Source organism: Zingiber officinale, chromosome 1B, assembly GCF_018446385.1.
Source record: "Zingiber officinale cultivar Zhangliang chromosome 1B, Zo_v1.1, whole genome shotgun sequence".
NCBI lineage: Eukaryota > Viridiplantae > Streptophyta > Magnoliopsida > Zingiberales > Zingiberaceae > Zingiber > Zingiber officinale.
The window spans coordinates 12,571,947-12,644,035 of NC_055986.1; the positions used below are offsets into that span (position 1 = coordinate 12,571,947).

Genomic DNA, 72,089 nt, shown 5'->3' on the forward strand with positions numbered 1-72,089 from the left:
GGGTGAAAAGCTCAAGTGAGTGAAATTAGGCAGAAGGAAAATCTTGGTGAGTGAAGCTAGGTATGTAGAAATTCAGGTGGTCAAGGCTGATCGGACACTTGGTGTTTAGAATTTAAGTGGGTCATGAAGAACCAGACACTTAGCACAAGACGGTATGTCCAAGTGGGTTAAGGTTGACCAGACACTTGATATGAGGAGAACAATCCAAGTGGGTCAAAAGTTTAACCAGACACTTGGTGATGAAGTCCCAAGACAGGCCGAATGCTAGGCATAAAGAAGTTTCAACTGGTTACGATTGACCAGATGTTGGGCAATGGAACCCTAGACTTGAATGGAACAAGTTAGGGTTACTCAATTGATCAGGTGATCGATTGAACCATAGTCCAATCGATCAGTGGATCGATTGGGCAGTGCTTTTTGACGCAAGGAGCTTAATCGATTAGCAGATCGATTGAGAGGAAGTTGTTGGTGTTAGGATGTATACTAAAAGCCTAGCTTTTGGTATAAACATTTATTTAGAAATAAGAATCACATTGGTCAAATGTCTACATTTATGATAAATGTAGTTGTTCAATTAATTTATATTGTAGATAACATGGTGTGTGGTGTTATCAGTACCTTATAAATTATAAACAGTAGCTCGCGACCAAGATGGAAAGGAACAAACCATTGGAAGGTCGTAGTGTAATTAGGTATTAGTTTATCTTAACTATATAATTACACTAGTACACTTAGAGTGTATTGAGTAGGACCATTAGAGGTCGTTTCTTTTATATTGACTTTATAAAGGAACAAAGACCTCAGTTATTATGGAAGTGTATGCTCTTAATCCTAATATAATAACAAGCACATATATTTGATATTTATTTCTTTAATTTATCAATGGGTGAGATTTAGTTCGATAAATCAATAAGCCCGATAAGTTGGGAAATGATATCACTTATAGTGTGTGTTGTTGATTATAGAAGGAAACTGTGTCCTAGTAATCTAGGTTGAGAATGTCCCCAAGAGGAGCTCATAAGGATTGTCATGTTAAACCCTGCAGGTGGACTTAGTCCGACATGACGATAAGGTTGAGTGGTACTACTCTTGGACTAAGATATTAATTAAATGAGTTGTCAGTAACTCACTTAATTAGTGGATATTCGACATCTTAAATACAGGGAGACTAACACACTCATAATAAGGAGTCCAAAATGTAATTTGGGATTGGTGCGGTAGTTCAATAATAGTTCTCTAGTGGAATGAATTATTATTGATAAAATTAAGTTGTGTATTCGGGGCGAACACGAAATGCTTAATTTTATCGGGAGACCAAAACCAATTCCTCCTCTCGGTCCCTACCGTAGCCTCTTGTATATAGAGATTTATACCCACCACATACCCACCTTCTTACCCATCCAATGGGGCCGGCCAAGCTAGCTTGGAACCCAAGCTAGGGCCGGCCAAGACCAAGTGGATGAGCCAAGTTGGTGGCCGACCAAAGCTTGGGTCCCAAGCTTAGGTGGCCGGCCACTAGAATATTAAAAGGGATTTTTATTAAAATTATTTCTTATGTGGATATCATGATTTTAAAAGAGAGTTTAAAAATTAAAAATTTCCTTTTATAGCTTTCTACAAAAGATTAAGAGAAGAGATTAATCTCTTTCCTTATTTGTAGATTAAAAGGATGATTTTAATTTTTGGTAAAAACTTTCCTTATTTGTAAATCATCTACATGTTTAAAAGAGAGTTTAAAATTTGAAATCTTTCCTTATTTGTTGATTAAAAGGTGGATTTTAAATTTTAAGAAAACTTTCCTTTTTAACCATGTTCATGATTTAAAAGAGAGTTTAAAAATTAAATATTATCTTTTATAAGTTTCTACAAGAGATTAAGAAAAGATTTGATATCTTTCCTTATTTGTAGATTAAAAGAGATTTTAATTTTTAGAGATAACTTTCTTTTTATCCACATGTTTAAAAGAAAGATTTTAATTTATTAAATTTCCTTTTTATAAACCAATCATGAAGGGATAAAATTATTGGAGAATTTTTTATAAATTTCTAGAAACAAATTAGGAAGTTTTAATTCTTGTTTAATTAAAACTCTCCTTGATTTGGGGAAATAAGTGGCCGACCATGTTATAATGAAAAGAAAAATTATTTTTAATTAAATAAATTTTTCCTTTTCATGGCAAAAGAATTAAGGAAGTTTTTATTTAAATTTCCTTATTTGCCAAAATCAAGGATTATAAAAGAGGGGGTAGAGGAGGTTTTATGGAAGAACAACTCTATTATTTTTCTCCCTCTTTTCTTCCTTGGTGTGGCCGGCCCTTCCCTTTCTCTTCTCTCCATCTTTGTGGCCGAAACCTTCTTTTCTCTTGGAGATCAAGTGGTGGCCGGATCTTAGCTTGGAGAAGAAGGAGAGAAAGCTTGCATCCCTTGGAGCTTGGTTGGTGGAAAAGGATCTTCTTCCTTTGAAAGTCTTGCTTGGCCGAAACTTGAAGGAAAGAAGAAGAATGTGGTTTGGTGGTTCTCGTCTCGGAAGATCGTTACCCACACAACGTCCGGGATTAGAAGAGGAATACGGTAGAAGATCAAGAGGTCTTTCTAAAAGGTATAACTAGTATTTTTCCTTTCCGCATCATACTAGTTATTTTTGGAAATAATACCAAATACAAGAGGCATGCGATTCTAGTATTTCGAATTTATTTTCGATGTTGTGTTCTTTGTTTTTTTTCTTTTCCTTGTGATTTGATTGTTCCTTTCGGTTAACCTAAAGTTATTTTAGGAAATTAAATATTAGCTTTCCTTAAAAGGTTTTGTCTAGTCGGTGGTGGTTGCTCCCATATCCAAGAAGGCCATGTGCCTCGCCACGTCAGTACTGGGAACCAATTATGAAAATTAATATTTAATAGAATTAATAACTTAGGTGATTTGGATCGAACGTGTTAAGTTCCGCAGGAGATCCAAGTCAAAACCTAAAAGAACAAATAGATTAAACTTTGGATCAAACGTGTTAAGTTCCGCAGGCGATCCAAGTTTAATTTAAAAGAACACATGGTAGCTAGGAAAAGGTTCAGACCTTTGTACAAAATTTTTGTACAGTGGAACCATTACGTTTTCCGAGTAGCATCCAACAATTGGATCGAAAAAAATTTAGATATCTCCACGATGGTATGATATTGTCCACTTTGGGCCTAAGCCCTCATGGTTTTGCTCTTGGGCTCTTCCCAAAAGGCCTCATGCCAATGGAGATATCTTTTCTCTTATAAACCCATGATCTTTTCCATGTGTTTTCAATGTGGGACTATATTTGCAACCTTGCAACGCCAATAATTCCCCCCTCAAGCAAAGGACCACAGGCTTCCCACGTCTGATCCTCAACCCACCAGGCCTTCCTGCCCCTCGGTCTAGTTGACCTACTAGGACTTCCTTGCCTAGGTGCAACTAGGACTTTCTGTCCGGTGTCTGGTCCTCTTGATCCAAACATAGGAGATCCCACTTTTTTTGTTCGAGGTCAATATTGTACCCACATTGCTCAATCAGATCATAGCTCTTGTGCACAGTCGGCGGTTAAACCTTCTGGCAGTCTGAGCTCTGATACCAATTGTTGGATCGAAAAGAATTTAGATATCTCCACAATGGTATGATATTATCTACTTTGGGCTTAAGCCCTCATGGTTTTTCTCTTGGACTCTTCCCAAAAGGCCTCATGCCAATGGAGATATCTTTTCTCTTATAAACCCATGATCTTTCCCATGTGTTTTCAATGTGAGACTATGTTTGCAACCTTACAATCCCAACAGAAGTCACATGAGCATAGAAGGCTTCTCGATCTATTGGGCTACTCCAATCAATCAAGAGATCGATTGGGGCTCGATTGCTTGAAGTGACCCAAGGAAAGCCAGAATAGATTGGTCAACCAATTCTGAGGACTTCTGTGACAACACAGAAGCATCTGGATCAATCAGGCAATGGATCCAATTGCTCCCAATCGATCAGCAGATCAATTGGGAGATGAGCGTTGCACAGGTTTTGAGGTTTAGATAGTTAGGACCACGCATATCTGATGTGGTAATCAATTGGGAGCAGACTCAATTGATTGAGAACCCTAAAAGTGCAGATATAAAGGCGACAGTGAGGTTCAAATTGTTGGTGCAATATCCCCTGGGTCAGGTTGACTAAGCTTGAGTTGGCTCAAGCTTGAGTCTCGATGTTTGGGTTTCGATGTTTGACAATACATGAAGATTGCAGACTCTGGTCAAGGTTAACCAGGTTGATGTGATGGAGAGTAAGTAGGTCAAAGGGTTAACTAGATACTTGACTAGGAAAGTCCTAACTGGAGGTTAGGCAGTTGAAAGCCCTGGTGAGTGAAGCTAGGCAGTTGGAAAATCCTAGTGAGTGAAGCTAGGTGAAAATCCTGGTGAGTGAAGACAGGTGAAAGACCTAGTGAGTGAAGCTAGGCAGTTGAAAAATCCTAGTGAGTGAAGCTAGGTGAAACTCTTGGTGAATGAAGCTAGGCAGGTGAAAGTCCCGGTGAGTGAAGCCGGACAATGGGAAAATCCTAGTGAGTGAAGCCAGGTGAAAACCCTAGTGAGTGAAGCTAGGTGAAAGTCCTGGTGAGTGAAGCCAGGCACGTGGAAATCCAGATGGGTCAAAAGTTGACCGGACACCTGGTATTGAGAAGTCCAAGTAGGTCAAAGGATTGACCGGATACTTGGCACGAGGAAATCCAGATGGGTCAAGGGTGACCGAACATCTGGTGGAAGGAAGTCCAAGTGGGTCATGGAGGACTAGACACTTGACACAAGAAAAAAAAGTCTAAGTGGATCATGGAGGACCGGACACTTGACACAAGGAAAAAAAGTCCAGATGGGTTAAAAGTTGATCGAACACTTAGCGATCGTAAGTCTAATAGGGAGTTGGCATGGAACTAGGAAGTTCGGACGTAGTGAACTTCCGAAGGCCATAACTTTTGACTCTGATATCAGAATGAAGTGATCTCGAATGTGAAACGAAGCTCATTTCAAGATCTACACATTTTTATTCTTACCAATCGATTGGCCAATTGATTGGGGGGTTCAATTGTTTAGTCAATCGATTGGTTGACGTGATTTTGTGCAGAAATGGCCTGGATCGATTGGGTAATCGATCAAAACTTCCCCAATCGATTGGTCAATCGATTGAGAGAGTTTTTGAGTGAATAGAGAGCTTCTGAATCGATCAGTTGATCGATTGAAACCCCCAATCGATCAGCCGATCGATTGGGAAGCTGAAAATCACGCGATAGAGGCTGAATCAATTGTCAATCGATTCAGGCGATTTCCAGAGAGCACAGAGGCGCTCTGAATTGATCGACCGATCGATTCAAACCCTTCCCAATCAATTGAGAGCCATTCAATTGATTGGGATCTGACTGTTGCACATGTTATAACCATTGGCGAGCGATTTTCTGCGCAATCCTTCAGTTTTCTTCTCGGCGACTTCAGCGATTCTTTACTGCGACATCTCCACTGCTCACAGCCAGTTCTTGGAGGCTCTTGAAGACAAGTGCTGGTGCACTTCCAAGGTTCAAGAGGCAACAACCAGCAACAAGTAAGCAAGAAGAAAGAGTTCTCATATGTATTCTTATATTTTTCTTCTTGTGTGAGTTGTATTTGTTGTGTGGGTTTGTACAAGGCTTCTCTTCCTTCAGTAGTTACTATAAAGGAGTGTTTTTCTTAATGGAGATTGTGTCGCATGTGGATCTTTGGATTAGTTACCTCTTCTTGAGGTGGATACCAAGTAAATCCCTGTGTTAGTATTGTATTTTTGTTTCTTGTTCTTTCCGCTGTATATCATCACCAAGAAGCAAGCAACGACAAGCGTGACGAGCTATTCACCCCCTCTAGCTACAAATCGATCCTAACAAGTGGTATCAGAGCAAGGTCGCTCTTCACCGGAATCATCGCCGGAAGGGGCAACAAGGCTAAAGGGTGAAGAAGTTGGAGTAAAATTCTTCAAGTCAAAGATTTCATCAAACTCAACTTCAAATGGAATTCGGAGATGGATTTGGATTCTATACGAGGGTGCCTTCACCATTTGTATCCACAAGCTTCGATCTTTGGAGATTAATGATAAAAAATTTTCTTATGATGGAGATAGAGCAATGGTTTGCTCTAACGGAAGGCTTTGAAGCTCCAACAAATTCAAAGGATAAAATTCTCAAGAAGAACAAATGGAGCCAAGAGCAAATTCAAAGGAGCGAGGTAAATGACAAAGTGACCAAGCTATTGGTCAATTTGTTGCCAAGTAATATTTTGGCTCAAGTTGGAGAATTCAAGGATGTCAAGGAGCTTTGGAGTAAATTGGCAAAGATTCATGAGATCCCCTCCACTGCACCAAATCAAGAAGAATCCAAATAGGGTGACTCAGTGGATCAAGATCAAGAGCAAGAGGACTCCGAAGTTGAGAGATGCTCAACTTCCGAAGAAGAAGTCCAAGAAGCCTCATCTTCAAAGGAAAGCAATGAAAAGGGCAAGGAGTGAACATACTTCTTGTCCCATATACAAGATGAAGATGAAGATGAAGAAGCCTCCACCTCTACGATTGAGGGGGAGCGACCTTCGTTGACACCGGATCAAGAAGAAGGAGAAACTTCTACATCCGGGTCAAACGGAGAAGAAGAAGATGCATCCTCCAAAATTCAAGAGACATCAAATGAAGGATCAAGTGTCATCCCTACATGCGAAGGTAAAAATATTTCAATTAAAAATAAAAATCATATTATCTGTTTTGAGTGTAGGGAACATGGGCACTACAAGAGTAAGTGCCTTAAATTGGCCAAGAAGAAGGGTTAAGTGTCACCTAAGGGCAAGGAGAAGCCTAAAGAGACCATCCCCACAACAAAGAAGAGCAAGGAGCACATTGTGTGCTTCTCGTGTCATCAAAAATGACATTATCGGAGTCAATGTTTAAAGGGGAAGAAAGCGGTCAAAGCTAAAGGAGGAAGTACAAGTCAAGGGGGAGTTTCCAAGGTAAAACCAAAGGTATCATTTATTGAGCCTACCCTTTTAAATAATAGGAAAAAGCATGCTAGCTTTAATTTATTACATTTTAATGCTATTTACCATAAAAATAGAAAGCATGATAGCATTAAGAAAAAACATGTAGCTCTTCATGCTAAAACTACCACACCTAAGGTTAGGAAGGTAGATAAAAATTTAGGCAAGAACTCTAAGGATTTTAGTTGTAAGTCTAAAAATAAAAATGCTCAAGGACACAATGAAAAATCAAAATCTAGGGATTTATGGAAAGAAAATCAAGTCTTGAGGTCAAGACTTGATAAAATGGAAAAGACCCTAAAAAGGATGAAAAATATCCTAAAAGGGTAAAATGAGCAAAACCTAGGTCTAGGAGTACAAAAGTCATCCAATGGACATAGAGGTTTGGGACACAAACCTAAGGCTAAGAGGGGTGCTACTTCTTACCATAGGGTTCTATATAGCTATGGAACCAACTCTAGATCTAAGGGTCAAGTCAAGGATACAAGGGAAGTTATCCCTAGGAGTATCTTTGCAACTTCAAATGTGACTAAGACTTCTAAGAAGTCTAAGAAAGTCACTAAGAAGATCACAAGGGAAGTAATCCCTAGAGTTGATCTAGAGAAAGTGACCAAGGCTTCTAAGAAACCTAGGAAGGTCATTAGGAAGGTAAATAGGGAAGTTATCCCTAGTGAGTACCTAGAGCATCCAAGGAGCACCAATAGGTTTTGGATTTCTAGGAGTATTTTCTCTACCCCTTAGATGGGTTAGAGAGTGTCGACTCAAATTGGAAAGGTAGTTAACCCAACTTTGATGAAGTTGACACTCGGAGAGCATTTTCAAGGTTATTGTTAACCTTTGAAAATGAAATGGATTATTGACTACTCTTTGAAAGAGTAAAATGTGCCAATACTTGAGAAAATTGATGTTAAATTAAATTAGAAAAATTAGGAAAATCATAAGAACTATCAAGTTGAGATTTTGGTATGTTCTTAGGGAATTAAAGGCAAATCCGGGCCTTAATTTAAAACATTTACTCCTTGGATGAGTAAAATATGCCAAAAAATTGGGAGCAGACTCAATTGATTGAGAACCCTAAAAGTACATATATAAAGGCGACAACGAGTTTCAAATTGTTGGTGCAATATCCCCTGGGTTAGGTTGACTAAGCTTGAGTTGGCTCAAGCTTGAGTCTCGATGTTTGGATTTCGATGTTGACAATATATGGAGATTGCAGACTCTGGTCAAGGTTGACCAGGTTGATGTGATGGAGAGTTAGTAGGTTAAAGGGTTGACCAGATACTTGATTGGAAAAGTCCTAACTGGAGGTTAGGCAGTTGAAAGTCCTGGTGAGTGAAGCTAGGCAGTTGGAAAATCCTAGTGAGTGAAGCTAGGTGAAAATCCTGGTGAGTGAAGCCAAGTGAAAGATCTAGTAAGTGAAGCTAATCAGTTGGAAAATCCTAGTGAGTGAAGCTAGGTGAAAGTCCTGGTGAGTGAAGCAGGCAGGTGAAAGTCCCGGTGAGTGAAGCAGGCAGGTGAAAGTCCCGGTGAGTGAAGCCAGGTAGTGGGAAAATCCTGGTGAGTGAAGCCAAGTGAAAACCCTAGTGAGTGAAGGTAGGTGAAAGACCTGGTGAGTGAAGCCAGACACATGGAAATCTAGATGGGTCAAAGGTTAACCGGACACCGGTATTGAGAAGTCCAAGTAGGTCAAAGGATTGACCGGATACTTGGCACGAGAAAATCCAGATGAGTTAAGGGTGATTGAACATCTGGTGGAAGGAAGTCCAAGTGGGTCATGGAGGACCGGACACTTGACACAAGGAGAAAAAGTCCAAGTGGATCATGGAGGACGAGACACTTGACACAAGGAGAAAAAATCCAGATGGGTCAAAAGTTGATTGAACACTTAGCGATCGTAAGTCCAATAGGGAGTTGGCATGGAAGTAAGAAGTTCGGACGTAGTGAACTTCCGAAGGCCATAACTTTTGACTCGGATATTGGAATGAGGTGATTTCAGATGCGAAACGAAGCTCATTTCAAGCTTTACACATTTTTCTACTTGCCAATCAATCGGTTGACGTAATTTTGTGCAGAAATGATCTGGATCGATTGGGTAATCGATCAAAATTTTCCCAATCGATTGGGAGAGTTTTTGAGTGAACAGTGAGCTTCTGAATCGATCAGTTGATCGATTGAAACCCCTAATTGATCAACCGATCGATTGGGAAGCTGGAAATCGTGCGATAGATGCTGAATTGATCAGGTAATCGATTCAGGCGATTTCCAGAGCGCACAGAGGTGCTTTGAATCGATCGACCGATTGATTCAAAGCCTCCCCAATCGGTTGAGAGCCATTCAATCGATTGGGATCCGATCGTTGCACAGGTTATAGCCGTTGGTGAGCGATTTTCTGCGTAATCCTTCGGTTTTCTTCTCCGTGACTTCAACGATTCTTTACTGTGACATCTCCAATGCTCACATCTAGTTCTTGGAGGCTCTTGGAGATAAGTCCTGGTGCACTTCCAAGGATCAATAGGCAACAACCAGCAACAAGTAAGCAAGAAGAAAGAGTTCTCATATGTATTCTTGTATTTTTCTTCTTGTGTGAGTTATATTTGTTGAGTGGGTTTGTACAAGGCTTATCCGCCTTCGGTAGTTACTGTAAAGGATATTTTTCTTAGTGGAGAGTGTGTCGTGTGTGGATCCTTGGATTAGTCACCTCTTCTTGATCCTTGGATTAATCACCTCTTCTTGAGGTGGATACCAAGTAAATCCTTGTGTTAGCGTTGTATTCTCATTTCTTGTTCTTTCCGCTATATATCATCACCAAGAAGCAATCAACGACGAGCGCGACGAGCTATTCACCCCTCCTTTAGCTACAAATCGATCATAACACAAATGTAACAACATTTACACAACGCTCACTTCATCTTCTCCACGAGTTCTTGGAAGCTTAAGACTGAGGTGTTGCTGAACTTCCAAGCTTACAAGAGACGTTCACAAACAATAAGAGATCAAACAAGAAGGTTTTTCATTTTATATTTTTGTATTTACTTCTTACTTCGAGTTATATCTTATGTGTGAGTTGTACGAGGTTTCTCCGTCTTCATATTGTTCTGAGAAGGAGTATTTTTCTTAGTAGAGTGAGTGCTCATGTGTGGATCCTTGGATTAGTCACTTCTTCTTGAGTTGAATACCAAGTAAATCTTTGTCTTAGCGTTTGCTTTGTATTTTTGGTTGCAAGTTATGATCAACAAAGAAAACGGAGCTAATCACCCCTCCCCTTTAGTTCTCGGAGTGACCCAATAGACCGAACACTTGGTAAGGAAGCCTTGACATGTCAAGGTTGACTGAATGCTAGGTAACAATAATGTAGAATGGGTGTGCATCAATAGAGGGGGTAAATATCGACCATCTTTTTTTTCAATTTCTTCATTCATTCATTCGTCTTCTATCAGAGTTAATATTTAGTGGAACAATAATAAACAAAATAGAAAAAAGACTCATGGATTTACTTGGTTCTAAATCCCCAAGGGTTACTACATCTAAGGTCTAATCATAGGAGGCGCATGTTCACTAGTGATCTCTTTTCCGGAAGTTTTCCGGAAGCAGAGAAACTCGTCTTACAATTTAAGCACAAGTAGAAGAGATATAAAATAAAATACAACTGTAATAAAAAATACAAACAAAGTATTGTCGATCGATCCAAAAGTCCTGAGTGGCTCACACTCTTCCTAGCACCTCCCCATTCTCACGAGCAGAGTCTTATCTTTTGAGTGCAGAGTCGATAATCATGGAGTAGAGAATTGATGTTCAAGAATGTAGAGCCTTCATCTCCTTTTAAAGAGTTGGATTATATTTTTATCTGGATCAATTCTTATCTGGATGATGCCATATATGGATCAAGCCTTATCTTTATCCACATCATCTAACTTATCCTTATCCTCATTCAAATTATCAAGCTAAACCTAATCATTTTCCACATCAACTTCTATGTCAACATTTCTGACAACTTAGCAATCTAGAATTGAACTTAGTCAATCTACTGAACTGTTAGTTTGATCTACTGAACTAGTTTGGATCCGGTTTAAATCGAGTCAAGTCCAGTTCACCCATTTGCATTTGTATGTTCTGTGTTTTGTTTTTAGCTCCAAGTTCTTGTAAAACAACCATACAAAATACAAACAAGCTATTAGGACCTTTGACACTGGCTAGAGACACTGGCTAGAGACACTGGCTAAAGGAGGGGTGAATAGACGGTTACTCACTTCGTTTGCTTCCTACACTCGTTAGCACAACAAAATACAAGAATATGAGTAATACAAAGCTACTAGAAGACTATAAAGAAATATAAACAAATCACTAACATTTTCGTTTACGTGATTTGGAGATTAGGGCTTATATTCTGTGATTATCTGTAAGGTGGACGACACTTTGTTCGCTTCCTACACTCGTTAGCACAACAAAATACAAGAATACAAGTAATACAAAGCTACTAGAAGACTATAAAGAAATATAAACAAATCGCTAGCATTTTTGTTTACATGATTTGGAGATTGGGGCTCTTATTCTATGACTATCCGTAAGGTGAACGATCCCTTAATCCGTCGGTGGATCAATTCCCGGAACTCTGGCCAACTTGAACCTCCTTGTCGATGGAAAAAACTCACCACGACTCGATTAAGAACATGAGGATCATAAGAGAGTTTGGAGACTCTAATTAGGGGTTAACTACCTTTAATTTTATCACCCAAGCTAACCACTCCGAGCTCCATTCTGTAGAGCTTGGAGAAAGCAGCCAAAGTATTCTACTGTTACCAGTCAACTGATCACACCACCAGTTGACTGGTCCTCTGTGAAATTCGACCGTTACAATCCAATAGCTTGATACCAGTCAACTGGTGCCGGGTTCAGTCGACTGGTCCACTTCGGTTGAGAGAATAGAAGCATTCTATTATCTTCCAGTCCAATCACCAGTCGACTGGTATATACACTAGTCGACTGGTAAATCCTAAACCTAGAGTTTTACCTTGAGTATAATCTCGTAGCACTCATCCTCGCCCGCACAACGTTGACCTTTCTTTCTAGCCTCCTCTATCAGCCTTGCATCCCTTAGATGCTTCCCCATCATTCATGCTTTTCCTTCAAGAGCTTCCTTCGACCTTGTCCTTATTGTCGAGTCTTCCATTGCCAAGAGCTCCTCGCTCTGGGACTTTAACTTTGTCAAGTCACACTTGGACTTACGTTGCCAAGACTGCATACTTGGACTTACACCACCAAGACTCCACTTGGACTTTCACCATTGCTAAGATCTCACTTGAACTTTGCCTTTGCCAAGATTACACTTAAACTTTCCTTGTTGTACCTGCATTCTGCATGCTCACAAGCGCATATCAAATACAACAATAATCTAACTTAAACCTTTATCCAAATATCAAAATGTAGGGTCACATCGATTACTCTAACATAAGTAACCTAGCTTATATCTGTAAATCTACCTAACCTACTAGACTTACCTTTTGCTTGGAGGTCTCCCTCCAAGTCTACCACCTAAGGGTTAATCTCTTAGAATCAAGTCATACTCTTGTAAGTCTACCTGACCTACTAGGCTTACTATTTACTTGAAGGCTCCTTCTCCAAGTCTATCACCTAAGGGTTAATCCCTTAGGATCAAGCTGCACTCCTGTAAGTCTACCCGACCTACTAGGCTTCATGCTTAGACTGTTGGTGCAATATCCCTTAGGTCAAGGTTGACCTGGTTGACCAAACTTGAGTCTTGGTTTGGATTTCGATGTTTGACAATGAAAGGTTGATTGCAGAAGAGTCAAGTAGGTCAAGGTTGACCGGATACTTGACTGTGGAAGTCCTAGTGAGTGAAGCTAGGCAGTATGAAAGTCCTGGTGAGTGAAGCCAGGTGAAAGACCTAGTGAGTGAAGCTAGGCAGATTGAAAGTCCTGGTGAGTGAAGCCAGGTGAAAGACCTAGTGAGTGAAGCTAGGCAGATTGAAAATCCTAGTGAGTGAAGCTAGGTGAAAGTCCAAGTAGGTCAAGAGAGTGACCGGATACTTGGCATAAAAGAAAAGTCCAAGTGGGTCAAAGGGATTGACCGGACATTTGGTGAGGAAGTCCTAGCAGGTCAAGGGAGTGACTAGATGCTAGGCATGACATAAGGTTGACCGGATGTTGGTTTGGGAGGTTTGGGACTTGGTTTTGGGCAAAACAAAGTGGATCGATCGATGGATCAATCTAGACCTTTCATCGAAGCCTCGGATCGATCAGATCGATCAGAGGTCCCAATCGATCGATGGATCGACTGCGCGTGATAAGCGCTGGATCGATCCGTGGATCGATCGAGAGCGCGCGATAGGCGCTCGGATCGATCCGTGGATCGATCCAAAGCCTCCCGATCGATTGGGAATAATCGAATCGATTGGGATCCGACCATTGGCGTTGTCTTCGGCATCTCTTCACATATTCATTTCAGATCTTCACGAGCTCCTCCACAGCTCTTCTCAAGCTCGAGATCGCCAGTTCTTGAAGGTTCTTGGAGGCTCTTCCAAGTCAAGAGGCGGATCAAAGCAAGAAGAAGAAACTAGGGTTAGGGTTTGTGCACTCATTGTAAGCTTGTAAGCTTGTATTTCTTTACTACCCTTTCTTCTTCTTGTATTGAGTCTTGTAGGGCTTCTCCGCCCTTGGTAGTTACCATAAAGGAGAGTTTCATTAGTGGAGGGTGCGTGCGTTGTATGGATCCTTGGATTAGTCACCTCCCTTGGAGGTGGATACCAAGTAAAATCCAAGTGTTAGCGTGTTTGTATTTGTTTCTTTGTATTTCCGCTGCGCATCCTTGAAGAAACAAGCAACGCCAAGCACCGAGCACGCGACGAGCTATTCACCCTCTAGCTCACTTTTGGTCATAACAAGTGGTATCAAAGTGAGGTTGCTCTTCACCAGAATCATCGCCGAAAGGGTAAAGTATAACAAGAAGAGCTAGAGGGTGAAGAAGTTGAAGTAAAATTGTCAAAGTCAAAGAAATTCAAAAGCTCAACTTCTACAATGGAATTCCTAGATGGGCTCGGATTCGACACAAGGGTGGCTCCACCATACACTTCCACGAGCTTCGATTCTTGGAAATCAAGAATCGAAAATTTTCTTATGATGGAGATAGAGCAATGGTTTGCTCTTATGGAAGGCTTCAAGGCTCCAACAAACTCCAAGGGCAAGCTTCTCAAGTAAAGCAAATGGAGCTCGGAGCAAGTCCAAAGGTGCGAGGCCAATGACAAAGTGACCAAGCTTTTGGTAAATTTATTGCCAAGCACCATCATTTGCAAAATTGGAGAATTTGAAGATGCAAAGGATTTATGGAGCAAATTGGCCAAGCTTCATGAAGAGATCCCCTCCACTGTACAAGAGCAAGAAGTATCCAGAGAGGGTGACTCTTTGGAGCAAGACCAAGAGGAGGACTCCAAGGTTGAGAGATGCTCAACCTCCGAAGAAGAAGTCCAAGAAGAAGCTTCATCCTCAAGGGAATGCATCGAAGGGAACAAGGAGGGAGCATACTCCTTGTTTCATATTCAAGATGATAAAGCCTCCACCTCTAGGATTGAGGGGGATCACGCCGGATCAAGAAGAAGGAGAAGCCTCTACATCCGGGTCAAGAGACGAAGAGGAGGAAGATGATTCTACCTCCACAAGTCAAGAAAAATCAAATGGAGGGGAATCAAGGTCCGATCAAGAGGAAGCTTCCACCTCCGGATTCAAAGGAAAAGATGCCACCCTTACAAGCAAAGGTATAAATATTTCAATTAATAATAAAAATCATATTATATGCTTTGAATGTAGGGAACATGGGCACTACAAGAGCAAGTGCCCCAAATTGGCCAAGAAAAAGGGCCAAATGACACAAAAAGGCAAGGAGAAGCTCAAGGAGACCATCCCCGGAACAAAAAAGAGCAAGGAGCACATTGTGTGCTTCCTGTGCAACCAAAAGGGGCATTACCGAAGTCAATGCCCCAAGGGGAAGAAGATGGTCAAGGCTCAAGGAGGCATTAGTCAAGGGGGAGCCTCCAAGGTAAAGAAGAAGGTAACATTTATTGAGTCTACCCCTTTACATTATGGTAAAAAGCATGATAGTTCTAATTTTTATCATTTTAATGCAATTTACCATAAGAATAGAAAGCATTAGGACTTTAAGGAAAAGCATGTGGCCCTACATGCCAAAACTACCCAACCTAAGGTTAGGAAGGTAGATAGACACTTGGGCGGGAACACTAAGGATAGTAGATACATGCCCAAGAACAAAAATGCTCATGGACCAAAACCTAAGGATTTAATGATAGAAAATCAAGTCTTGAGGTCAAGACTTGATAAAATGGAAAAGACCCTAAAAAGGATGGAAAATATCCTACAAGGGCAAAATGAGAAATACCTAGGGCTAGGAAAATCAAAGTCATCCAATGGCCATAGAGGGTTGGGATACAAACCAAAGGCTAAGAAGGATGTGCCCTCGTACCATAGAGTTCCATATAGTTATGGAACAAACCCTAGGTCCAGTGGTCAAGCCAAGAATACTAGGGAAGTCATCCCTAAGAGTATTTTTGCGATAAATGTGACTAAGACTTCTAAGAAGTCTAAGAAAGTCACTAACAAGGTCACAAGGGAGGCTATCCCTAGAGTTGACCTAGAAAATATGACCAAGGCTTCTAAGAAGCCCAACAAGGTCACTAGGAAGGTATCTAGGGAAGTAATCCCTAGTGAGTACCTAGAGCATCCAAGGAGCACCAATAGGTGTTGGGTTCCTAGGAGTATCTTCTCTACCCCATAGATGGGTTAGAGAGTGTCAACTCCGATTAGAAGGGTAGTTAACCCAACTTTGAGGAAATTGACACTCAAGGAGCATTTTCAAGGTTTTTGTTAACCTTTGAAAATGAAATGGAATTATTATTTACTCTTTGAAAGAGTAAAATGTGCCTAATGGTGGAAAATTTGATTTTATCTTAAATGACATAAATTGAGAAAACCTAGAGAAATACCAAGTTGGGATTTTGGTATTCTCTTAAAAATTTAAGGCAATCCGGGCCTTGATGTACGTGTTTACTCTTGAGGAAAAATGGAATATGTCAACATTTAAGGATACTTAGGTAGGTAATCTAGGTATATTTTATTTATGCTAAACCTTGCCATGATTGTTTGCCCATCATATGTCATGACATCATGTCTATTTTTGCATTCATGTTTTATTATGAAAAATCCAAAAACATCATGTCATGACATTCATACATCATGTAGTTATAGGATATTTTCTTTTGAAAAATTATTTCCTTTTGATGTATGCCATAACATAATCATGCATTAAGTTTAATTCCTAGTAATTAAGGACAAATGGCATTTAACAACACTTATTAACAAGTGACATCCTAGGTGGATGTCCAATATCTCTAAAATGCCTAGATAGATATGCATGATCCCTAGAATAGGGCAAAACCAAAATCTCACATCTCACAAAGACCTATAAGATGACTTGTATATGTTTTAGTGCACATTAGATACAAGTGAGATGCTAGGATGATGAACAAAATTCAATATGTTGATTTAGTGCATTTTTTTGAGTTTTAAGTTCATCAAAACACATAGTTATGTGTTTTCCCATCATTGGGAAAGCTAATGTACAAGTCATGTGCATTAAGCCCAAGGAACATGGTGGGATATTGGTTTTGAAAATGTTTTCAAAATGATTTTGGAAAACCTTGGTGAAGGCTATCTTTTGATAGTAATCACCATTGAACAGTTAGACACAAACTTGAAGAAAACACTAAAATTTTTGTAAATTTTCAAGTTTGTGTCAATCTTTAAAAATATGAAGTATTTTCATAGAAAACTATTTTTCCTTGATAGTATATGCCCTAAATAATGCCTACACGAAATTTCATGATTTTTGGATTTTGTAAGAATTTTCTAGGGTTTACGATTGGTGATTTTGAAATTCAGCAACTATCGAGTTCTCGATCCATCCATATGATCAGATCGTCCGTGGAATCCGTTCAGCCGATGGATTGGCGATCTCCAAGGCATGAAAGTCAATCGATCACCGATCGATCGGAAGTCTGAATCGATCGGTGGATCGATTCGGAAAGGTTCAATCGATTGGAACCCAACTCAATCGATCCAAGTTGTTGATTGGAAAGCCGATTTCAGCATCTTTAAACCTATTTTAGTCTAGGTAACCTTTCCAAACCCCTAAAAATACATTTGTATACATAAAAAGGGTGTTTTCATGTGAAAACAAGGATGGATTGGTTAAGGAAGGCTAAGTTGAAGTTTAGGTTGAGGTTTATTTCAGATTTTGAATATTTGAACCTCAAAACTTCTACAATAGGGTTTCCTAAAGTTTTAGGGATTCCAGGTCATTGTTGGTGCAATGACAGAAGTTACCACCATGTTTTTAGGGAGAGGTACTCTTTAAAGACATGAAAATTATTTTTCATGAACCTTGGAAGGTAGTTAATCTTCTGTTTGAAAATGCTCAAGGTTGAGCGTTTGAACTTAAATGGGGAGTGGATAACCTCATTGTTCAACTGGTTTCAGTGGATAATGCTCAAGGATGGGCATTTGCCTACATTGAGGAAGAAATGTAGGGTTAAGGATAAATGAAGGGTATGAGACCTTCATTTAGGTCATTGGACTTTGTTAATGCTCAAGGGTGGGCATTGGTGATAATGAAGGGTATGGAACCTTCATTATCGTGTTGATCACAGCGAGTAAAGTTGTGAACAACGATGAGCAACTCTTCAGGGGGAGAGTTTTCAACAAGTGGATTTGTTGATGTGTGCCCAAGAATGGGACATGGGTTGATGTGTGCCCAAGAATGGGGCATGGGTTGATGTGTGCTAATAAGGGGAGAATGAAAGGACTTATGAAAGGGGGTAAGTTAGGCTTTCATTACCTAGAGGGAGTTTACCCTTTTAGGGGGAGAATGAAGAGCTTAACTTATGTGTTCATTACCTAGTGGCATGAAGAAGGAGGCTATAGGATTAGCCTAACTTACATGTGGTATTGTAAGTGTTATTGTTGTATTGTCAAACATCAAAAAGGGGGAGATTGTTGGTGCAATATCCCTTAGGTCAAGGTTGACCTGGTTGACCAAGCTTGAGTCTTGGTTTGGATTTCGATGTTTGACAATGAAAGGTTGATTGCAGAAGAGTCAAGTAGGTCAAGGTTGATCGGATACTTGACTGTGGAAGTCCTAGTGAGTGAATCCTGGTGAGTGAAGCCAGGTGAAAGACCTAGTGAGTGAAGCTAGGCAGATTGAAAGTCCTGGTGAGTGAAGCCAGGTGAAAGCCCTAGTGAGTGAAGCTAGGCAGATTGAAAACCCTAGTGAGTGAAGCTAGGTGAAAGTCCAAGTAGGTCAAGAGAGTGACCGGATACTTGGCATGAAAGAAAAGTCCAAGTGGGTCAAAGGGATTGACCGGACACTTGGTGAGGGAGTCCTAGCAGGTCAAGGGAGTGACTAGATGCTAGGCATGACGTACCAACAGGTTAAGGTTGACCGGATGTTGGTTTGGGAGGTTTGGGACTTGGTTTTGGGCAAAAACAAAGTGCTGGATCAATCAGTGGATCCATCCAGGATCTGGATCGATCAGTGGATCGATCGGACCTCTGATGTAAAGTCTCGGATCGATCGGTGGATCGATCGGTGGATCGATGGCGGCTTTTAGCGCGATCCGTGGATCGATTCGCAGGCAGCGGAGGCTCGGATCGATCCGTGGATCGATCAAATTCTCCCGATCGATTGGGAATAATCGAATCGATTGGGATCCGACCGTTGCGTCGTATTTGAGCCGCAAGCGAGCGTTGTCTTCGGCATCTCTTCACAGATTCATTTCAGATCTTCACCAGCTCCTCCACAGCTCTTCTCAAGCTCGAGATCACCAGTTTTTAAAGGTTCTTGGAGGCCCTTCCAAGTCAAGAGGCGGATCAAAGCAAGAAGAAGAAACTAGGGTTAGGGTTTGTGCACTCATTGTAAGCATGTAAGCTTGTATTTCTTTACTACCCTTTCTTCTTCTTGTATTGAGTCTTGTAGGGCTTCTTCGGCCTTGGTAGTTACCATAAAGGAGAGTTTCATTAGTGGAGGGTGCGTGCATTGTGTGGATCCTTGGATTAGTCACCTCCCTTGGAGGTGGATACCAAATAAAATCCAAGTGTTAGCGTGTTTGTATTTGTTTCTTTGTATTTCCGCTGCGCATCCTTGAAGAAACAAGCAACGCCAAGCACCGAGCACGCGACGAGCTATTCACCCCCCCCCCCTCTAGCTCACTTTTGGTCCTAACATAGACTGCATCCAAGACTTTACAACCTAATACTTACTCCTTAGTATCTCACCACCAATGGTTTACTCCCTAGGATTTCCCTTTACCAAGCATCCGGTCACCTTTGACCTGCTTGGACTTATCCTTGCCATGCATCCAGTCCTATAAACTTAATTGGACTTTGCTTTGCTTAACCTCCAATTAGGACTTATCCTTTCTAGACATCCAGTCCTATTAATATGCCTGGACTTTACCTTGTCTAACCTCCAGTCAGTACTTTCCCTTGCCAAATATCAAGTCATACAAACTTGGTTGGACTTTGTCTTTGCTAACCTCTAGTTAGGACTTTCCCTTGTTAGTCGTCCTGACTATACTTATCTCTTCCAAATATTAGATCATGTTTGAATCAACCTTTGGTCAAACTGACCAAATTTAGGTACATTGTCAAATATCAAAACCCTAGAGGCTGATTACACCAACAAGGAAGTTACAATAGGTCACAAATGACTAGATGTTATACAGAGGAAGTCCTGGTAGGTTGAGGTCAATCAGATACTAGGCAAGAAGGGAATTAAATGTTGGAAAGATTGAATTTAGGGTTACCAATTAATTGGAGTGATCTGCCAATCGATTGATAAACCCTAAACCTGAAATTTCAAATTTTGTTACTCAGATCGATTGACCTAATCGATTGAAGTAGCACCAATTGATTGGTAGAGGTTGATTTGCGAAAATAGAAGGGGTTGGAATTGGTTGAGGCAATCGATTCTAGCAATACAAATCAATTAGGACAATAGATTAGGTAATATTCTCTTCATATACAAAAAGGTTTGCAATCGATTGGGGTAATCGATTAGGGGCTAAAGCAATCAATCAGGTTAATCGATTGGAGGTATTTTTGCATGAGTACAGAAAATCTCAGAATTGATTGGTATGACTCACCAATTGATTGGTTGGGTGAAAAAAATCATTCTATATGTTTAAATAGTCTGATCTGACGTGACAATTGATTGAGGGTAAGATCAATTAATTGAGAGATGTTTTCAAGCCTGAGAGAAACCCTAGAAAATGGGGTTCCGTGAAGTTTTGAAGATGTTGGTTCTTGGGTGTTTGGGAGATAATTGTTGCTATATTTCCTACCACCAAGAGGCAATACAACGCAAGAAAAGAGCAAGCAAAGCAAGGTTCATGTTGTAAAGTCATTTTTCGATTTCCTTTGTAATATTATTTGCGTTTCTTGTTTGTATTCTTGCATTAGAGCTTATACGAGGCTTCTCAAAAAGACATTTATAGTGAAACTGTGAGTGCAATGAGTGAACATTTACATTAGTCACCTCAAAAAGATGGATACCAAGTAAAATTCAAGTATTAATATTATGGAATCTTCACGTCAAATTTTCCGTGCAACATTAAGTTTGAAGAAGTGAAACAAAGTTATTCACCCTCCCCCTCTAGTTTATACGTGTCCTAACATACATATAGTCTTGATACCCTACTTACTCTTATAGTGTTCACCTTATAAGCACCACATGCTATTTTTTTTGGATTTTTTTAAAAAAATTCTTTAGTTATATATATAGACACACACGTACCTCATGGTGCACACCTTATAAGCACCAAGTGTATTTCTTCCTTTAATTTTTTAGAGCATAGGAATATATATATAAGAGGGAGTTCAACAATAACTTAAATTAGCAAGTGCATTAGCAGAAGTCCACAAAGGTGATAAAATTCTCTGTCGAGTTTCGACTCCCCTCAAACCTCCTACTACAATCATTATCTCATACACTTATCAATTAAGCCACTCTTGGGAGCCATATATATATACCCTAAGGGTGCGTTTGGTTCAAATTATCATGTATAACCTTAGTTATATGATTATCAAGTAATTACATAACCAAGATTATAGGGAATAAACCATAACCAAATATTGTTTGGTTTAACCTAGATAATGCAACAAAAATTTATTTGTTTGAAGGTTTTAATGAATAACCTAATTTAATATTTTACTATATTACCCTTAGTTACAAAACCAATCATATATTATTATTATTATTATTATTATTATTTTAAATTCTACGTTTTTTTATTTTCTCTATCACGTTTTTCTTTATTTTTATGTGTATTTTTTTAAAGGTTTTTTTTTAAAATTTTGTACATTTTTTATCTTTTTTATTTTTTAATTTTTACGCTTTTTAATTTTTTTAATGTTTTTCTATTTTTTTAATATATATATATATATTTTAGTTTTTTACATTTTTTATTATTTTTTATGTTTTTTAAATTTTTTTACGTTTTTCTATTTTTCTATGTTTTATGTTTTTTTTATTTTCCCCCATTTTTAATGTTTTTTCTATTTTAAAATTTTTAATTTTTTAATGTTTTTTATATATTTTTTATTTTTTAAAAGTTTTTTATTTTATTTTTATATATTTTTTAAAGTTTTTTATTTTATTTATTTTATTTTTTTCTTTACATTTTTCTCTTATTCAAGGGTATTTTGGGTAAAAAAATTTCGTTAACCTCAGAATTAAGAAAAACCTCAGTTTTATGAGATTTTTCGATTCCAGATTGCATACCTCTTTTGTTGACATGTCGGGCATAAAATATTATTCGAAAATCATCGATTATATAAATCAAACAGGGTTTTCGTTGATAACCTTAGATAAATAACTAAGATTATCAAATGTAACTCTCCCTGAATCTCACCATGCACACCCTTTAAGTATTTTTTTCACAATTTGACTTTTTAACTTAATATTATAACATAACCTTTTAAATTAAAATTTAAATAACATACCTGTAAGTAAAAAAAAAAAAATCAAAAATAAAATTAAAATACACTAGGTCACTGACAAAGTCAGCAGGGATATATATTCACAAACTTATATATAAAAAAAGTTTAGCACGTAATAAAATTAATAGATGAAAACTATCGACAAATAACATCTATGAAAAAAATAATTCCTTTTCATTTAAATATTTAACTGTAGATTAATAGAGGAGTTTTTGGAAGATATTTTATTAATTATAATTTATATGTAAAATTTTTAAAGTATAATGGTACTATAATAGTAGTTATAAATAATAGATTAGTAAAATTTATTTAAAACATAAGGATACTATTACTATAATTTTATTACTATAGTACTATAATACTTTATTATTATAGTACTATTGTACTCTATTATTTGCTCCTGGGATTATGGTACAACGATAGGATATTCAGATTGTCACCCAGGCATCCACGGTTCGAGCTCCAGCTATGGCGAATTTATAGAAATTTTTTCTCTAAATGGGGCACGCAACTAAAGAATGCTGGGCTCCTAGTGCCCGCTGCGAGTGCTTCCCGATTTACTCTGGTGTAATGGCGTAGCCAGGATCTTCAAATGCCCTAGGCTAAATTGCGACAATAATAAAACATATATGTATATTAAACATTTAACAAATATATAATATTTATATACCAATATCCTTTTACATAGTTCAAATTTCACACAAAATAATTCAATATCTACTTAAGTTGTGCTCGATGAGATTTTAGAGTATAAAACTCATCTATTACTAATTCTAAGTCTATTTTCTCAGACAATTGTCGTTCTATGTAGAGAATCATGCAATCGGAAGGTAAATCATCATCCATCTTGTTACGACATGTCATTTTGAGAAATTTCATGGATGAAAAGGCTCTCTCTGCCGTTGCAATTGATACAGAAAGATAAGACGAATCAATCTCTAAAACATAACATAACTCTCAGCCTTTTTTATCACAATCATTTCTCTATATAATGCAGAAAGAGTAGAAATTTGTTGAAACTCACGATCACAAACTATGTCAAGTTGATAGTGTTCCAATTCAGCTCTCAAAGCATGAATTTCTTGTTGAGTAAAATCAGCTGGATAAAATTTTGATGCAAGCTTGCAAATATCGCCCATATGAAATTTTTTAAATGAATCAGTAGAATCCAAAGCTGAACAAAGAGCAAGAAGTTCCATTGTTGCCTCACTGAATCTACAATTTAGTTCCATCACTTGAAAATCTATTGCAGCATTAAATATATCATAGTGATAATGATGCTCAACTGTGACATGGTCCCGTTGTTGACAATAACAATTAACTTTATAACTACAACTCATATCAAACATCTCAATATTATGTCGTTCACAAAAAGTCTTTACTTTCTCAAAAAATTCATCCCAACCATCTTCTCTAAATTTTAGAAGGATGACTTTTGTGGTTGAGATAAATTTTAAAGCATTCACACAATGTCTTGTGATTTATTTTGTAGAGCTTGACAAAGAATGTCAGTGGTTTCTAAGATATTTTCCATCAAAAATAACACAAATATAAATTCAAAACTCATAATTATGTTGCATAAACCACAAGCTTCCCCACGTATTGTACCATTCTACCCATTTTCACTAAGATTTACAAGGATCTTACAAGTTGCTGCATACATGTCTATCAAGTTCCTAACAGAATCATAATGAGAGCTCCAACAAGTAGCATCAGGTCTATGCAATGTACCAATTTGATTAGCTCCTGTACCAGACTCACACTCATCAATAGCCAACATATATGCAATCTCTTCTTGTTGAGCAGATTGTAAATCACTAAGACGTTTAGGAGACGAGGTGACGAAGTTTACAATGGAAGTCAAATAAGAAAAGAATTGCCAAATAGAAGGCACATCCTTAGCAGCTGCAACCAATGTTAACTGTAAACGATGAGCAAAACAATGTACATAATAGGTATATGGACAATCTCTAAGAAATAATGTTTGAAGCTCATTCCATTCACCATGTATATTACTTGCACCATTATACCCATGTCCCCTCATGTTATGGATTTGAATATTGTGTTGAACAAAGATGTCAGAAATTGATTTCTTAAGGTTTGCCGATGTTGTGTCCTCAACACTCAAAATCTCAAAGAAACGTTCCACCAAAAATCCAGAATTATTAACAAATATGAAAATAAGGGTCATTTTCTCTTTTTTAGATTCATCTTGAGCTTCATCAACAGGAATACAAAACTTGGCATCTCCCAATTCATCTTGAATCATTGTTCTCACTTTATTAGCAAGAATATGTAATATTTCCTTTTGAATTTGTGGAGAAGTGTATTTAGCATTTTGCGGGGCATTATGTAACACAACTTTTGCAATTTCATCATTTAAATGTGCTTGAAATTTCAACAATTCAATAAAATTTCCACGATTTAAGAAACTCTCTGATTCATTTTGACCTCTAAAAGAACATCATTGAGTTGCAAGTCATAATAAACCTTCAATTGTTGCCTTTAGACGCAACCTATTCTTTATAATTTCTTCCGTAGATTGAGCATTCAACACTTTGTCAATATTTTACTTTGGGTTCATCAAATCCTGAACACATTTCACACATCTATTATGTGATGAAGACAATGAACCAACATGAATAAGAAATGCACATTTTTCTCTATCATTAACTCTCTTCCAGCTGTTAAACCCTTCAGAAACAAATGCAGAACGAGCCATTGGATTACTTGTATTCTTAAAAAGAAAGCATGGAAAATAATATGCTTTGTCCTTTGAAGGTCAATATTCTAGCCAAGGAAATTGTTTGAACCAAACATATTGAAATCGACGGTTTTACTTTCCAATTTTTGTTCTTGGATACTCAACAAGTTTGGGTTGATAAGACCCTGCTTTGATATATGCTCTTTTAATCTCATCCTGCTCATTAACAGAGTATTCACAAATCAATTTTCGCAATCCTGGAACTCGTTCAATAGAAGAAATATCAAATTCTTCTTCTCTTTGTACTATTGGCCTAGATACAAAATGAGGTTGTAAATCAGAAGTAGAGGATCCAACTATTAGTCTAAGAGGTATATCGCATTACAATTGATTATCAGATGCAAATTGATCATCTCTTTTCCTAAAAAATGACAGTAATATGTTTGATTTTTTATTTGAAGGTTGTTGGTGTTCCATTTAATCTAAGGGAAAAAATAACTACAAATTAATTATTTATAAATTAAAAACAAAAAACAACTACTAATCAATTATAACAAACTCAATCATATTATTCATTTTATGACAAACTCAAACACAATAATAAATCAATTTATAATATCACAACATTCCCTAGTATTATAATCATAATTTTCAGATAATTTAAAATTTTAAATAATTTTAAATAAAATCATAACTACAAATCTAAAGTTATTTGTGAGGCTGTGATTTGTCACTTTAAGATACAGAGAAGTCCACTGTCTACCCGTAAAATCCAGTGCTATGCTGAAATTTTAAATGCTTAAAATCAAAAACAAAAATAAAGGACTTAAAAAGGGAACAAATGTGGGAATTTAGAAGTAAACTTAGGACCTTCCACTTTTTTTTTTCAACCACAACAACAATCACAAATAATAATGAGTATCACATTTAGATTGACAGAATTTTTAAAAATTTTCAGAAATTTAACCTAGGTCGGAAACATCTTTCCTAAAAAAAATTAGGGCAAAGCGACTATGATTCTATGAAGAACAATCTCTATTGGTAGATCCATCACACACGGCAATCCCCAGATCGTCAAGACTAAACTTACAAAATAGATTCTAAGAGCCACATAATTCCCATAAGGGTGAAGCAAGGAAGACGAATGAAAACCAAAAAAGTTCACAAATCATTAAAAAAAAAAAAGTGGAAGTTGTTGTTCTAGAATAGGAGAGCCAGGTGAGGTGCCCCGTGCCCAATTCATTTTCGTATCCTCCTATTTCGATTGATTTGGAGCGGGGAAAAAAAAAGAAGAGATTCTTAGTCTTAGGTAAAATTGATGGAAAGGTTGGATTTTGACGAATGACGAAAAAGATGTAGATGGAAATTATCACTTATCAGTGCTTGAAAAGGTATTGCAAGAGGCTGAGAGAGGAGAATCGGTAGTTGAAGAAGGAGATGATGTGCTGAAGGACTGAAGGTGGCAACGATCACTACCTCAATGTGTCCGTTGTGCCAGAGGAGGCGAAAAAATCGTTGGGTTAGGGATTAGGGACTGGGCTCGTTCACCTGCACTGAGCAGCGAAAAAAAACTAAGGATTAAAGACTTAAGGTGTTAAAAATTACTAGGTTGTACTGGGATTCAGTCCAGTGTAGCCCAATACTGGCTACGTCCTTGTCCTGGTGATCGGTGGGAAATTTTCGTGGGATCGGACCGATCACCCAGGCTTGACGTTACCTAGTCCGATTAATTATTTTTATAATACTCTATTATTTTATATCAAAATATTTAAGGGACAGCTTCCCATACCCTTCAGTGGAGCCGCCCCTGCCGTGAGGTTACGTTGTCTTCATCGTAAAATGTATTTTATAAAAATTTTCAAGCATTTGTACTTGGAATGGGTTAAACTAGTGCCTATTTGGATGTAAAATTGGTGCACTCAAAAGTCTGATAAAACATACATGTCTTTGATTTTATTTATACAGTGGATATATGTAAGTCTATAGAATTGATTTGACGTATTAATTACTTAAATTAGTGAACATGTATTTAGTTCTGGAACTTCATAAAAAAAACTGGAAAAGCAATTAAGTTGATCATAATTCACAGTGTCATTTAATTAAAAAGAGCCATCCATCGAGATAGAAGAACAACAAAAGTCAAGAACTTTAAAATACATGACTTGAGGGCATCCCACCAACCGAATTGCAAATAGTCAAACGCTCATGCCAGTTCTTAATTTCAAACTAAGTGAAGCAATTTCAAATTGATTTCGTTTAAAGGAAGATTAGTCAAAAGTCAATCCTAGATATTAATTATATGATTTGTGTTGACAATTAAAAATATTCAAGTCGGCATTTGAAAAGATTAATAAACAGGCCAAGTGCTTTTTTTTTCTCTTTTGGAAAAATGGACATGCTGTTGCCAATGGTCTTCAAATAATATTAATAACATGACAAATCGTCTCTGTAGGGGTTATAATATCATTAGAAAATAAATTAATGAATCGAATAATATTGAATCAGGGGTAATCGGTTGATTAGGTCCTATATAAATTTTTTATTGTTCGCTAGGATAAATTAAAAAATATTCATGATAGACGGTTAAAATTCTAGTATTTTATGATTATGTATCCCATTTAGAAGAAAAATCATTATAAATGTATAGTAACTGAGGATCAAATTGTGAATACCTAGATGACCACTTGATATCTTTTTACTATATAGTAGCCTTTGGGTTCCACGGGCTTAGCTGGAGTGGTTAGTGCGTAGAAACTTGCCACTTGAGAGCGTGAGTTCGAACCTTGGGGTAGTCAGGGTGTAATTCCTTGGTCCCTGTGTATCTCTTCCCACTGCGCACTAACTTCTCCAGTTACCGTGATTTACCTCCTTCGTGTTGGTCCTGAGACAGGTTGACGGAGGCGCTGGGGGCGAGCAAATCGCCTTTTTTGCCACTATATAGTAGCCTTTGGCCCCCACAGACTTAGCTAAGTTAGTAAGTGACAAGTTGATTGCCACATGAGGTCTTGGGATTGAATTTTGAGGTTGACGGGGCTAAATCCTTGCAACCTGTGTAAACTCACCCCACTTGTCACTTGTCTTCTCAGTCACTGTGATTTACCTCTTCGGGTTGGCGGGGGTGCTGGGGGCGAGCGTATTCGCCTTTTGCTACACTATATAATAATCTTTGTCCCGGGGGCTATGTTGTCGTAGTAGGACATCCAGGTTGTCACCCAGACACCTGTGGTTCGATCTCAGCTATAACGTATTTGTAGGAATTTTTCCTCCAAATGGGACATGTAACCAACGGATGCTCGATTTTTGGGCTGCTCGTCGTGAACGCTTCCCCATTTACCCTGGTAGTTGATAAAAAAAAAATTATAGGGTTGGACCAATCACCCTAAGGCTAATTAATAAGACTAATTAAATTTATCACTATACAATAGCTTGAGGGTACTAATATCATTTAGTGGTCTCAAAAAGACAACAACACTTGCTCCCAGTGCCCCCGTTAATCCATCCTAAGGTCAACATAGAGAAAATAAATCACAGATGATTACTAGTCTTTAGAATAATGACTAACATATAAGAAAGATATTTATCTTAATTATACCGAAATTCAAATTTCAAATCTCATTATAACAGTTACTCATGTATTAGTCACTAGGTTGTCTTGAGAACTGCAATAATGTCATTTAGTGAAATATATATGATGATTATATTGATAAATTATTTGCCATAATTGAATCAAATTCCGAGAAAGTTTATTGTTTTCTCATGTAAGTTTTGCATAGATTTGAATCCGATTATGTTTTAAGAGCTGGGCACTATACATTCATTTATTTCTCATTTGGCGTGATTTAAGAATAGGTCACACCAAGACTAGTGGACCTAAAATTGATAGTTGATACTACTAAACAAACATAATATAAAAATCACTAATTTTAATTTAATGATGATGATGTTTAAGGAATAACTTGAATAAAATAGGATATCCTATCAATCAAGATCCTTATTCAACCGTATTGAATAAAAGTAATATTCAATTTTTATATACCTTGTTCACGAATGAAGAATATTATTGTGCATAATTTATATTGTACTTTTAATCATCAGAGTGTGATACTGGAATGTAATGCCAATATCCTGATTGGAGAAAAAGAAAAAAAAAACTGACTTCGGTGTCGACTATAAGTTACTCCCATTATTTACCACTTTATATAATGTGGGACGAACGATAAGGAATACGTTAAACGTAATACCTTGATCTCATGGTAGATATATAGTTGCTTGTGTGCGATATAATTGTTTTTTTAGTAATTGCTTGAGTGTGATGTACTTTTTAAATCTATTCTATTATTTAAAGTATATTAAAATCAAACCTCCATTATAATCTTATTCAACCTCAATTAAAAGTGATGCGATGTGTATTGTATTTTCCCATGTCGGAAAACTTCATGTTCAACTGACAAAATGGAACTAAAATATCTAAATCTATCTAAAATTTTACATATTTTTTAAAATTTATCTAAATCTTTAAATAAGCGGGAGCTGATCGTAAAAACTGAGAAGTTCTACTTAGAAGTGCATCACCTTCTGTCTTCCTCTTGACAATTACTACCCTATCCAAGTATACTATATTCATTAATCAACAAATTAGTTTTATAAATTCTGAGTTATTTAATAAACATAATTAAATATTGATCAGATGTGGATTTTAAAATGGTTGAGAATATTATATAAATACAACATGATATTTTTCTCCCTTAAAAAAAACTCACATCCATTAGCATTTGAATATCACATCATTGTGCCTAATTAACATAACAAATATTACATGGATACAATGTTACATTTTTAACAAAGGTTGATAAGAATAATAAGGAGATTAAATTCTCTGTCCCCATGTTTCATTTGTCGTCCTAGTCCATTGTCAGTAGCCTTCGATCAACACTAAAATTATTGGAGAAGTTAAATCTAAGGAGATTGTCATCGACAAGATCGACATCGAAATCCGACCAGATCTGAGCAGATTTCTCTCAACTGTCAATCGAGCCCCTGCTAAAATCCGACCGAATTCCGATGCTGATCATGATCCCCCAAGTTCACCTTCCCCAAAGATAATAATACTGATTGAGATGACAGCCAACGGTGAACTAGAACGACAAATAGGACACGAGGACAGGTGATTTTGAAGACAGGATTTGATCTTAATAATAAGGGAGTAATTTCTAATACACTTTAAAAAATAGAAGATATTTATTTTTTAAAAAAACTAACAATTTGAAAATTTTAAACATTTAAATAAATTTACATAACAAACCTTCTTCGCTGCAAATCATCAACAAAGTTTAAGGACATGATGTGATTTGGAACCAAGCGGAATGAATTAATATCTGGCAAATACAAACACAGTGCAGTAATCTCAAAATGGTTTTCTTATTCAAAGCCCCTCTACATGTCACGATGAAAACAAAATATGAAAATAAATGCGTGAAACCAACGGGTTTCAGATTTTATTTCTGCCACAAATTCACTTGTAAACTATCCACAAGGGGGGATTATAATGCGACTTCCAACCTCCGATTTCATTTACCTTGTAGTTGCAATGTAACAAAACCAACAAGATCAAGCAAGCAACTCATCTATATTACACTCGCCGAGGTAAACCTTGATGCTTCGTGGTGAACCGCAACTGCCTTCGGCGATCAATGCTCTATCATTTGCAGCCATATGTGCTATTATCTTGTAGATCATTTCTATCTGCTCCAGAAGTAAGAAATAAGGGGGGAAAAATAATTACTAGATTGTTGACAGTGATTCTAGTTCTTCCAAGGTAGTTGAATTAGTAGTAGTTGCATTGGCTACGTTGCAATAGCTTACCCAACAAAAATAGTCAGTCAAAGGTCAGCATCTAGTCAGTCAATCACTCACCTAATGCTTCTTATTAGGGGTTTGCCTACACAAAGCTCAATTTAAGTAGTTCCCTAATAAGACCACTCCATAGTAGCGTCGGGCCTAGCATTAGAGCTTAGACGTTCGTCCGACTACCTTAATTAACAACAATATGTCAACGTCTTTATATACACACAACTATTGTAGCAGTTGATGCTTAAAAGGAGTGCTATTATCAGGGACCCAATATGCAAAAATTTCTATGAAGGATTTAAATCCAATAGAATTGACACACGACACAAAAATATAGACTTCCATACTCTTATCAATAATAAAATGAAATACTGTCTCAAGTAGGCAAAACTTAAATCTTTAAACAAATTCTGATTCCAAATGATTGTATATTAATAAAGAGAGGCATTATACTATATTCACAAATATTAGTCAGGAGGATTGCATGAAAAGAGCAGCCTGAGCCCAGGCTATTAGGACATGCAATGCATAGATATCTCCTCTCATGATGCTTTTTTCTAGAACCTCTGAACAAGGCTGAGCATGTACTGATTATGAATAGGTAATTTCACAAATCCTTTTTTTTCTCAACTTCTGAAATGAGACTAAGTGTATTTATTGAGTTAATTGTGAAAAAAAATTACCTGCTCTGGGACATGACATCGTTCGGCAATTTCCTCAAGTGAAAGTGGCTCAACAGGCTGTTTGCAGCTGAAAGAGAAGACAAAGCATTTACAAATTGAACACAGTAAAGCAAAAAACAGAGGAATACGATTAGCGTGTGGAGGGTCAATTTCTTTATAGTTGAAGAATTTGGAATAAGTAATTGGCCGATCAACTTTAATTTGATATAAAAGCAGAAAGTCCTGCATCCAAATCTTGGCAGTGACAGTGGCATTATCTCATTAGTTAAATCCATTATGCTCACAGTTCACCCATCCAATAAGGGGGAAGATTAAGAATACAATCATATAAACTGGTCCCTTTCCTTGAAAAGAATAGTTTTCAAGGCAAATGGTCAGCCAAAAAATTATTAACAAGTACATAAGTGGAATACAATAAAATGATTTTTAAAAGCTCAAAAGGGGAGGAAATGATCCAGGATAACTGATGAAAATTATTCTGCTTTGTTTACCCGTTTGTAGACTTGTATATACTAGTATGTAGAGTTCTTTTGAGAGACGTGCTTACCAATCCAAATGGTACAGCAAAATTCACCTAGTTTGCTCAGTACTTCCTAGTATGGTATTGTTAAATGGTATTTGGTCCAAATGTAAACATGTTAACGTTTCAGCTTTCGACCAATTGAAAGTCATTTACAAGTTTTCCTTTTTAGTGTTAAATGTATATAACCTCTCTTTTCTAACATCTTGAGCTTTGGGGATAAGCTGTCAACAACTTAAATTTAATATGCTATCAGAACATGAAATCTTGTGTTTGAATCTTGCTTGTGCCAATAATATATAACCAAATTAAGATCGATGTTCTATATGATACAAACCCTAGCCCCAAAATAGTTGGGATTAACTTAGCTTGGTGGCGTTATTATAAATCCAACCATGTCTTTTATCCAGGCTTTGATCAGCAAAGAACTTTTTTCCAACAATAGAACACTAAGCTATAGACTTGACATCCTTGCTTCAAGGTCCGAGAGACCATAATGTTAAAACTTCCAATGTTCTATCTGATTTTGAGTCTTGACATAATTACTAGAGATTCCAGCAAATTCCAAGGAGAAACTAAGAAGAAAAAGATAATAACATAATATACCTAGCCTCGCTTAAAACGGTCAGGATCCTCTTCTGCAGAGCTAATACTTCACCAGCAGCTTTCTTCCCAGCTTCCACACCTGAACCACAGATAAATGTAGCAAATATTAACATTTCTTAATGAATTAAGTCAATGACTTTATCAAACATGAAGAGAAACAATTAAGAGATACAATTAGCATTTTTAATGAAATAAGACAATGCCTTTATCAAACATGAAGAGAAATGTAATGATACCAGGTTGATGATACGCATTGATATTGACCAACTGTGCATAAATTCCAACAGCACGTTCATAGAGAGCAATTAATGCTCCTACACTTCTAGGAGTCACTTCTTGTACTGTCACTGTGATTGATTCACGATCATTTGCATATAGCGCTGATCGTGTACCCTGTCCAAACATAAACCATCCTTTAGCAAATAAGAAAGATTGATAGACACCAAGCATATACAACTTATTCAAGACATTAATAAAAAATACACTTTCAGACAAGAAGGGAATAAAATAAAACAAACTATGATAATTCACTGATATTCAATTATCTACCCAGAGATGAGATGAATCTATCTCCAGTAATTCGACGTGGATATTTTGTTAAGAGCAACGCAATTTGCATGCCTACTACTTCATGAAGACATTGCCCTTGGATTAGCCAAAAGCTATACCGGATGCAAGTTATACTGCAATGCACAACGCAACAAGTATTGGAATTATGAAGAATTTGCATGTGTGATTGCTTGATATGTGTGCCAAGGGGGTCACCCATGGAAAGATGACAATCTTCTCCAAGAAAAAAAAATGGAGAAAAGGTTCTTAAGAGCACCAGCTTGAAAATTTTCTGGATACTATATTAGATCAAAGCAAGATGACTCATCCATTATTACTGAACGAAGCCAACAAAATAATGCCTAGCATCAGCTCATATCTATGATGCTGGAAGTTGCATGACTTAAATGTTTTATATAGCCAACGTTTTATGGTTCTTTGCTCTTCTAATATATTCCACACCCTAACCAGATGGTGAAATATGTATCTCTCTCAGTAAAGAAATGGCAAACCTAAAATCTCAAGGCAAATTCCAAGGTCAAGGCATATGCCAACTATAGACTACAAAAAAAATACTGACTAAGCTTTTGCATTGCACTACAATGCAGGCGTCGAACTAGCCAAAAAGCAATGGTATCAACTTGGCTAATTTAACTAGTAAACAAATGCATGAGAAAGAAAACTACTCAATTCAGAGATATCTCATTGTATGACATTACAGCAAATTTAATATCCACCTGCAACATTCCAAATAAATAATCGCCACATGTAACCCCTGGTTCCAGCTCCCAGTCATGACCAGGTGGCCTGTCACGTAATACCTCAATGAAAGTAACAAAAAAATTGTGTACCCCTTCTCTCAACTGCTGTATGTACCTGCTCAAAGTAAGATGACGTTGAATAAGAGACCATATTACTTGCTATCTAGAAGAATAACAAATGACCAGGAGTAAAAACTCACGCATGCTGGTCCGTGCTTCCTTTATTTCCATACACTGAAAGTCCTTGATTAACCTAAATGAAATTCATTGGACGCATTTTTTTAAAAAAATGAAAAATATATGTTCCAACTATTTAAGAATATTCATTACAAGCAGACAAGGCAAACTCAGTTTTTTAGTATGACAGGAAAGCAACATTAGTAATCGCTATGGATTGGCTTATCTACTATGCATAGGAAAAGTAATCCAAGAACATATAAAGCACAAGTGTGGAAAAAGAAGATCCGAAGAAAAGAGAAGTGATAATGTACTAGGTACAGAAAACAAGTCCTAACAGTTCATGTTCAAGATAAGCTAACTGTGAAGCAGAACTGTCCTGCTGGAATAATTAAATGTATCATCATATCTATACAGAATAAGTGCCTGCAATCATAATTTATGGACCACAAGCATGCCCAAAAGTTTGCCAAGAAACCATAGTAGTTTGACTGAACGAGTATGCATTCCTATGAAACTCAAAAGAAACTCAAAATATGACTTCATAAATGTGGACGCGCCAAGTAGAACTAACAAGTCTACGATGCAAATAAATATCACATTTTTCTGGAATATATAGTAATAGCATACACGACTCTCATGGTAAAATCATCACAAGAATTCCTACACACCTTGATTACTAATGACCTGTGTCAGAAACTCTTTATCTCCCAACTATTGGCCTACCGTTTTGTTTCATTCAAGTAAGCAACTTTGTTGCTTGTTTGGTGGAGGTGCGAGATGCATAACTTATAAAAATCAGCTAACTTGGCATTTAAAATGTACGCAAAATCATATGCTTACAGTTTATGATATCCATATGCAGTAGAAGGTGATTTTAATTTGCTTTAAACAGAGCAAATATGACTGTCAAGTAATGAAATGAAGTCACAGTAAAGCTTATATAATGTCATGCTGTGGAGTTGGTGAAATTGTATGTGACATTTAATTAGATTTTCAGAAGTATCCAGATCATGGTCTTGACATAAAGAAACCATCCAAAGCTAATGCTACAAACCCGATTTCCATTGAGATCAAATTCCTTTCCAAGGGATTCCATGACTAACTGCTGCAGATACCTACTAAAGAGCAATAAGCTATCCTTGTAAGGAAGTACAACCATGTCCTGTAGGTAGGAGATGGTAATAGTACATTAAGTAAGATCAGCAATTGCAGTGTATGGTACATAATTGTAGATCAATTTGCAAACCTTAGATCCAACACCATCAGAAGCCCAATACCAACATAAAGCAAGTAATGCTGCAGGATTATTCTTGACCTGGATAAAACAGTGTGAAATAAAACTACCTGATAATACAACTACTATGATTCTTGATACCAATTATGAAATTAGCATATGTTCCATGATTCTAATCAGAGTAAGATGTAATATACCACTGACAAGCGAGTTGCTTCATCCATCAATGATGCACCAGCAAGCATTTCTTTAATGTCAATCCCCTAGATTGCAGACATAGTGAGTTTAACCTTTCACAGCTAGCACAAAAGGAATCAAATAATAGATAAATACTTGGAGTGCAGCAGGGAGTAAACCAACAGCAGACAGTTCTGAGGTTCTACCGCCAACCCAGTCGAACATAGGAAATCTTGCTAACCACCCTTCGATCTTAGCTGTATTATCCAATAAGGAGTTTTCCTGAGTAATTGCAACGCCCTGCAAATGCATACTAATTTGGAACATCACCAGTTTTTGGAAAGAATTACCCACAACTTATCAAAAAGCATCCTGAAGAGTCACAGACAATTAGGACACTGCTAAGAACATATAGACCATACACAATAAAAGTATATTAAGCATAGTTAACCTGCATCATTCAAAATTTATAAAGCGACAAGATCTCATCTATGTGAGGGCAATCAGAGTTAAATTATTTCCTCCATGAAACCACTCAATCATAAGATAATAACTGTTTTGCAAATTTTAGCCTAGTTAATTGTCTCTGAAAAAGAGATACAATACTCCTTTCCCACCAATCATTTACTCAAAAATATTACTGATAGATAATGTTTAGATACTACTAACCATAATATATTGACAACAAACATCTGAATACTCTTGTGCAGGTAAGGAAATTAACTATCAACATGAGGATAAGAACTTTAAATAATACCTGTTTTGAAAAATCTAGCCCAGCTTCTCGAAAGGCCTTCTGCACTTCCAACAAACCATTTCGGGTCTCAGGGGTGCCTCCACTCTGAGCATGGGCATATTTTGTATGAGTTTATTTTGTGAAACACAGACTAGAAAAGGATGAAAAACAAAAACCATCAACAGTATACTCGTATTACTAAACTGACCTTTGAGATTACAATTACAAGGGTTGATGAAAGCTCAGGCCCAAGCTGTGCAATTTGATGATCAATGCCAGCTGGATCTGTATTATCAATAAACCTTATCTGGCACAAAACAAAAAAACAGAAAAAAAGAATGGAATCCTTATGATGCATTAACAATTGAAATACTGAAAATGAGAAAAGAGAATCACATAAAAAGCAGGAAATTTAAGAAATTCATTAGGAAGCATAAACCAAACTTTAACAAAGTTCATCTAGCATAAACTATTTGTGTGCTATTATTGAAAAGGTCAGTTATGATGTCCATGGTAAAAATAATTACCAGTAAGGAAACAGTACAATAAAACGCAATCATTGACAGGCAAATAAGATACATACAGGTAGCTGAAGAGCACTAGAGTCAGTATAAGATATCTAAAGTTTAGTATCATCAAGTTATTTAAATCATATACTCAAACCATGGATTTAAATCTTGTTGCTTGCCAAGCAAAACTTGTCATTTTGCCACTGATCGACATACAAACCACATTGATACACCTGATATAAGTTAGACTTGTAAGCATCTTCCTCAAAGCCATGAGCCATCTGCCACAGGAGTGCAATGGGAAGTGTGATGCAGAATCGAGAAAGAGGGCAAGTGTCTTCTTAAGTTCCACAATCTGCCACCAAAATCAAGATCTTTCACTACAAGACAAACAGCAGTGATGATTCTGCGAGGTGTATTGAGGGTTGTGCAAGGTAGGGTTCCACCTTGAGGTTGTCTACAAGCTGGAGTTCTCCTCGTTCCTTCTTCACTCTTCAATTTCTCTTGGTTGATGTTTGCTGGCACCACCATGGTACACTAAGGGAACCACCAATCATCTCATTTTGACCATGTATCAGAACCATAACTCAGACTGAGATGTTTAAACCTCGAGTCAACCCACATGAAGTACTAACTATATGCAATGATCTATCATTTTAAGTACAAAAATAGAGCAGGCATAGAAGTTACCAACTCAAGCCTAACATGTTGGAACAAATGTGTAGTTCAATGCATGCATCAACATAAACAAAGATGAGCGACAAATCCATACCCAGTGGACCCAATGATAGGTTAAAGCATTTTGCAAAACAAAGTAGAGCCAAGATAGAAGGGTATTTTTGCTTAGATTTGCCAATGTAGTTCCCAATGATAAATTTCTTGCTCAAAGGATCACAAAATCTACCTTTTTTAGTTTATTTTCCTATTAGTAATCCAAACTTTAGTTCATCAGAAGATATGTCATCCTTCCAATTAGCTTTCTCAATGCAACTATAGCCATATATTAATATATGTTAAAACTTGAACCACCTTGGTTGCAGTGCATAACTGATTATAAAGTTTCCATGCTGTCTTATTATATGGAGTTCAAGTAAAAATACCAGATCTTGCTAAAAGCATAAGGATACTGGTTACAGAACAGTACCACCCATTTTCCATGCCATAAATTATTTAAAAAGTATTGGTAAAAGAATGCTACAGATTATTTCAATTGTTGACAGGATAATGAAGATCAGGTCTGCACAGCCAATACAGGTTGTGCAACTGAAACCATGCTTAAGAGCAAACCAAAAGAAGAACTCAATGAAATGAAGGCAAATTATAAAATATATGATTGGAGAATAAAGGAATGTAAACCTATCAAATAAGCTGTTGCAGGATACTTGTTGAAGAGCACAATGCATGATCTTGACTTTGTATATACAACATTATTGAAAAATATGAACAGGCCTATCTTCTGGGGACTGTATAAATTAGATGATTAAGAAACATAGGGACTGATAGGATGCCTACCTTCAGAGGAGGATTGTCAGGAGCCAATGCCTCCGCAACAAATTGAGGGCCTAAAGCTGAACCGCCAATTCCTACAGACAGCACTTGGGTAAAGCGTCCAGCTGGAGATGGAGGTTTAATCTGTTTTCAATAATATCAATTAAAAGTCAAAAATGAAATCTCTGTAGGATTCAAAAGTGTTAAATACACCAGAACTAAGGATATATTGAGCAGTAGGAACACAACTTTAGAAATTTAACCATAAAAAGACAGTTGTTATGAAATGATTGTTAGTCCTTTCCTTGAAGGATTTGCACCCTTAAGTATTTGTGGGGCACTATCAAAGGGGAATATTGAGGCAGTGGGCCTTCCACCGTTGCAAATTTGACTGTTATAAAATTTTCTAATTTTGTTTTGATAAATGTCTCAATCAAAATTCAAAGTGACCTAGAATTATTGTCAGAAATTATTACATTGTGACAGATTTTCGTTAAATGTACTGAAATTACTCTGTGATTGGAATATTACAACGAAACTTAGTATTTAATTTGTGGAGCTGAGTGGATGCAAAATTTGGTACCTAAGAAAATATACACTGTTTTCCTTTTTACATTTTAGAAGGTAAGTTGGAGCAATAAAATATCAAACAGACAACTGTGATCCAATTCCAAAGGCTGAATCCTGATATCTATCAATGCTTACAATACTAATAATCCGCCAGCTATCGAATAAGAAGTCGAGAAGACACGCTTGTAAACTTACAAGTTCAGTTAAGCTACGCATTTAAGTAAACAAGAACGGAAGCATTACCTTTGCACTAATAACGTCATTGGCAAACTTGCAGATGGAATCGAGCGTGTTCTCTATCTGGAGCCTCAAGAATGAAGTGGGTGCGAGCTTCGAGTTCCGCAGCCAGTAATGGCCGACCATGCGACCCTCATCGGGGTTGGCGATTGCCCCCTTCTCGAGATCCTGCATTGCTACGAACGCCTTTTGAAGCCGAGGCTCCATCAGGTCAAAGAACTCGTCGGTGAACCCAATCCGGCTAACGTCGAGAAAGAGACCGAGCTCCTTGTGCTGGTAGAGCCAGTCGACATAACGGTGCCATAGATTAATTGGGTTCTTCTCGACGGATCTCTTCTCGACCTTCTCCACGGGGAGAGAGGCGTCAGCCGATGGGGCTGATGATGCAGAGGAGGATGAACGGTGGAGGTCTGCGACGGATCGAAGCGGGCGGATGTGGCGGAGATGGACGGAGTACGGGACGGGGAGTGACCTACGGAGACGGACGGCGGAGGAGGGGGAGCAGACGCCGGAGATGGAAGCCATGCGATGGGGGGAGAAAGTTGGGGTTCTTTCGAGGAAAGGGGTTAAAATGGAGCGTTCCGGTGGGCGTCGGCACGTGCGAAGCTCGTGTTAATTCTGCCTGCGTTTCATGCGAGTGGAGACCCCGAGATATTTGAGACGACACGGCGTCTGTAAACTGAAGGCCGCGATGTGGACGGAGGAGATCACCGGATCATTCAAATGGACGGTTTCCAGAAGCCTGGTATCGGTGCTGGATGGAGACTTGAAAAAGAGAAAAGAAGTCCACGAATACAATTATGACGTGGATTTTTCTGATTGGTGCTCCTAAATTCCCGTTTTTACCAGTTGGCTTCCTTATTTTTTTGGCTATTTTTTGTTTGCCTTGAAAACTTGTGTAACAAAGGTGATTAGGTGCGTCATCTGCCCCTCCCAGCTCGTCGATATGAAAACAAAAAAGAATTACAGGATCAATTTATATTCGGCAATTTATCAAAAGGTGCACTTGAAAATCTGAATTTATTAAAAGACGTACATTACTTTGATATTTACCAAAGAGCGCACTCTTCTCTCCTCTGTCAGTCGACAGAATATAGGAATAACATTAGTCAATCTTTAATCACATTTTAATACATTTGAAGAAGCCAAAATAAATAATGGACAGCAGATTTGGACTCCTTGCAATTTTAGAAATTCACAGGAACTTAAATGGGTGCAATCGGAGCTTTCTAGGTCGATCAGTGGGTTTCTAAAATTACAAGGAGTTCAAATATTATGTTATTTATTTTGATTTTATAGATGTTAACAAGTAAAATCAAAGAATCGCGGCGCCGTTGGGCCCGATATCATTCCATATCGGCCCACGTTGAACGATTTGTCCATATCGTGCAATGTGGGTTTACCGATTCTTTGATTTTGCTTGTTAACATCTATAAAAGCCAAAATAAATAATGGACATCATATTTGAACTCATTACAATTTTAGAAATTCATAGGATCTGAAATGACTGCATCATCCGATTGCACCAATTTCAGTTTCTATGAATTTCTAAAATTACAAGGAGTGAAAATATGGTGTCCATTATTTTTGGAGGTTTGAAAATCCTAAATCTTTTTAGGCACGATGTGAAGAGATATCATGCGATGTTGATATCTCTTCATATCAGGCCCAATGTGGGATCTCCTAAATTCATTGATATTGTCGATTAGGAGATATCAACAAAATAAAAAAAAAAAAAAAAAAAGAAATAAAGAGATTTAGGGTTTTCAAACCCTCTGGATAAATAATGGACATCATATTTTCACTCCTTGTAATTTTAGAATTATAAATAGTTTTCTTGATTAGTGGGTTTGGCCAAACTGATGGACCAGACTCCCATTTCGGTATTTTAAGGAGTTCAATATGGTGTCCATTATTTATTTTGCTTTGAGAGCAAAATCAAAGAATCGTAAAAGCCTACGCGTGGAATCATATCAGCCCAACGTGGTCCTTCATATCAGGCCCACGTTGGGCCCGATATGATTCCATCGCCCAACGTCATTTCTCATTCTTTCGATTTTCGAACATCTAAAAAAATATAATGGACACGTATTTGAACTCACGCGATTTTGAAACCGAAACGAGTCTCCGTCCATCGATCGATCTAAAGCTCGCACCCATTTCGCTTCTAAAAAATTACAGGGTGAAATATGATGTCCATTATCTTTACGGAGGTTTTGAAACCCTAAATCTCTTTATTTATTTATTGTTATTACTAGGCTTGATATCTCTCCCCGTGGGCTCGATACGGGAGATATCGTGCCCAACGTGATATCTCTTCATATCAACAAAAGGAAAAAGAAAGAAAGAGATTTAGGATTTTCAAAACCTGAGTGTAAACGACACCATATTTTCACTCTAATTTTAGAATTATAGAATGATGCAATCGACCAGATCGATTAGTGGGTTCGGTCAAAACCCACCGATGGACCAGAGCCGAGCACCCATTTCTGATTTCTAAAATTGCAAGGAGTTCAAATATGGTGTTCATTATTTATTTTGACTTTTTATATATGTTAACAAGCAAAATCAAAGAATCGGTAAAAGCCCACATTGGGCCCGATATGAGACTCAATCAGGCCCAACGTGGGATATGATGATAATCCACTGATGGACCTACGTTGGGCTGATATCATTCCATATCGGCCCAAGTTGGTTTTTTTTTACGATTCTTTGATTTTGCTTGTTAACATCTATAAAGTCAAAATAAATAATGGACACCATATTTGAACTCCTTGTTTTAGTCTAGTTGCATCGGAGCTCTCAGTCCATGGGTTAAACCCACCAATCGACCTGTGATACCATTTCTATGAATTTCTAAAATTACAAGGAGTGAAAATAGTGTCCATTATTATTTTTGGCACTCCTAGGAAAAACCTAAATCTCTCTTTATTTCTTTTTTTTTTTTTTGTTGTATTGATATCTCCCATATTAGGCCCACATTAGGCCTGATATGGGAGATATCAGGCCAAAGCTTGATATGAAGAGATATCAGGCCCATATCAGGCCTAATGCCGCCCAAAAAAAAAAAAAAAAGAAAGAGTTTCAAAGTCCAAAGTGTGTTGTTCAAAATAAATAATAATGGACATCATATTTTCACTCCTTGTAATTTTAAAATTCATAGAAACTAAAATGGGTGCAGAGCTTTCAGATCGACCAGGTTTCGAAAACCGACCTAGAGAGCTCCGATTGCACCCATTTCGTTTCTATGGATTTCTAAAATTGCAAGGAGTTCACATATGGTGTCCATTATTTATTTTGGCTTTTTATAGATGTTAACAAGTAAAATCAAAGAATCGACAAAAAAGCCCACATTGAGCCTGATATGGACTCAAATCAGGCCCAACGTGGGCCCGATATGGAATGATATCAGGCCCAAGTTGGGCCTGATATGATTCCATATCGTGCCCAACGTGGGCTTTTATGCCGATTCTTTGATTTTACTTATTTGAACTCCTTGTAATTTTGAAATCCATAGAAATTGAAATGAGTCCGATCGGAGCTCAAAGCTCCAATTGCATCCATTTAAGTTCCTGTGAATTTCTAAAATTGCAAGGAGTCCAAATCTGGTGTCCATTATTTATTTTGGCTTCTTCAAATGTATTAAAATGTGATTAAAGATTGACTAATGTTATTCCTATATTCTGCCGACAGAGGAGAGAGAGAAGTGAGAGAAATATAATGAAGAAAATAGGAAATGCTTTTAAAAAAGTGCGCTCTTTGGTAAATACCAAAGTAGTGTATGCCTTTTGGTAAATTCAGATTTTCAAGTGCGCCCTTTGGTAAATTGCCGATTTATATTCAACTATATTCAACTTTTAAATGATTAGAGGATGTGATCCTATGCCAGACTCTCGAAGACAACTCGATGAGTTGACAAGCACGTTGACTACACCCTCAAATACTAAAGATGAACAAAAATAAACTTGGACGGTTTGAAGGGTTAGAAGGGTGCTAGGGATTCCCCTAGCATTCTCCCACCGACGCAAGTAAGAAGCAATGGTAGGAAAAGAAATTAAGGTACAAGAAAATCTTGAGATGCTATCTTAACTTATTTCCTTTACACTTGACATATTCTTTTATATTTTTTTTCAATGACATTTCATCTTCCCTTATTTAATGACACTATATTAATTATAATCAGAAATTATGTTTGTTTTGACTTCTTTAAGTTCAATGAGACAATATTAAATATAGACAGAATATTCTTCTTTGTAATTACTTCTATCGTCTTCTCCTATTTCCTTGCTTCAATATTTTGAACATTAACATTGACGATTATCATTAATGACTAACGGTCATTAATGCCTAGTCCTAATGGGACCCTCTACATATAAAATAGAATTGCTCGAGAGGCTTTGTCCAGGTCAATAGGGTTGCTCTCACACCGACCAAGGAGTCTGGTCGACATAATGTCCACTCGAACAGGGAGTCATACCCAAGGAAAGTGGAGAACTGGGCCCCATATATTTGATCGGCTCTGAGGCTGGCTGGCTCAGATCCGGAGTCTAGTTGGCCAAAGAGCATTGGACATCTTGTAGACTTGACCTCTTTAAGACTAGGTATCTGCTCGACTAGTGAGTTCGGCCGGCATAAGGTCCGCTCAAACAGGGAGCCCGGTCGAACCTACCAAGATTTCATCAAGCTGGTGGGACCTAGTATCTGATCGGAATAAATGTCAAATTAACTAGACTACTCGACTTCACCGTGTGACCGTGCTAGCCCTAAGTGTCGATCCTCCTTGTCTTTGGCCTCTACATCATCCGGTTTTCATGACTTCAATCCCAACTTCGGGGGCCCTACCTTATTCACCATATCATAAGCATCCATTCAAGTCTAGTTGAAAGAGGTTGTAAGCTCGACTGACTAGATATTATGTCGTTTTGTGCTTCTCTACCTGAGTGTATTCGCACAGTGCTGGACTCGATTATCTTCCATTCGACATTTATTTGCGGCAACTCGTTTGGGTAATATTGGTCAAGTGACTGTACGGTCAGATGGTCGAAATGCATAAGGAAACCCACTTATAACTCTTCCGATCAGCACGAGCACGAGAGTCCAGGGCTTGGACGCGAGAGCATGCTCTCGGTTGGTCGATACGAGAGTCTTGGAACTTGGTTCGCCGGTGTTTTGATAGTTCTCTCTTGGGGAGTGTAAGTCTAAGGGTAAATCTCTTTTAGCAACCGCTTGGGAAGATTGAGTCTCTTTAAGGATAAATCTCTTTAAAAGTTCTCACTCAAGGAGGTTGAGCCTCTTTAAGGGCGAATCTCTTTGAAAGCTCCCACTCAGGGAGGTTGAGCCTCTTTAACGGTGAAACTCTTTGAAAGCTCCCACTCGAGGAGGTTGAGCCTCTTTAAGGGTGACGAATTAACTCTTATTCTCCCAAGTCGGTTAACCTTTTATTTAATAATAAAGTACTTACATAAGATATTTAAAAGATGGACGATCAGTATACTCATCGGGGCCTGTAGAGTTGAAGATGAGTCACGCTTCAAGGTCGGCCCAACTTCTTCCCACTCAACTACTCAAGATAATAGCTTCCTGACTGTAGCTTGCTGCTGACCTTGTAGAGGTCTCTCTATTGTAATGCAAGTTTATTGAAATTGCTGACCGGCTTGATATTTTACCATACAAGGTCTCCTACCTGAAATAAACGAGGAGTAACTTTCTGATTGTATACTTGCCTCATCCGCTATCTATATGCCTTCCGCCGAGAGACTGCTTTGTCTCTATCTTCGATTATAAAGTCAAGCTCCAATAACCGATTTTGAATATTGTCTTCTTCCTCATAGTGTCCCGCCACACAAATTCCTCTCCTACCTTGACCGGGACCACAACTTCTCCGTTGCATACCAAGTGAAAAGGAGTTTGGCCAGTACTTTCCCTCGGGGGTTGTTCGATATGCCCATAGGATACACGAGAGTTCATCTACCCAACTGTCTCACACATGATTCAACTTGATTTTAAGGCCTCAAATGATTTCTCGATTGACAACCTCAGCTTGTCCATTACTCTAAGGGTAAACTACCAATGTAAAGGCTTGCTGAATGCCTAACCCTTTACATCATTCCCTGAGTTTACGATCCTAAAATTGACATCCATTATCGAACATCAACTTGTGCGGTATTCCGAATCGACAGATGATGTTCTACCATAAAATCTTCATTACGACCTCTTCAATTATCCGAGCTAGATAGGGATGACAATTTTCCCCGTGGGTTTGGGACCCCGCGGGGAAAACCCGAAATGGGGATGGGGATCCCCGATTTTTTGGGGATGGGGCGGGTTCGGTGCGGGTATGGGAATACTATACCCATCCCCGAACCCGCCCCGAATATTATTATTATTAATATTAATAAATAATAATATGATTTTTTAAAAAAAGTATTAATAATAGTGTTAATATTAATATTAAAATTTTTGAAAATATTATTAATATTGATATTAATATTAATATTATCATTAATAATAATTATTAAATAATAATAATAATAATATAAATTAAATTTGGGAATGAGGCGGGGATGGGGGCGGGGATGGGGATTTGATGCCCGTGGGTTCGGGTTCGGGGATTCCCTGAACCCGAAAAAATGAGAACGGGGCGGGGATAGGAATGACAAACCCGCCCCCGCCCCGCCCCATTGCCATCCCTAGAGCTAGAGCCTCAGCCTCGACCTACTTGGAAAAGTAATCAACAATTACTAAGAGAAATTTCTTCTGTTGGAGCCCTATTGGGAAATGACCCACTATATCCATTCTCCACTAATCAAAGGGACAGGAAATAGTGGACGTCTTCAGAAGCTTGGTCGGACAATCGAAGAGGTGTCAATATTTTTGGCAATGCTCACATATGGCTACAAATTTTTCTGCTTCGACTTGTAAGGTAAGCCAAAAATAATCAGCCAACACCAATTTACAAGTAAGTGTTTGTCCTCCCACGTGAATTCTACAAATACCTTTATGAATTTCCTTAAGACACTATCAGTGTCCTCAGGCTCGAGACATTTCAAGAGGGGCAAGAGAACACCCTTTGATACATGCAATCATTAATAAGGGTAAATTGAGAAACCTTCCTTTTTAACAGTTAATCTTGGTCTGAATCAGCAAGTAGAATATTGTACTAGAGAAAAGAGATCATGAGAGTTCTCTAGTCAGTTAATTCCTCCTGATCAGGTTCTTGGTCAATATGAACGATAGACATAGTCTGAGATATCAAATCATCTGGAGTCCAAGTAGTCAATGTTGGTGCAACCTTAGGTCAAGGTTGACCTGGTTGACCTGACTCGAGTTGACCTGACTCGAGTTGTATTTTGATGTTTGACTTAGGAAGATTGTTGGTGCAACCTTAGGTCAAGGTTGACCTAGTTGAGTTGTATTTTGATGTTTGACACTCGTGGAAGAGTTGTATTCTTGATATGGGACAAGAATAGATGTTTGGGAGATTATTGGTGCAACCGTAGGTCAAGGTTGACCTGGTTGACCTGATTCGGAAAAGAGTCCAAGTATGGAGACTTGGCAACGGAAAAGTCCAAGCAGGGAACTTGGCATGGGAAAAGTCCAAGCAGGGAACTTGGCACGCGAAAAGTCCAAGTGTGGAGACTTGGCACGGGAAAAGTCCAAGTATGGAGACTTGGCACTGGAAAAGTCCAAGTATGGAGACTTGGCACGGAGAAGTCCAAGCAGGGAGCTTAGCACGAGGGAAAGTCCTAACTGGGATGTTAGGCAGGTGGAAAGTCCTAACTGGAATGTTAGGCAGTTGGAAAGTCCTGGTGAGTGAAGCCAGGTGAAAGTCCGGGTGAGTGAAGCCAGGCAAGAGAAAATCCAGATGGATCAGGGATGATCGGACATCTGGTGTTGAGGAAAGTCCAAGTAGGTCAAAGGGATTGACCGGACACTGGGGAAGTCGAGGGTCAAACATCATCTGGCTTATCATTATCCTCATCCAGATCATAAAGATAAACAAGATCTTTTGCCACAACTCAACAATCTAGACCAAACCCAATCAATCTATCGAACCGTGGTTCAGTCGACTAAACTGGTTTAGCTCCAGTTCGACCCGAGTCAAGTCTGGTTCACCCATTTGTGTTTGTTCAGTCTCTGTTTATCTTCCAACTCCAGATTCTTGCAAAACAACCATACGAAACATCGATAAGCAACCTAACCTATATCCGTAAGTCTACCTGTGAGCAGAGTTTCGGCGGTTCTTCTTCGAGCACAGAGAGTATGAGAAGGAGAGCAGTGATCTTGAACATAGCGCCTTCCTCTTCTTTTATAGAGTTGGCTTAGAGCTTTTCGTTGAAGTCTTTCTGGATCAAGCTTAGCTCTCTTCATATCCTCCGACTTATCCTTATCCTCATCCAAATCATAAAGAAAGGCAAAGGGTTGCTTACATTTGCTGTGTATTTACTTCTTGCTTCTCTTGTATTTGTACTCCTTATCTTGCTGTTGCAAGAAGTAGTTGTGGCGAGGTTTCTCCACCCATAAGGAGCTCATATTTAGCCGGTTCTCCGGGGACTCATCCACCGACGGATTGGTAGGCTTCGTCCACCTTACGGACACGCCGAGGAGTAGGAGTTCATCTCCGAACCTCGTTACATCGGTTTGTTTTTCTTCTCCTTATTTTCTTCCTTGTATTTCCGCTGCGACTAACCCTAACTGTAGGAAGAACGCGAGAATTTGGGGCGGCTATTCACACCCCCCCTCTCTAGCCGAGTACAAACGATCCTAACAGTCAAAGCACTTGTCATTTTAGCAAGCTCATCTACTTTCATGTTGTTTGACCGAGATATTTTTTTAGAGAATTACTTCATGGAAATTAGCTCTGAGTCGAGCAAAGGCTTTTGTGTAACGCTGCAACCTTTCATTTTTAATTTTTAAGTATCTCTATCTATAAAAAAAGTTAACTAAGAATCTGAATGAATGATGACCCACTCGTTTAGCCGCTTGTAGACCTGCTAGTAGGGCCTTATACTTTGCTTCATTATTTGAAGCTCAAAAATTGAGTCGAATAGATAGCTGTAGAATGTCTTCTCTAGGCGATACTAATAATATTTAGACGCTACTGTCCTGTTTGGTGAAAGACTCATCCACACATATCTTCCATAATCCTTCAGAATTAGATTTGATAGTCTTTATCACAAAATTCGCCTGGGCTTGAGCTTCGACAGCTGTCCGAGGACGGTATTAATATCATACTCACTGAGCTATGTGGTCCGCTTGACCAATCATCCGGAAGAGTCGGGGTTAGTCAAATTCATCCCAAAGAACTATTGATAAGGATTATAATTGGATGAGATAAAAATAAAGCCTTAACCGCCGGGCGGTTAAGGCTAGCCCGAAAGCCAAGTTTTCCAGGGTGGAATACCAACTTTTTGTATCTTTTAGTAAATGTCTGAAAAAGTAGACCAGATATTGGGTGTCACCTTCTTCTCATAGTAAGGCAGAATTGACTGCCTGTTCAGCGACAAATCAATACACCAATAAGCTTTCACCTGTCATTGGCTTGAAGAGAATGGGCAATCTTGACAGGTATTTTTTAAGCTCCTTAAAGGCTTGATAACACTTTTTGTTCCATTTAAATTTAGAAACTCTATAGAATACTTTAAAGAATGGGAGACTTCGATCAACGGACCTAGAGATGAATCTGAAAAGGGCTATGATACGCCCAATTAGTCATTGAGTTTCCCGGAGATTCTGTGGAGGGGCATCTATTGAATTGCTTGAACCCTCTATGAGTTAGCTTCAATTCCTGGCTTGGTCACCATATATCCCAAAAAATGTCCCCTTTTCACGTTGAATAAGCACTTATTCGGGTTCAATTTGAGTCTGTCCTTTCTCAGGGTGCAAAAAGTTTCCTCTATATCAAATATTATGAGGTCTCTGGCTTGTCCAGTCTTCATGAGAATGTCATCCACATAGTCTTCGATATTTTTTCCAATCTGTGGCTAAAATATTCAATCTATCATTCACTGATAAGTAGCCCCTACATTTTCTAGACCAAAGGACATAACATTATAGCAAAAAGTCTTGTTAGCGGTGACGAAACTAACATTTTCTTGATCTTCCAGAGCCAAAGGAACCTGATGATAGTCTTGGTAAACATCTAACATGCAGATGAAGTCACATCTTGAGGTAGAGTCCACCATTTGGTAGATCTAAGGGAGAGGATAACAATCTCTCAGGCAAGCCCGATTGACATCTCTAAAATCAACGCATACCCTCCATTTTCCCTTAGTTTGGAAACCAAGACAATATTAGCGAGCCAAGTCAGGAATTGCACCTCCCGGATGTGCCATGCTTCCAAGAACTAAGTGACTTCCTCTCAGATTATCTAGTTTTGCTCTGCTCTGAAGTATCTAATTCTCTGCTTGACCGGCCTAGAATCTGGCTAGACATTGAACTTATGCACCATCAAGGCAGGAGAGACTCCTTTAATTTCTTTGGCTGCCCACACGAAGACATGTGGTTCACAGAGAGACAAGCTATCAACTTTTGTTTCAGCTCTGGCTGAAGGTTGCCAGCTATCCAAGTGGTTCCCTTTTCCCAGTTGGGATGGATTTAAACTTCTTCCTAATTTGTTTCCCTCCTTGTAGAATTCTAAGTGGCTCCCTGTTCGAGATAGAGGGGCTTCCAGATTAACCTGAAGAGATTCTCGAACTTTCTAACTTTTGCAAGAGTTGTGATGGACAAAATCCACGTATCACTTGCGGGATATTAGTTGATCTCCTTTGGCCTCCCCAATTTGATCTCTCATAAGAAACTTGATTTTTTGATGAAATGTAGATACCATTTCTTGGAAGGCATTTAGTGCCGATCTTCCCAAAAGTAGCATTATAGGAGGAAGGAGCGCCCACTACCATGAAGGGTGTTCTCCTAGTTTTTTGTCGGGACTCTGTTGGGATATGCCCGATGCGGTGTGCGCTAAAACACTTTTCGTAAACATACATAGTAGAAAATAAAATAATAATAATTCCTAAATTATTACTTCACACGCATCACACGCATACAAGGATACAACATGCCAAACATGATTGCATAATTAAATTTTTTTACGGAATGTAAATTTACGCTAGGTGTACCTTACGGATGACCTGTAACGAGAAGGGCATCAACCGTAGCGACGTTGTCGAACCTCACCTCTATTCGTATCCACACCGAGCTCCTCAAGACAACTCCTTGAGTACAAACCTCTCCTTCGGAAGTTACTAGCAATGAGCGAAGAAAGGGGATCAAGAGAAAGAGGAAGAGAAGCACACAAGGAAGAGATTTCTTCCTTGTGGTGGTCACGACAACAAGGGGAAGGGCTTCCCCCTGTTGGCAGCGGCAAAGAGAGAGGGAGGAGAGAGAAGAGAAGAGAAGAGAAATTAAGTTAAGATTTTCTAAAAACCGTACAAGCCCATTAATGATCTCATGTGTATAGTTTTCTCTCAACCATATCAATATATAACCCTCATTAATGAGTTGGATTAGAAAGCTCAAATTCAACCCATTATCTCTTAATCAAAAATTAATTCATTAACCCCTTGGTTTGGTTCACAACTAAACCAAGTTAGTTCATGACTAATCATGATTAAACCAAATATGGTCCAATTCTTCCATAAGAGATGTGACCCATCCGCGCTTCCATTGCGATAAATATTTCTATATTTGGCCTATGTATGGTCCAACTAAACAATTATCTCTTGATCTAAGAATCCTATTCTTTAACTTGTATTACGTCTTTTAGAGACTTGTTAGTGTGTGACCCAATAGGTTCCCGATTTATCTTGGTCGCCCATAATAACTATTAAATTATAGAATAATCATGAGTGGCGCCTAGTAGTACATCATGATCCCTAATTAGTCGAAAAATCATAGTTGATCTTAGAATTAATTCTAAACCCTTCAACAGCTACAGTGAGTCGTGCTTCATTCCTTTTACTCGTCTTATATCCACTTGGTTTAGGACATGATCTATGTATCTTGTCCCCATTAGGCTGACTACGTCACACCTGTCATTCATCAAAACCTGATTAGTTACATCATTAGTGTGAATTGCACCAACAGATGCTAGTTATGGTAACTAGTTCATTGGAGTGACTTATTGGAAGACTTCATATGATTCTCTATATATGCGGATGTCTGTGAAGTTCTTACTGCAATTTGAATGTAAATTTCTTTCGACTTGAGATATACAAATCATCCTGTTCATAGAGACTTATACTTTGACATTTTAAGCAAATATCTTTTGAAGGTGTGGACCCGAGATGATTGGTATAAGTCAAAATATCCGAAGGTATTTGGATAGCCCATAGAGGATTCACTGCTCCTTGCGAAGAGGTGTATACCCTATGGTTACTCGTTAGGATTATTACTCAAATCCTTTTCTAAAGTATTACATATTAAGAGTATGAGACTCTTGTACATATGTACGAGTAATTTAAATTAGCATAATGAGTAACTATTACTTGTACTAGGTGTGACGTAGTAGGCTAATGGGGGCAGACACATAGATCATGTCCTAAACTAAGTGAGTATAAAATGAGTGAAAGGAACGAGACACGACTCACTGTAGTTGTTAAAAGGTTCAGAGTTATCCACCTATTGCATGGTCAAATATTTATCTATCTAAAAATGATGGAGGTTATGGGCTTAGGGACCTCGTTGCATGGAATGAAGCACTTCTAAGTAAAATACTATGGAATATCCAAGCTAAAATAGATTCAGTTTGGGTTAAATGGGTACATCAACATTATATGAAAGGTGCGAATTTTTGGGCTTGACAAAAAAAAAATCGGACTCACCTTTGATCAAGAGGCTCTTGGATATTCGAAACAAGATATTAGTGGCATCAAATGAAGTTGGAGGAGCAAATATGAGGATGATGGATTGGTTTGTTGGAGAAGGGAAAGGTGTTACAAATGCTTACAACTTCTTCATGCCTAGGGGACCAGAAGCTACATGGAAATCCATGGTGTGGAGGCCTGAAATCATGCCTAAATGGCGCTTCATACTATAGATGCTTGCTCATGGGAGGTTGAGAACCAAAGATAGATGGAGTGTGAACCAAATAAGGAGTGCGTTATGTGTCGACAACAAGATGAATCAAATCAACATGTGTTCTTTGAATGTCCTATTACTTGTGGACTTTGGAGCAAGATAAAGCGTTGGTTGGAAATCAAGAACAACTTCAAATCCTTTGAGGAGTTACACCAGATTTTTGGGCAATATTACAAAGAGGGTGGTGGGAAGATGAAGACACGACACTAGGAATATCTAGCCCAATCTACTATGTGTGGGAAGCAAGAAATATGTGTCGGTCTCAAGACATTGCTCAGGATGTTGATTGGCTATTTCAGAAAGTTCAAATCCATGTGCATAAGTTTGTGGACCGACTGACCAGGCTGAATGATAGGTCGGCCTGTCTGAATGACTGGCCAGGCTAAATGATTGACCAGGACATGAATGACCGGCCGAGAAATGAGGCTGACTGAGCTGGGCGGGCAGTGAAATAGACCGTGCAATGATGGCGGATTGGTTGAGTACGGAACATGCAGGGTGACAAACTGGGCCGACTGGCTAACTAGCCTGTATGATCGATCAAGAAACATGACCGACTCAGCCTAGCAGGAAGTGAAATGGACTAGCCAGGAATAATGAATTACTTGAGCAGGTACCTAGACGGAGCGGGCAAGAAAATCGAACGGGGTGAAAGGAATGTCTAGCTGGATCCTGGCCGAGTCGTGTGATAGACTGGGTCGGGCTGCTTGAGCGGCCAACTGGGCTTGATGGGCAATGAAGCATACCAAGTTCACCTCTGGAAGAGTACATGCAACAGATATGTGTGGCTACCACAATGGGTGTAATGTGCCCATGTGGTGCTTATTTGTAGTAAGACAGAGTGTTTTTGATTGTGGAGTTTACCTCAACTACAGAGGATAAACTCCCAGCTATTTTATATGTTTTGGCATTCAGTTTGAGAGTCTTTACCTCTCAAATCAGATTTTATACATATGTACCTATTTCCGTAAAGAGTCCAGAATTAGTTCTGAGACCAACTGTAATTTTTCGGTTAATTGGGGATCATGATGTACTACTAGGTATCACTCATAATCGTTTCATAATTAAGTAGTTAATTATGGGCAATCAAGATAAACCGGGAACCTATTATTCTCTTAGTTGTCTTGAAAAGCTCGACATTGATACGAATAGAGGCGATGTTCGATAACGTCGCAAAAGGTTGATGCCCTTCTCGTTACAGTTTATCTGTAAGGTATACATAGAATAAATTGTTATTTGATTTCGTTTTTTCAAATGGTTTTATCTGCATGATTGTATCTTGTATGCTTGTGGTGTGTGTGATGTGATAAATTAGTTTATTTATCATTAAGTCTTCCACTGTAGATGTTTACAAAACATTTTTTTAGCACACATCGTATCATACATAACCCAACACCTTTAGTCATCTCAGGTTCGGTGTTATCTCGTTCAATAATTTTTTACCCTTATGATCAATGAAAATTTTTTATATGACCAAATCGATCGCTCCAGATTTAATATTTTTGCCTTGAGAGTATTATGGGTAGCAAAAATTAGTTCCTTGCGACCTACGAAGTATAACTACAGTCTAGATTGGAAATAGTTACTAATTAAGGATTGTTTTACAGAGCTCTTTGATGACGTTTCGAATTAGATCAGACCGAACACAGATCTACCAAGCCCCTCGTTCTCCATCCAGATATTGATTCTTTGGCACCTCTACTTCACTTACGTGAGAACTCAGAACATCACTGAGATTTGAACGCCTACGGTAGCAACAACCATCCCGTGCTCATTAAAAGCACCCTCTTTTGTGTCAACGACGTGACTCTCCAACCGCCTCTCAAACCACTACCGCGCCAAGTACCAGCTCTCGTCCGCAGCGCGTGTGCACAAAATCAGACCGCTGCCAACCACAGCTTCAACTGCAGCAAGTCAAGGATTGAAGGAAGCTATTGGTCCTAGACATTGTTAATTCAGAAGGCATTTATTTTATGCTTGAATTATTTTACCCGAGTTTTGCATAAATATTTTCGTTGAGTTCCACGATCCATTTTTTGCTTTACTACTAAATTCATGGCCATAAAATTTTAATACTCTGTTTAAGTATTTTATGAATCTTCGTATAATCTGCAATTCCCCTGATTTTTAGGAAAATGATTCTGAAAAAAATATTCCTCACTTGCATTGCAATCAATTTTAATTTAGTGCATTAGAAATTTTAGGGTGTACTCGAGCATCTCCAATATAAGATTTTTAAAGAGGTTTATGAAATGAAAAGTGAAAAAAAAAATTCTAATCATCGAGGATACAATATTTGAAGTTTATAATTTAAGAACACTAGTAAAATTTTAAAACTATTTTCTTTATATATGGGATCATTAAAAAAAATTGTATTAGAATGTTGATGTGATATGATATAACATATTGGGATCATAAAAAAAAGTTTTTGTAGAACTTTAATCATTAAAGATATTCTTACAGGAGAGAATAGTTAACAAATATTTTTTTCTCTCATTATAAATATCTAACAGTGCAAGAATATACTCGGCACATCTATACATATGAACATCATCTTACGTGGGCAATTTAACGTAATCAAAATCTAAATTTTTTAATTTCTTTTAATTGTATGCACAACAACTCTCTTCTCTCTCTTGCATATAAAATGATATTGATTTCTACAAATCAGCACCAAGTGGTGCACCAAGGCTACAAACCAACACCAAATTACCATTGATTTATCGAAATCAACACCAAACCAGCACCACCTTGTTGCTGATTTGCAAAAACGAGTACTAAGTGGTACACCAAGGCTACAAACTAGCATTAGTACTCGTTTATAGAAACCAACACTAAGTGGTGCACCAAGGCTACAAATCAATATGAAGGTGATGCTAATTTCTACAAACCAACACTAAGATGATATTAATTTCTACAAACCAATACCAAGATGGAGTGCACTAAGGCTCAATGTTGGTTTCTAGAAATTAGCACCGTGCTGATTTCTACATAACAACGCAAGTTGGCCAATCCACATAACAATGTAAATGGGAAAAGAAGCTCGCAAAGTGAAGTTTAACAAATGAAGGAAAAATAAAAAAGGAACCGAGTGTTTGTTCAATCTCGTCATTAGTGTCCGTGTAGTTTTAGATGATAGAATCTGTTCGAAAAATACATGTATTGTTGGAAACTTTTGAGTTTCCTCCCATAATGACTAATTTAGGTCGTTGGGACCCCATGAATGATCTTCCCAAATAATTCTATAAAATGGCAAGGGCTACTACCAGTATCCTAACCCCACAATCTGTCAGTATACTAAGACCAGCGACATTCCATACTTTATGTGATTATCGTGCAAAAATGACTCAAATTTATGCTGTCACATCAACTAGCTCTAGAATTTTAGTATTGTTAACTAATGCCCAACTTTGAATCATTACTCGCTTCACCTCACGTAATGTGCAATCTGGGGCAGCTGCATGATGCTTGGAATCTTGTCGGAAATACTTAATATAAACAAATGATTACCTTCATGATTCTCGTAAAGGTTGCCATTAGAATAGACGCCCTTTAGTACTTCCCTGACTCCGTGAAAATTTTTGTAGCACAGGAATTAGGACAGAGAAAATAAGAAAAAAAATGATCCATGAATCTATTTAGAACCCTTAACAGGTATTCTTCCAAGACTAACTGTTGATTTGTTTCGTTCCTTTCGAGTTCACTCTTCACCGTGGTGCCCAGTCATGTCTGTCAACTGAGCACTGTGGCGTACAGGCTCATGCATGCTGAATAATTTCACCAGACTGATGAGGCCAAATGCATCGAAACGCTTATCTATGTGGAGAGTATTCGTAGCTTACTCCTGTACTTCTTCATGAAATACAAGGAAATAAGACAAAATGTACATATGCATGAAAGCTAAAAAGGAATTGATCATTGAGGCTGAAACCAAAATGCTGGGCGAACTGTTTCATGTATGGTGCCGAATGATGATCGATTTGTTTCATCTAGGCAGATTGGTTGGCAAGAGAAAGAGCTTGGCTTTCGTTTCTGATTTGTATGCCATCACCAAGTTGAAAAGGTGGACACATGGCCTACTCCACTGCACTCAACACCATGTCCTCTGGCCTCAGTCCCAAGACTCTAGGCAAGTAGAGATTCTGACCCTGATTGGGATCTCTTTTTCCTCACCCTTTTTCTTCATATCTTTGGACCCTGACTCAGTTCACATCATGCAATTAGAGTCTGATCACAGCAGAAGCATCTCTCTGAATTATTATTATTATTACACACTCAAGCTAGCCTTGTTGTTACTTGTTCCATCCCTTCCTTTCATTTCCTGACCTCACGTGGCCACCTTGTTCTCTTCTCGTTCACTGAGGCCTTTAAACCTTGTCTCATCAGCTGCACTTTCCCCCTTCCGGCCTCATCTCCTCGTGTAGAAAGGCTTTTTTGTGTTCTTTCTCTTCTTGCGTTTTTGAGTTCTCTTCCATAGTACTCTGCTTGCAGAAAGATGGCGCTGGAAGCCGTAGTTTTTCCACAAGATCTATTCGGCCACAGCATGAGAGAGTTGTTCAACAATGGCGGAGAGTTCTGGGGCTATGACTTTGGCGATGGAGAACGCGAGTCTGATAAAAATGGGGCGGTTCCACTAGCAAGTAACGCAATTGATTCTGCTGGTGTTCAAGGAGGCAGGGGGCTAGAACAAAATGCGACTTTGGACGCCTCTTGCTCCACCGTGGTGCAAGTTTTTGAGAATTCCTCATCGCCAGAGGCCGCCGCCAACAACGACGCCTTCGTCTTCAGCCCAAAGGCGGGCCGTAAAAAGAGGCAGCGGTCGAGAAGCCAGAAGAACCAGGAGGAGGTGGAGAACCAGAGGATGACTCACATTGCCGTGGAGCGTAACCGGAGAAAACAGATGAATGAGTACCTTGCAGCGCTCCGGTCACTTATGCCGGCCTCTTATGTACAGAGGGTTTGCTTCTCACTCTCTTCACTTTCTGCATAATTTCATTCCATATGCATTCATACTAAATCTCAGCCTTCGGGTTTGTGACTGTAAATATGTTACCATTTGTGAGCTGAAATCTCTAGATTCTAGTATATGAGTCGTTTGACAGGGAAGAGGACTAGTTGTTGGGTGCCATTTAGGCTATAAGCTTGCAAAGATTATCACTGTCATCCGTCAGTGGACCAGCAAAACTGTGAATATTCCTGATGATCTTGAAGCATTTATGGCTAAGATCTCTTCTATTCTTGTTGTCCCTGAACAGAATTCCTTCACAGTTCCACAAACTTGCTTCATGTTTTCACTTACCATCATCACTCGCTTTTCACTGTGACTAACCCTACACACCTGACGGGTCTTGTGCTTCATTCACCATAGAGTATGCTCACACCATTACCAAACTTAAAGAGCATGCTGAATTCTTCATGCAGAGTGATCAAGCATCCATAATTGGAGGGGCAATCAATTTCGTCAGGGAGCTCGAAAAGCTAGTCCAGTCTCTTGAAGCTCACAAAAGAATCAAGCAACGATCAGCTTCACCCCCTTTTGCTGATTTCTTCACCTTCCCCCAGTACTCATCCAACCCTTCTAGGTGTGCAACCTCTGCAGCTAATGAGAGCATACATGAGCCTGTGGTAGAGAACAAATTGTCTGCAGCAGATATAGAGGTAACCATGGTTGAGAGCTATGCCAATCTGAAGATCCTCTCACCCCAACGGCCAAAGCAGCTGCTGAAGTTGGTGGTTGGATTGCAGAACCTCCACCTGACGACGCTCCACCTTAATGTCACTTCCATTGATGAAATGGTCCTCTACTCCTTCAGTCTAAAGGTACAGTTGAGCCTAAAGTCCTATTTAACCACAACCATTGTTGCCAGTTAATGATGTTGTGAATTCTATAGGTGGAAGATGAATGCCAATTGACTTCAGTGGACGAGATTGCAGCAGCAGTGCACCAGCTAGTTGGCAAAATTCAAGAAGAGGCTGCCTTTTGAATGTACCTTGTGATTGTGTTTTTTAATTTAGACGATATGCTTGCTGTCTTAATTTAGTTCCAAATGTCTGTTTAAGATCCTATTTTGCTGAACTGATCTGACTGCAAATTTGCAAATTCTCGGCTATGTTTCATAAAGAAAATTTGAGAAGGTTACTTTAAGATTGTGAAAAACGAGCTTAGATGTGGTCAATCCAAGAGAAGCCGGATAGACTTTTTCATCAAATGGTGCTGTACTTGATGTAAGAGCTCACTAAAGATAAAAGCTAAAGGACAAAGAATGAATAGTCTGTATAGCCCTAGGAGGAAGTAATTTTACCACTCTGCAAGAAAGCTACTTTGTATCTTGTTGGGAGTTATATTAGTGTGATGACAGGAACGGACAGAGTGGGCAATGGTGTTTGAGATCCCATGAGCTTCAAAAATAGAATCGAAAGGATAATCATTCTGAGCCCTAGGTCTTGTACCCCTTCTTATTTATATATCATTGGCCCAGATCTTGATAAGAGGGGCTTTTACCTGGTCTAGAAATCAAACATGTAAAGGTGAAAAACTTTTTGATGTCTCTTTTCATCTCTCCAGCCATGTGTTATGGTAGAAGGCAGGGTCTCACACAACTGTTTCAGGAATGACAGAAGAGATGAGTAGATTACTGCTTCACCTAGTGCCCCTTGCCAACTTTGAATTCCATTCTTTAAGCAGTCATGTTAATAATTGGGTTTTGCTATGGACTTATATGATGCAAGACAGTCCCAAAGGTTCTGGCCTAAATGTTTTGTTTTCTTGTTATTCTTTCTTGCAGAGTGGAGGAATGGATTCCCTAAAAAGCAGTGAGCCTATCTGTGAGCCAAATACTATTGAGAATTTGTCCTACCCGTTGGCATCTTTTATGGCACCGATTATGCACATAGAAGCTGTGGGCTGTAGTCGTTTAAGCCAAACCACAGTATTCAAACAACCAAAAGGGATAGAAATCCATACCCTGAAAGTTTTTGTTTCCTTAAGATAGATCTTTCTACCTCTTTTTGCTCCTAAACTGGTGCAGAGATTTAAGGGAACTTTGTCAAGAATCTACCATAATGGAAGTAAATCTACTGACTGGTACTGGTAGTCGTCCTCAGTATCATTCTTGAATATTTAGCCTGGCCTATTTACAAAATATGACTAACAGATAGCTACAAGTAGCATGCTCAAGGCTTCAATTTTTTAACTGTTCAATACATTGAGTGTCTTGCTTTTTGAGAATTATTATGTTCTGCCCAGTGTCCTGGCATTGGGTCGCAGTTCAAAGGGAATCTCTCACAGGATGGTCCAGCGAAAAAGACCAAGAACTGATGCATCAAACAAATCTTCGAGATCAGACCAACAGAATAATGGATATACACAAAATTTTGTCTAGTTTGTTGGGACGTTCATCATCATCATCATATCATCATCATATTATTATTATTATTATTATTATTTTTTGATATGTGAGTACTTCAACTGCAAATTGCGATGTTGGCTCTACAAAATTTTCACAGTTCAAACTTGAAGTCTGTACCTACCTTTAAAGCAGTCATTCTTATGCTTGCAATTGATTTCGCACATCATACATCCGACAAAGAATAATTAAAACCAGAGGCAGGTTACTCCAAAAACATACATAGACCGGCACTACTTTTGTAAAGCTTCAAACAACAGAATTAGAAAGATATCGCAACAAAAACAAGAACAGAAAAACCCAATGGAGAAATAACCAAGTCGGAACCATAATCAAGAAAATGAAATTAGGTTATTGCAACCATCTTGTAAAAAAAAATGGGTCGATTGTTTGTGACTTATCTGAAGTTAACTACTCTACTTCAGGTGACGCAATATATTTTGGATCTCTTTCCAAATAGTTCTTCTACAAAAAGGGAATTTTTTTTTCAGTAATTTTAAGTTCTCAAGTGGAGTTTTATGCCTAGGATCCATAAGTCCAAGAACAGAGATATCTTATTTAACTTCTCATTGGTGCAGTTCTGAGATAGTAGATTAAGGCAAATCTAACATCATCTTCACTTTCTAAAACATGGTCCCCCTCATATACAGTACAAAACAATGAAAAGACTTCAATATATTTTTAGTCCCTGTGTCCCTCCTTTAGTTCTATAGAAGGGAAATAAGTAAAGGAACCCTACTATAGAGAGGTGATAAAGTCAATACTGATTGCAGATATTGACAGCGCTTAGCATGTCAAAAATAAATTTCATAAATTAGTTTACGAATTTTGTTGCCTGTCTATATCAGTTGGGTGTAGTGATCCACCAAGCTGTATCTGCCTACAGTTTGATGATCCTCTCGGAGGTTCACTTAGACCAGACCTCGGTTTAAAACAATTGATTCGATGGTTATTAGGAGGCGATTTTTAATTTTAATCGTCCAAGATAATTATAATTTACGGTTCGAAATTACTGGTTTAAAATTTATCACGATTCACCACGATTCAAGATTATTATATTAAAAAAAATAAAAACGATAAAGTCATTAAAAAAAAAGGACTTGGACTTAGTGGTCTACGTATCCCCTTATGATATAGGAGAATCAAAACTCATGTAGTCCTCTTAACTTTTTACCCTTTTACCTTATTAAGTAGTGTTGTTACTCACTTCCATTTCCGGTCCTGTAGTATTTGTTCTTTCGGTATCAAATTTTTTAACTTTGTCATCTAAAAGTTGCGGCTCTGATCTAATTGTCGAGTAATGTTTGGGCTTTCAACGAGTCGGGAGACAAACTCAATCATCGTTCATCCAATATATTATCGCTGGCACTGAACGTCTATTCCATAACACTGTTGACACTTGACAAGTTAAAATTTCTTTGACGATAATAAAGAGGACAAAAGAATTTTGAGCCTTCTATAACCACCACTTTAGGACATCAAAATTTACTTTGCTATCTATTTCATTAAAATTAAAAGAAGTTGTATAATAATTCCTAAATTTCTATGTGGAACTTGAGGATCCTCGTGGGTGTTTCTTCTTTTTAATAAAATTTGTACTTTTGTAAATTTTAAATTACTACTACTAGTATTTTATATTTCTAAATATTTAGTTGTATTCCATACTTTATACTATATTCTTCATAAATATCGTATAAATAATTTTTAATACTATATACAATATTATTAGGATAGAAGAAAAATTTTTAAATGAAATTAACATGTTATAATAAAAACCTAATATTTCTTGTAAAACTTTTAATTTATATCTAGGATCTAAAACAAATACAACTAAATAAATTTCAGGAATATAAAAAAAAATCTCATTTCACTTTCATTGCTAATATATTAGAAGATAAAAATCTCATTGATACTATTTTCATTGCTAATACTATATTATAAAATTTTTCTAAAACTAAATAAGAAGTAGGATAATAAAAATTAGAAAGTTGTTCGATTGTTAAATACTTTTAAATATTTACAAATACTACTACAAATATTTCATTATTGTGAAAATAAATATATATTGCTATTATTAATATTTTATGTAAAAATAAACATAATAATTCTCTATATTTGAAATGAATCTTGTAACAATTGATATGTTGAATTCCAACTTATTGGTATATCATATGAAATTTGTTTTAAGTCTCATTCCATTAATTTTATAAAATTTACCCCATTAACATTATAGATGGATTAAAATTTTTAATCCATCTTGAACACATAAATTCAAAATATGATAAATGTAATGAATATGAAAAATAAACCACCAATAACATATTGACATATAAATTTAAGTTCTTTAATACTAGCAATATTAGAACTAGCATTATCAAATAATATTAAAAATATTTTATGAGTTAATTCATATTCTTCTAAAATTAAATATAATAATTGTGAGATTTTATAAATATTATGTGATTCATCCAAAATTCTATAAGCTAAGAAACTTTTTTTTTGATATTCCAAGAGTTATCGATTTAATGTCGAGTTACACTCATATATGAATGTGTTTACCAATGATCGCTCCAAATATCGGAACATAAAGAAACTTTATTATTTGATTTATCAAATTCTTCAATTAATTTCCCCCTTATTTTACTAATATTTTAATTATTTTTGCAAATATAGTTTTAGGAACACGTTTAGTAGATGAATTAAGAGATTCTTTATAAAAATCTTTAAAAATACATTTAGATCTAAAATTAATTGAAAGATGTTTTACAAAAATAAATCTAGCTAATGATTCTCTTAATTTATTATTAGAATATAAAAATAAACAAGAATAACTACTTCCGCTAGTGGAAAACCTAGATAATTATGCCTGAGCACGGTCAATTCCATATTCCGTCGGATGCTTCACTTATACGTGTCGTTTTAACAACCCATAGCCGTTGCCGGGTTGGAATTTGTAGGAAGCATTGTAATGGTTACATTTTGCACGCAATTCTCCCGACAGAAGAGTGACCTTATCAAAATATTTAGTAAATATAGAAGATTTTAAAGGAGGAACTTAAGAACCTTAGAAGTAATTGCATCGGTATTTTTTTTTATATTATAGGTATCGAAGTCGGATTCAAAAGTTGTTCGATCTCATTATCGGTAGATTGAATGTTCAGATTCACTATTTCCTTGCCCCTTCGAGATTAAGATGATGAACCTCCTTGCCCACGACCTCCTTTTTGCCCTTGGCCTCCTTCCCTTGTAGTCGGAACTCGAAAGTGTGTATAATTGGAGTTGAAAGAATGTAGAGATTGTTAAATTGAGAATGAGAGTAGATAAAATGTTTGTGAAAATAATAAAATAATCTGTCTATTGTTGGTGCAGGGAGCACTAGATGATCGAACATGAGTTTTGATAATGGTAAAGGGTTCTAAGTTAAGTATTATTATTATTTTAACAAGTTTGAATGAGTGTGCAGGAAAGTTTTAGTTGAGGCTAGGTAAAAAAAATCCTAGTGGACACTAGACAGGTAGGAAGTCCTAATTGCGACTAGGCAATGAAGTCCTATTTTGTGGGACTAGGCGAAGTCTTGGTAGGTCGAGGACGTCGAGCAAAATCCTAGGGTTAAGAACATTAGGTGAAAGTCCTGGAAGTCGTGGACACCAGGTGGAAAATCCTAGGGTTGAGGACACTAGGTGAAAGTCATGAAATCTCGAATACTGAGCAAAAATCCAAACGGTCTAGAGGACTGGTTTGGCAAAAGATAAACTTTCCTAAGAGGAGTAGGTGAGGATGTGTTCCTTGAAGAGAGAACAATAAGCATCGGTCCGACCTAGAGTTTTAGCAAAACTCAAAGTCAAGACCAAATAGTTCAGAGACTGTCAAAATATACCTTATTTTATATATTATTTTTACTTGTCCTAACCTTGTGTTGCAGAAAGCTGATGGCTGGAAAAAGAGGAGTCCAGGCGCCTAGAGCATGTTCAGGTGCCTGGACGTCTGGGCGCTCGGAGTTCCTCCAAGCGCCCAAGTCAACAATGAAGAGGGAGTGCCCGGGTCTAGGCACCCAGATCAGTAAAAGTTTATCTTCATTCTGCAGTAGCACACTTCGACTAGCCGACCAACGTCAGCGGTCCAAGCGCCCGGAGGTGGTCTGAGCGTCCAGACATGGATAAGCTTCCAGGATGAAGTTTCGATGAGGTGCAACTACTCCAGCCTAGTGGGGGAGCTCGGAGGTGGATCATGTTGGGATTCAATCAAAGTCCCACATTGAAAAAATTTGAGAAAGATCATAGGTTTAAAAGGATGTATGATATCTCCATTGGGATGAGGCCTTTTGAGTAGAGCCCAAGAGTAAAGTTATGAGGGTCTAGGCCCAAAGTGGATAATATCATATCATTATGGAAATATGTGAACATTCTTCGGTAACAACAAATGGTATCAGAGTCATGGTCTAGACCAAATACCATATGGGGTGTCCTTGAATGAAGTTGAGGATATACCCGGAGCAGATCAGGTTGATCGAATGCTTGTGAGGAGGCTCAGAGCAGGTTAAGATAATAGGATACTCACGGAGAGGCTTGGAGCAGGTCAAGGTGATCGGATACTCATGGAGAGGTCCAGAGAAGGTCAGGGTGACCGGATATTCACGGGGAGGCCCGGACTAAGTCAAGAGTGATCGGATGCTCGTGAAAAGTTTTGAAGTAGATCAAGAGTAATCGGATGCTTGCGGGGAGGCCTGGACCATGATAGTAATTGTGGTCCTTCGTTTGAGGGGAGGATTGTTGGGATTTAATCAAAGTCCCACATTAGAAAGATTTGGAAAAGATCATGGGTTTAAAAGATATACGATATTTCTATTGGGATGAGACTTTTTGGATAGAGCCCAAGAGCAAAGTCATTAGAGCCTAGACCCAAATTGGATAATATCATATCATTGTGAAGATATGTGAACATCCTTCAGTTACAACAGATCCAGGTTCTCAGAGTGAGCTATAAAAGGAGGGTTCAACCAACACCTTCAACACAACAATCCGAACGACTTTTGCTCTTATGCATTGCTTTGGAAATGACTCAACGATGCCAAAACACTGCTCCAACAATTGAAGTCAAGAATCTTCAGATCTGTAGTTGTCGGTAACTTTTAAATATTTGCATCTATTTTATAATTGAGATATACTTTGTAATAATTCGAATTGATAGTGGATTGTCCAACGAAAACACTCTCAAAGTGAGTCTTAGAGTAGGAGTCGCCACGTACTCTGAACTAAGTAAAACTTGACTTTGTTAGCATTACTTGTTTTCCTTTGCTTTTAATTTCGCTATGTTTTATCTATCGAGTGTTTTAAAAAAAATGTGAAAAGCCACAAACACTATTCACCCCCCTCTAGCGCATCAATTCTACATATATTTATAGAATTTGGAGAGTAATAGATATTTAATTATAGTTATTGATAAAAAATGGTTAAATGATCTTAACCGTTGAAAAAAATATATAAAAAAGTTCCCCTCTTTTTATCCATAATGGAGGTGATTCCAATGGTCAGAATCGGCGGTCAACTGATGATTCTGATAGTTAAACTCGACGATTTAGAACCGTTGGCTAACGATCCACAACCAAAAACAAAAATTGAGTCGTCGGTTAACCTTCAATTGGAGGGTCTTTTTTTGGGGGGAGGGGGGGGGTTTGAATCGTAACCGGAACCGAGTCAACGGGTACCTAGCTCGTTGAATCGGGTCCGACCCTGGTCAAGTCTAGCCACGAGTACTATTCACCCTCTCTCTCTCTCTCTCTCTCTCTCTCTCTCTCTGAACCTGAGCTTATATGTGCCCCCACAGGCTTAGCTGAGGTGGTAGCTGAATGGTGATTTGCCACTTGAGGTCAAGGGGTAGAACCGTGGGGTTGGCAGGGCGTAATTCCCTGCACCCTGTAAAACTCACCCTCCAATCCCATCCACCTACCTACTCAGTTATCGTGATTTATCTCGTTCATGTTTTCCTAGTGTAGGCTAGTGCGGACACTGGGGGCAAGCAAATCGCCTTTGCTGCTTGAGCTTTTATGTGCATGGTTTCTTCATTTGTTCCATGAGAATCCACATAGTATTTAGACATTGACATTTATGTCTCTTGCTTGTAGTGGACAAGGATTTGACAATTTTGTAGGTGATTAGTAACTGTAGGCACTACCTCATATACTTGATCTAACCCATCTATACTTGTGTTGGACTAAAATTTTTTAATGATAATTTACCAAATCGCATAGCTAGTTTTGCGAGATGTCCAAATCACGTAGGTATTTTGGAAATGTCAAAATCACGTAGGCATTTTGGAAATGTCTAGATCATGTAGGTTTCTCTAGTGAAATTCCTATTTTATCCTTGACATATTGACGTGCATCCGAAGCAAGAATTAAACGGGGGTTTGAGGCATGTCACTGAACCACTCATTTTTACTTAAAAAAATCCCAACATCTCCTCACTCCCGCTTCATCAGCAAAATCAGAAACCCTAGTACCCACAGGTGAAAACGACATAAAAGGCACTTAGTGTTAGGATCCTACGTACTCGGCTAGAGAGGGGGGTGTGAATAGCCGCCCCAAATCGCTCGTTTCTTCCTACAATTCGTTAGCACAGCGGAAAAATAAACTAGAAACGAAAGGAAGAATATCAAACCTTAACACAGCGATGTACGAGGTTCGGAGATGATGCTCCTACTCCTCGGCGTGTCCGTAAAGTGGACGAACCCAATCAATCCGTCGGTGGATGAGTCCCCGGAAAACCGGCTAATAAAAACACTCCTTCTGGGTGGAGAAACCTCGCCACAGAAACTTCTTGCAACAGCAAGAAAAGAGTACAAGGAAAACAAGAAATAAAGTACAATACAAATGTAAACTTTCTTGCCTTCTCTTCGACTGGAAGAAGCAGCCGCAGTCGAAAAAGTGATAGGAAGCTCACGCGAAGCTTCAAAGCAGCTCAACAAAGCTCAACAGCAAGCAAAAGCAGCAAGAAGGAAGAAGGAAGAAGAAGAAGAAGTAGCACCAAAGCCATGATCTCCTTTTATATCCTGCGAACGCACGAAGAGAAGCGGCGGAGAAGAGCGGGCGACTGAACTCAGCGGTGAATCGTGGACCGATCCTCCACCGATCGGTCGAACCCTTCGATCGATGCGGGGACCGATCAGCATCGGTCCCTAGACCGATCAGATTGCTCCACGGAAAGCGCCCAACTTTCTGTTCGTTGCCTGATCGATCGATCGCTCTCTGCAAGACACCTGGCTGCGTCTCCGATCGGTCGTGGAGACCGATCTTGATCGGTCCGCATCGAAGCTCCTGAAGCGCCTTTGCCTTATCTTTGTTATCGATCGGTCACGGATCGGTCGAGATACACAACGTCATTGGATCGGTCCGATCGTGAGCTTGCCCAAACCAAGTCCCAAACCTTCAAACCAATATCCGGTCAACCTTGACCTATTGGTACATCATGCTTAGCATTCGGTCACTCCTTTGACCTGCTAAGACTCTCCACCAAGTGTCCGGTCAATCCTTTGACCCACTTAGACTTCCATCTCCGGATGTCCGATCACCCTTGATCCATCTGGATTTTCGGCTTCACTCACGGGACTTTCACCTAGCTTCACTCACTAGGGTTTTCACCGCTTCACTCACAAGGATTTCCACTGGCTTCACTCACGGGACTTTCCTGCCTAACATCCCGTTAGGACTTTCTCATTCACCTAGCTTCACTCACTAGGATTTTCACCGCCTACTCACCGAGATTTTCCAATGCTGGCTTCACTCACTGGACTTTCACCTTCACCTAGCTTCACTCACTAGGATTTTCACCTGGATTCACTCACCAGATTTTCCCTTCTACCTCTCCTCACTGGACTTTCCTTGCCTAACATCCAGTTAGGACTTTTCCGTGCCAAGTCTCCATACTTGGACTTTTCCATCAAGTCTCCATACTTGGACTTTTCGCCTGCCAAGCTCTTTCCAGTGTCAAGTCTCCATACTTGGACTTTTCTAGTGCCAAGCTCCTGCTTGGACTTTTCCGCCAAGTCTTCATACTTGGACTTTTTCGTCTCAGTCAACCAGTCAACCTTGACCTAAGGTTGCACCAACAATCTCCCAAACATCTATTCTTGTCCCATATCAAGAATACAACTCTTCCACGAGTGTCAAACATCAACATGCAACTCAACTAGGTCAACCTTGACCTAAGGTTGCACCAACAATCTTCCTAAGTCAAACATCAAAATACAACTCGAGTCAGCACTCGAGTCGGGTCAACCAGATCAACCTTGACCTAAGGTTGCACCAACAATCTCCCCCTTTTTGATGTTTGACAAAACCCATAATCAAGTTAGGTTAACCCGATAACCTAACTTAGGTTTTCCAACCATCTTCCAATGTCCAATGTTCTTTCCTTGAACATTCTCTGGACATTCTCCCCTTAGGTTAACCCGATAACCTAACTTGGGTTCTCCAATAATTCTCCCCCTTTTTGACACACATCAAAAAGAACTCCAATGTTCTTCCTCGAACATTCCTTGACATTCTTCCCCTAGCTTAGGTTAACCCGATAACCTATCTTGGGTTCTCCAATAACTCTCCAATGAACACTCTCCCCTTTTTGACACACATCAAAAAGGAAAAGGAGGGTATCAAGGTCAAAAGTTTCTTCCTAATGAAAGTCCCATACCTTTCATTGAAACTCTTTATTTCCCCCTTGATACTAAACTCAACAATCAACTTAGTGATAATCCCATATCACTAATCCTCAAAAGTCTTAAGGAGTAAAAACTCCCCCTAAAAGTCAACTCCCCCTTGACAATTAGGTAAAACTCTCCCTAAAGGTCAACTCCCCCTTGACAATTAGGTAAAACTCTCCCTAAAGGTCAACTCCCCCTTGACCATTGCACCAACAATGTCTTTGTGAGTTCCAAACCTTTAGAAATCCAAAAACACCATTTCCATAACTGAAATTTCAGACAACAGCTGAAAAATGATCGGTCCCCAGACCGATCAGCCCTTCACCAGATCGCACTCGTGCTACTGGAACTCACTGGATCGGTCTGCAGACCGATCCACAATACTCTGGATCGGTCCGCAGACCGATCAGATCTTCCCTGGATCGGTCCCCGGACCGATCCAGTCACTGAAATCAGAGATTTCTGATTTTCTCTTCGGGAGAGGTTCAGAAACTCACAGAAAATTACAGAAAATTCCAAAAATTACGAAACTTTGAGGATACATTCCTCATATCATACACTGTCAAGGAAAAATAATTTTCTATGAATATAGTTTCCATTTTTCAATCTTGATACAAAGTTCAAAAACTTTGAAATAGTTCAAGTTTAACTCAACTTTGTATCACAATGTTCAATGATGAATGCTATCACTAGGAAAGCTTCATCAAGGTTTTTCAAATCAATTTTAAAATGCTTTTAAAACCATTTGAATTTAGGACCATAATCTTAGGGCTAGATGTACATGACTTGTACACAAGCTTTCCCTATGATCCTTAATTTCTTGAATTAGGGTCATCTAGGTACAAGGACAATGCACCTTGATCCTAACTCATGATCCTAATATCTCACACACATCTAAGGTGTATCAAACCACATTCAAGTCAATTTGATGTGAGATATGGGTTAAGGTTAACTTAGGCTAAGTTCTCATGCATTTTCTAAATACCAATTTGATCTCAATATCAAATTATATGTTTGTCCTCAAATCAATTTCATTGATTATAATGCAAGAGATGATGACATGGCATATAATGATATCATAAGTAAAAACATGTGCCAATGTCATGATGTCATGGCATAAAGTTTAAAAACTTAAATAAAGCATGACATATCAACTAGCCTAAGCATTATCATGACATTTCAAATGATAATAAAATAAATATGATGTCATGGCATGGCATATGTCAACCAATCATGGCAAGTTAGCACAAATAAAATACCTAAATTCCCTATCTAAGTATCCTTAGCCTTAGCTAACTTAAAATCTAACCCTAGATTGCCCATATATCCCCAAGAGAAAACCAAAATCCCAATTATGGTATTTCTCTAGGTTTTCTTAAATTGTGCCAAATAAGATTAAAATCGATATTTTTCAAATATGACACAATTTACTCTTCAAGGAGTAAATAATAATTCTTTTTCATTTTCAAAGGTTATCAAAACCTTGAAAATGCTCCTTGAGTGTCAATTTCCTCAAAGTTGGGTTAACTACCCTTCTAATTGGAGTTGACACTCTTTAACCCATCTATGGGATAGAGAAGATGCTCCTAGGAACCCAATATCTATGTGAGCTCATTGGGTTTACTAAATATTCACTAGGGATGACTTCCCTAGCAACCCTCCTAATGACCCTCTTAGGCTTTAAAGCCTTGGTCATTTGGGACTCATCAAGATCAACTCTAGGGGTGACTCCCCTTGTGACCTTGGTGGTGGTCTTCCTAGCCCTAGGTTTTGTTCCATAATTGAATGGAACACTATGATAAGTGGGCTTGACCACTTGGGACTTAGGTTTGTGAACCAAACCTTTCTTGTCCTTGGACTTGGGTTTTTGACCCCTAGTCCCTAGAGTCAAATCCTCAAGAGCCTTTTCTAGAGAGTCAAGTCTTGACCTCAAGACTTGATTTTCTTTCTCTAATACCTCAAGCTTTAATTTATCATTTTTCTTTGAGGTATTCCTAGGCATGTGTCTAGTTGATTTGGGATTTCTACCTAGATTCTCCTTAGCCTTAAATGAGTTAATTCTAGAGTTAACATTTCTAGAATTGTCCTTATCTAGGCTAACATGTTTAGCACCTAAGCATGTGTATCGATTTCTAATGTTATCATGCTTATCATTCTTGACAATAGCAATAAGGCTACTAGCATGCATCCTACTAGAATTGCAAGAATGTGCCTTAGAGATTACCTTAGGGTTTGCCCTAGCTCCCCCTATACATGTGCTCAATCTCTTGTCCTTGTGAGATTGCCTCCCTCTCGGACATTGGCTCCGATAATGTCCCCTTCGCTTGCATTGGAAGCACACCACGTGCTCCTTGCCCTTGCGTGTTGGGACTCCGGCTTCCTTGACCTTTGGCGCCGGTGGAGTCTTTCTAACTCTCTTTGGACATTTACTCTTGTAATGTCCATACTCCCTACACTCAAAGCACATTATGTGTAATTTGCTAGAAATTAAAATGCTTGAGTTACCTAGGTTTGAGGGTGGATGAAAGCTCTCTTCTTCATCCCTTCCGGAGGTAGACGCTTCTTCTTCTTCTTGCTCCGAACTTGAAGAAGAACTCTCCTCCTCTTCTTCTTTAGATGTTGAGTGGCCCTCAACTTCTAAATTCATTCCTTCATGAAGTGAGCTCCTTGGCTCACTTGACTCCTCTTCATGACTTGAAGTGGAGTTCTCCTCATGGAGCTTTGCCAAGTTATTCCACAACTCCTTGGCATCGTTATACCCACCTATCCTACACAAAACATCATTAGGTAAAGAAAATTCAATGATTTTCGTTACCTCATCGTTGATGGTTGATCTGTGGATTTGCTCCTTCGTCCACCTCTTCTTCTTGAGAGGTTTTCCTTCTTCATCCTCCGGAGGAGTGAAACCTACTTGCACACACCTCCAATTCTCAAGATTAGTCATAAGAAAATATTTCATTCTTACCTTCCAAAACGCGAAGTCGTCACAATCGTAGAAGGGTGGAATCGTGATGTCCTCTCCGAGTTGATCCATCTCTAGCTTGTGCTCCCTCGGGTGTTAATCCGGCGAAGAGCGACCTCGCTCTGATACCACTTGTTAGGATCCATGATCGCGGCTAGAGACCCAAATCGCTCGTTTCTTCCTACAATTCGTTAGCGCAGCGGAAAAATAAACTAGAAACGAAAGGAAGAATATCAAACCTTAACACAGCGATGTACGAGGTTCGGAGATGATGCTCCTACTCCTCGGCGTGTCCGTAAGGTGGACGAACCCAATCAATCCGTCGGTGGATGAGTCCCTGGAAAACCGGCTAATAAAAACACCTCGCCACAGAAACTTCTTGCAACAGCAAGAAAAGAGTACAAGGAAAACAAGAAATAAAGTACAATACAAATGTAAACTTTCTTGCCTTCTCTTCGACTGGAAGAAGCAGCAGCTTCCAAGCGCCTACAACAGCAGGTGACCCAGCCGGAAGCTCACGCGAAGCTTCAAAGTAGCTCAACAAAGCTCAACAGCAAGCTGTAGCATTATATCCTGCGAACCTGCACAGCGAAGACGAAGCCGGCGGAGAAGACAGAGCGACCGTTGTGACTCAACGGTCGAATCGTGGACCGATCAGGCTCCACCCTGATCGGTCCAGAACAGGCCCTGGGCTGATCGGTCCCTAGACCGATCAGATTGCTCCACGGAAAGCGCCCAACTTTCTGTTCGTTTCCTGAGATCGATCAGGCAACATCCTGATCGGTCAGTGATCGTCCCGATCGGTCGTGGAGACCGATCAGCTGTTCTACAGAAAAGCGCCCAACTTTCTGTTATCGATCGGTCACGGATCGGTCGATACAAGCATATATCATGGATCGATCCGAGCTTGGTTTTGCCCAAACCAAGTCCCAAACCTTCCAACCAATATCCGGTCAACCTTGACCTATTGGTACATCATGCTTAGCATCCGGTCACTCCTTTGACCTGCTAAGACTCTCCACCAAGTGTCCGGTCAATCCTTTGA

The 72,089-nt window shown here is 38.4% G+C and overlaps 3 protein-coding genes across 3 annotated transcripts; 1 reads left to right on the forward strand and 2 right to left on the reverse strand.

Annotated features, from left to right (window-relative positions):
• Nucleotides 1-23,042: 23,042 nt before the first annotated feature.
• On the reverse strand, nt 23,043-24,826 carry LOC122028150 (zinc finger MYM-type protein 1-like). Its single transcript, XM_042587208.1, has 4 exons — nt 24,678-24,826; nt 24,121-24,557; nt 23,752-24,009; nt 23,043-23,347 (listed from the first exon to the last, which is right to left on the reverse strand). The coding sequence occupies exons 1-4, from the start codon at nt 24,824-24,826 to the stop codon at nt 23,043-23,045; spliced, it is 1,149 nt and encodes a 382-aa protein (XP_042443142.1).
• Nucleotides 24,827-30,152: 5,326 nt separating this feature from the next.
• On the reverse strand, nt 30,153-39,518 carry LOC122051153 (glucose-6-phosphate isomerase 1, chloroplastic-like). Its single transcript, XM_042612125.1, has 14 exons — nt 38,912-39,518; nt 38,123-38,242; nt 36,310-36,408; nt 36,123-36,206; nt 35,522-35,665; nt 35,386-35,451; nt 35,201-35,269; nt 35,009-35,116; nt 33,975-34,027; nt 33,751-33,889; nt 32,701-32,857; nt 32,465-32,543; nt 31,339-31,405; nt 30,153-30,550 (listed from the first exon to the last, which is right to left on the reverse strand). Exons 1-14 carry the CDS (start codon nt 39,428-39,430, stop codon nt 30,416-30,418), a joined length of 1,839 nt encoding a protein of 612 aa, XP_042468059.1. The 5' UTR covers nt 39,431-39,518; the 3' UTR covers nt 30,153-30,415.
• Nucleotides 39,519-56,293: 16,775 nt separating this feature from the next.
• Nucleotides 56,294-58,058, forward strand: LOC122051156 (transcription factor bHLH96-like). Its single transcript, XM_042612133.1, has 3 exons — nt 56,294-56,939; nt 57,404-57,802; nt 57,874-58,058. The coding sequence occupies exons 1-3, from the start codon at nt 56,478-56,480 to the stop codon at nt 57,964-57,966; spliced, it is 954 nt and encodes a 317-aa protein (XP_042468067.1). The 5' UTR covers nt 56,294-56,477; the 3' UTR covers nt 57,967-58,058.
• Nucleotides 58,059-72,089: the final 14,031 nt, after the last annotated feature.

Bases quoted from the DNA above. Each gene is read 5' to 3' on its own strand.
- LOC122028150 (XM_042587208.1), bottom strand. From the start codon at position 24,826: ATGGCTCGTTCTGCATTTGTTTCTGAAGGGTTTAACAGCTGGAAGAGA. The intron at 24,010-24,120 runs GTAATATACATG...CATTGGTTGCAG, and splicing joins ACATGGGTATAATGGTGCAA to CTGCTAAGGATGTGCCTTCT. The intron at 23,348-23,751 runs GTAAGATCCTTG...ATGCTGCAATAG, and splicing joins AGACATGTATGCAGCAACTT to ATTTTCAAGTGATGGAACTA.
- LOC122051153 (XM_042612125.1), bottom strand. From the start codon at position 39,430: ATGGCTTCCATCTCCGGCGTCTGCTCCCCCTCCTCCGCCGTCCGTCTC. The intron at 36,207-36,309 runs GTCAGTTTAGTA...GCCCATGCTCAG, and splicing joins TTGTAATTGTAATCTCAAAG to AGTGGAGGCACCCCTGAGAC. The intron at 35,666-36,122 runs GTATTATTTAAA...ATGCATTTGCAG, and splicing joins GGCTAGATTTTTCAAAACAG to GGCGTTGCAATTACTCAGGA.
- LOC122051156 (XM_042612133.1), top strand. From the start codon at position 56,478: ATGGCGCTGGAAGCCGTAGTTTTTCCACAAGATCTATTCGGCCACAGC. The intron at 56,940-57,403 runs GTTTGCTTCTCA...TTCTTCATGCAG, and splicing joins CGGCCTCTTATGTACAGAGG to AGTGATCAAGCATCCATAAT. The intron at 57,803-57,873 runs GTACAGTTGAGC...TGAATTCTATAG, and splicing joins TCTACTCCTTCAGTCTAAAG to GTGGAAGATGAATGCCAATT.